Genomic DNA, 72,089 nt, shown 5'->3' with positions numbered 1-72,089 from the left:
ATGTTATGTACCCAAAGGTAGCCTATTACTTTTATTTATCCAATCACATTCTTCAACATAACTGTTTTCTATCGAACATCAATCTATTTCTTGATTTTCAAATGGACCAAATCATGATAAAGCAAACGGCATAAAAATTATAGCCATTTCGTTTGAACATTAGCGGGTATTCGTACAACTCCAAATACAAAACATGAAAATTGTTGAAAACAGGGATTACATTTTGTATAAAATGTTCAAGATGTATAATAATCAAAAATAAGTAGCATTATAGTTTTTTTTATGATTATTATAGATAATTAGTTACAAGTAATACCATTCCTAATCTTTTGTTGTAAAAATAGCATTGCTAGTATGGATAATAGTTGATGCAATGATGAATCCATCGTGACATATCTAGACAAAAAAGTCAATGCAATCAATCAAGCTAAGAGAAAAAAATTATGTATTCACTGAAAATGCATAAATTAATAAACGCCATATTAGATATGATAAAAAAAAAAAAAGGAAATATCACTTAACAAAATCCAGTCATTTTTAAACAAAGTAAGCAAATTCTTACAAAATAAAATTAACAATTGTAAACCTTAAAAGAGGTATTAAAATGTTTAGAACTTTAATTATTTTTAAAACTACTTTTTTATATAAAACATAATTTTAGGATCTTTATAAAAGTGCAAGAGAACTCAAATGATTAGAAAAATCTTTCCAAAAGAAGGTCTCCTAACATGTATTATGGTCTTCAATTCAAAACACCATAAAAGTGTGTTGTCTTGACAATTTGAAGGGTGACATAAATTTGAGTTTGTTTGGCTTACCTAAATTGTTTGAATTTATTCTCCTCTTAAAAGGTCAATACTCAGTGGCGAAGCTTGGGCTTAGTCACGGGGGTGACTGAAGTAACGAACTCAAAAAATTTCGAGTCGACGGTTCGGTTCATGTCGGTGATTTGGGTCGGGTCGGATCAAGCAGTATGACATCTATATATCTAATTTTTCTTCATTTATTCAAATCATTATTCTTACAATAAAAAAAACAAAATAATTTTTTAACCAACAAATACCTAAAATATTCATGATGTGAGAGGAAGGGTGAGTACGGATAAGCAAATTCGGTATTGATGTCACACCCTGACCAAAGGCGGCGGAACATGCGGGGATGCAACGTGATTGGACAAATACACAAGACACTATTTAAAGTGACAATATTTATTCAACTCATTTTATTTCCATAAATCAATAAACAACACATCTCGTCCACACAAACAAGTTGAATACAATTAGCAATTATGTTTTTCGTTTTACTAATAACCTAATGGTCTTGGTAATCTTTTTCGTCGAGTCCTCAAGTCAACAAAAATCAAACCTATAACATTTCATAAAATAAAGTTTGTCAACACAAAGGTTAGTGAGCAATTCATAAGTTTGAACATATAATTATATAGTAATAAAAGCCACAAAACTTGTATACAAAAACAATAAATAAAAGTAACAACTTGGATAAATTGACAATCGCTAATAGAATTACGTTAGCGCCACCTAGTTACAATGGGTTACCAAGTAGTCTAGGATTTAATAGAATATCGTTAATTGCATTACGTTAACGACACCGTGCTATAAGAGAATACCAGATAGATCACAGATTTATAGACTTCCCCCATGACTGAAAGCGATAAACACATAGACATATAACATAGAACACCAAATCAAGCAAGTATTTAAGTAATGTATACAATCACATTTGTGGGTTTAGAATTCAAGTAAATAAAGCATTTAGTTTGATAGGTATGAAATGTCACCCCAAAACGGAAGATGAAAAAAAGGGGTATGAAAGTACTCACCTCGATTGACGAATCGGGAAATAATAAATGATCGACATATAAAAGCTTGTGAACGAAATGAACAAATTCGACTTGAAAGCTAATTGAAAACAAATAAATAAAATATATTAATGAACTTGAACTTTAGTGAAACTATATTTGAAACATTGGACAAGAAGGTTCGGTTGTTAATCGGGTTACCGGTTAGTTTGTTAACGATTAGAGACTCGTACTTAATTGATAATTTAAAATAAAAATAATATTATCTTATTGGGCTTTTAAATAGTTAAACCAATATTAAAAGAAACAAGACGGGTTTAAATCAAGAGTTCGGTTTTATGAAAATGAATAGATAATAAAGTTTATTATTAATGATAATGCTAGAAATGATAATAATGATTCTAAAAAAATATATGTTATATATATAAAGAGAGAGAGAGAATGTATAAGATTACGATGATAATAATAATAACTATAATTATTATTAATAACACCAATATAGTATGATACTAATAATAATAGTTAAAGAATAAAAATCCAAGTATTAATTAAAGCGTTGTTGATAAAATAATAATAATGATAAATAATATTTATAGTAAATAAAGATACCATACTCGATGTTGTTTCGATTTTTAAACGAGTTCACAAAATAACTATATTAATATTATTGCTAGTAATTAATGATAAAATATGATTTTTATAGATAATAATATGACATTTAATAATATTATTAACAACTTTAATACTGATAATAATAATGATAATAACAATAACCTTAGCAATAATAATAATAATAATAAAGTAGTATTAATAACTTTAAAAATAAGTCTTTTTTATTGTGTATATATATATATGCATATATATGTCTAATGATAATAATAATAATAATAGTGATAGTAATATATAATGGTAATAATATGAGTTAAACCTAAAATAATAATATAGCATTTATATATATTTATTTTTATACATAAATCCAAGACCGATTCTAGATGGTTAGTAACCCGGGTGTATTTCGTCTTAACTAACCAAACCCGATTTGTCTAAGTTTGCCGACAAAACCATTTTTCTCAAATCAAAACAACACCATATCCATCCAACCCGTTTCAAAGTATATAACCAACAATATAACCGATACTAAAACCGATTATTAACAATTAGATCCGAAAATTGATATATAAAAAATTAATAACAAAAACCCAATTTAAATATACCTATTAGGTGATATGAGGTCGTCAGAGAAAGGTTGCCGGAGAACAAAGGTCGCCGGAGTTGATTCTGGCCGCCGGAAAACGTAACAGAGAGACGGGAAGAGAGAGAAAGACGGAGAGAGTGAGAGATACGAGAAAGAGAGAGACGGTGAGATAGAGAGAGACAGACGACGAGAGATAAAGAGAGAGAGAGAGACAGAAAGAGAAGAAAGAGAGAGAGCCGAGAGTGAGGGAGGTCGGAGTGCCGTCGCCGGCTTCTCGCCAGAAATCCAGAGCTCGCCGAAAAAACGAAAATAGAAGAAGAGGAGAGTGGTGGCCGCGGCGGGTGATGGTTTACGGGCCAGAGTGGAAGAAAAGGTTAATGGTGGTGCGGTGGGAGGTGGTGGCCGGAAGCTTCTTCGTCGGAAATCGGCTTCGCCGGAAAATCGGCTGGGGGGGGGGGGGTGGCGGCTGGTGGTTATAATGAAAATAGGGTTAGGGTTTTTAATATATATATATATGGTATATAGATTTTACATTTTGGCCCCTCAAGTTCTAAACAATGTTTAATGTGAGTTTAAAAGTTTCCAAAAGCTTATAACAACTAACGAAAATTAGTTTGAATCCCTTATATTTTTCTTAACGACACTATAATATGACAAAACGTCGATTTATTGGTGATCGAGATATATAATAATATTATATAATAATTAAATAAGGTTCTAAAAATGTTGGGTCGTGTTTACAATATGAAAGTTTACAAAACAAATATTAATCGAGACTCAAATTTGACGAATGTCACAATTAATACATGTACCGGTACCGAAATCGGTACAGATTTGGTACCATCGGTACCGAATAGATACCAAAGTTTTGAGTTTTGGTACCGGTATATCTCAAATTTTACCTTTAATACCGGTATCGAACCGAATATTTTGGTATCAGTACCGACAACGGTACGGTACCAATCTTATCCCTAAGGTTGAATACTTAGAAGAACAATTGCAAAGGCCTAAAATATTTATAAAAACAAATATTTTACTATTCGACTACTATTTTGTAACTTTTGTTTATAAATATTGCGAGGTTTTAGGAAAAAAAACAAACGATGAGGTATTATATTTAAAAAAAATCAGTAGTGATCAGTAGCATTTTGAAAAAATACATCGGGGGTGACCGCGCTTAATACCTATAGAAATTTTCGAGAAAAAATCACGAAATTTACCATACTAACGGAGAAAACGGCAGTGGCGGGGCCACCCCCGGTCCCACATAGCTTCGCCTATGAATACTAGGGTTTCAAAGATGCTTACAAACCTAGTTATTCACTGAAAACCCATATAAAGTAAATTCTTTGAGCCAAAAGTTTTAGAAGACAGATTCAACAATAAGTTAAATCTAGAGTTTGACGGTAGGTTGTGGCCATGCTTCAACTGACCTTCGAGCTTGTGATACTTTTTTTCTTTAGAAATTGATCTCATACAAAATCAAGACTTAGACACTAATTGCACCCCATCCTTTGAAAACCAAGAAACAAAAATTCATATTCTTTCAAGTGATCCTTCATTCACATGACCCATTAATTTGAAAGATCAAGGTTAGAAGGTTGATTAAAGGTGGTTTTGCTAACACTCGCCCACGTCACGTTAAAACTCAAAAAGTTATAAAATCTAATTAACAAAGCAAGTTATGTATGTTCACACGCAAGAACCTCCGTGGTCACATTAGATTATCAAAGGATTGGTACGATAATGTCCATATATTGTATACACTCATGATCATGCTACCTACCTCCCCTCAAAACCACACACACTATCTCTCTAAACTCGAGTATGGAAATATAGAGATTAAACAGATTATTCCATAAATGTTTTAATAAGTTTGATCGCGGACCTAGAAAAACTTTTTTTGGGTGCGGAAATTTTTTAAGGGTCTTACTATTGATATATACTATTTATTCCGATCCGTACCGAGTCGATTCAGGTGATGTAATAAAAAGATAATGGCCCAAATAAAGTTCACATACATATCAGAAGCATGTCAATAGATTAAAAGGACATATAAGTGTTTATTTATTTCTATAATTCATTTATGTTATAACTCAATTATTTTTAAGTTTCCTATGATGATAAATTAATTTAATAGCCCACCATTCTCACGTGGGCCTTTAAAACTATAGCCCATTAAATATGAAGTTTCATATTTCAAATTTGTTTGGCCTTATTTAAAAAAAATCATCTTATACTTTGGTAATCAACCTTAGTTACCATCTTCCTGACTTCTTCTACATCATTCTTACATAATAACATCTGAAGCAGGCCAGCAGCAACCACCGTGCGCTGCCATTGTTTGCCGGAATATTTTATTTTCGGCTCATATCATGTCCTAGCCACTAAAACTCAGACGGTTTATGTGCTAAAAGTTTAGAAGATCGGCGCAACAGGGAGGCTAAACCAAATTTTTAAGGGGGGGCAATCAATATTTTACCTGAAAATTACACTACAAATATTATTTTAAGGGGGGCAGCCGCCCCCTTACCACATACCTCGGTCCGCCTCTAATCGAAGATTAACATGTGTGTACTCAAATTTATGATATGATAAAATATGACCCTATTTCAATAAAAATAAACTTTTATATGTCTTCCAATAAAATTTTCTTTCCTCAACCAACTATGAGCCTCCACACGATTCCGTTCTAGTGGTGGTCGTCATCCAAGTGGTTCCGGCTGTGATGTTTGCCTTGCTAGACTAAGGGGCTGTTTGGCAAGTTCTGAACCGTTAAGTGCTGAATCATTAAGAGGTCTGAATGATTAAGAGGATCTGAATCAGTAAGTGTTGAACTAGTAAGTGTTGTTTGGTTAAACCTCTGAATGACCGTGCAGAATGACTATTTTACCCTCTAAACTATTTCGTGTTGAATTCAATATATCTGTTTATCAAAGCGCATAATAATTGTACTAAATGAATAAACATTCATAATAATCAATCAATATACATCTTAAAACAAACTTTTATTATAATCAACCCAAATACATTTTAAAAATAGTTTAACAATATACCCACAAGTAGGCAAAACCCCTCCACATCAAACACGGCTTAAGCTATATCCGGGCAACATAACACCCATTATAGTACAACCAAACACATCTTAAAAAATGTGTCATTTCAACACTTACACGCATTTATCTTTCCTTGTCTCTTAACCTCTTTTCCGCATAAACCTACAATAAATCATCATTGACACCAAAATTAGCTAGTTTATTGATTCTAAGCTTTTGATCATAGACAAAAAAAGACGATTGCATAAAAAAAGACAACCAATTATGGTATAATTTCTATATTAGCTTTGACCAGTTACTTCACCAACCTAAAACATTTTGTATTTTTATACCACATAATAACAAACAAAACATTCACTACAAACTTGACGCCTATTGCCCTAAAAGTTTCTGTTAAATTACTATATTAGAGAGGCTCAACACCTACTGCCATCACTACAAACGCAACAAACTACAATAAAATATTCAAGACATAAACAACAAACACTAAAAGATAGTTGAACATAGCATAATTCTTAAGCAACTAAATTTGGATGTCATATGTCAAAATCAGCATAGGGATTGAACTACATACATCGAAGTCTGGGGTTTAAACTTGTAGCCTTATCCTACTTTCTACAAGCTTCTTCCAGCATATCTGAATTTAAAAACATACATTGTTTGATTGTAAGTAGTGATTACATAAGCAAATGAAACAACAAAGCAATATCAATCTTGGTTCAACCTGGAACCATAAGACATCAATTTAGTTTTATTTTGAGATCAACATTCTGCCAAACTGCCATAGGCATTTTTCTTTGTATGCATATGTAAATATCCTCCTAAAAGATATGGTGTATCAATTTGTTTAAACTTAATTTTATTTAACTTGTGTTTGTTTAATTAGAATAATGAATGATTTTTGCAAGTAAAAATTGATCTCATAAGATGACCCAATATCGGCATTCATTTTGTAATTTTATTTGTCAAAATACAAGCAAGATACAACCAAGTTGAACATCAATTAGCTAAAACTGAACATCAATTAGTCATCTGAACCATAAACCCTAGCTTCTAGGCCTATACATTAGAACCCTAGAGATCTTGAAATAGAAATCGACGAGGGTGGGGTGATACATAAGAGCAGAAATGGAGCAGGGAAATAAAAATCATACCTGTTTGTGCTTGGAATCCGGCTGAAATCGAGCGAGTATGGTGGTGTTTTGCCTAGGTCACCAGAAGAGAAGGAGAAAGAAAGCCAGCGATGGTGGCCTGGTGGGTATAATTGTCCACTGAATGGTTCAGCTTCAATCTCCATCTGAGCGATTAAGAGGAAATTGGAATCATTCAGATGTGTGATTTAAGCAAACCAAACACCCTCATATATGAGCGAACCAGACATCTCCTCTTAATAGTCTCATTCAGAGGCAAACAAACACCCCCTAACATTATTACTCTCACTTGAACAACTTTGATTATCATCGTCTCATCCTCCTTCCAAGAAGATATATCGTTAGATAGTTGATTCATTTTTTTATAAAATATAAAATTATTAGAAAACGAATTACAAGTGAGCATGGCCAAAAATATGTAAATGTTTATTTATATATATAGACAATTTACATATTTTAGTGTAACCATTGAATTCTCCCTAAAATTTCTCCCAACACTCATAAAATATCAATTTCACCAGAGTCTTGGCACCGCTATGGGCTTGGTGACAAAAACTTCAACTCCCAAATTTCAATATTGTGTAATGGTGCTTGGCTAGAGCTTGAAATCCACGTCACCATTTTAGAGCCTTAATTTTTACCACTACTGTCACACCCCGATCAAAGGCGGCGGAACATGTCGGGTGTAACGATTCCGGCAAATTCAGGTATACCCTAGCCGGTATATACTATTTACGTGTCATTTAAATATTGATTATATGAGTTATAGTACGTATATACGAGTATATATGATTCATAGTACGAATCATACTCGATTATATAGTGAATCGTATTGGAATTACAATTAACCAATGAACGATTATTGAAACCCGAACGAATCGGGAAGTACATTATAGACGAAGTATATAATGTTTAATGATATTTACAAAGTATTAATGCTTCGGGATAAGTAAATTATAGCACAGAAAAAGGATTTCGATTTAATGGTACGTCGGTACGCTAAACGAGACCTTTAACACCAAACCAAGCAAGAGACGATCGATCAAGCCGAAAAAGATGCGTAATTATTAATAATATGATGTTTTAATGTCTTGGGTTAAGTTTTTTAAAGTTTTTAAATCAGTTTTATATAAATTTTATTTTAACCCGAAAAACAACCATTTTAGGCTCGTTTTAAGCCGAATTACGTGTTTAAACGAGAAACGAACTGAACCAGATTATCCACAACATTATCTGGATTGTGTAATCCAAATATGTGGCCTAGAATTGATGAGAGGGCCCCACCCCCCCCCCCCCCCCACCACAACTTGGCCGGCCCTATGGTTATACACACACACATCACATTTTTCTTTTTTCTAAACTATCTAACTCCAAATCCTCTCAACATTCATCTTCATCCATCCCATTCCCTTTGATTTCTACCAAAATCTCCAAGGTATATGCATGTTTTGATGCTTAAATTCTTGTTTATAACTCTATAATCTTGAGAAAAGGAAGTTTCATGTGAAAAATGGGTGAAAACCCGATATGAAACCGATTCTCGTGTGATCAAAGGATGTATACAAGTTATACAAAGGATCTTGATCCAAGTAATTAGTTAAAAGTGTTTAGAATGAATTTTTACGGTTGAAATCTTGTCAAATGAATTTTCCATGTGAAAGACGGGTGAAAATCCGAGATGAAACCGACTCTTGCATGACCAAGAGATGTATACAAGTTATACAAGGGATCTTGGTCCAAGAAATGAGTAAAAAGAGTCGAGAACGGATTTTTACGGTCAAAATCGTTGTTTTGATGTTTTAACCGACACTAGGAAAGAAATGGCTTGATTGTGGGTATAACTTGCTTGGTGTGGTGTTGAGGTGCTTGTAAGTGTTGTATCTAGCGGCTAGCAAAGGCTAGAAACCGAGATCCTTGCGATCTAAAGCTAGAAAACACAAGATAGTTCGGTTTTAGTGCGTATATGAGATTTGGACAGATTTTCGTGTGCTTAGAGTCGGGTCACGAAATTTCACAGAGATGATCTACACATGAAAATATGAGATCTGTGAATTTTTGGTAATTTTTGGATAAAAGATGAATATTTGGTGAATTTAATGCTCGGTTTTGGCCAAAAATAGTGAAAAATAGCAAAACATGATGAAAAATTCCGGAAAATTTAAGATAAGCTTTTTATAAAATATAAAAGTCACCCACAAAATTTGAGCTCAGTTGGAAAAGTCTAAGTAGGCTTTTCGGTGAAACGAGTTCTAGGGCTTTCTAGCTCGGTTTTGGGTGAAAATGGCTTGAAAAATAAGTTTTAAATTCTGGAAAAATTCCAGGAAGTTATGAGGATGACAGAGATCATCTCAGAAAAATTTGGGATTTTTCTAAAGTGTTTTGGTATTTTTGACATATTTAGTGTTTTAATAAGATTTAAAAATAGATAAATAAATGTAAATATAGGAAAATAAATCTGGAAAAATTACAGGAAGTTATGAGGATGACAGAGATCATCTCAGAAAAATTTGGGATTTTTCTAAAGTGTTTTGGTATTTTTGACATATTTAGTGTTTTAATAAGATTTAAAAATAGATAAATAAATGTAAATATAGGAAAATAAATCTGGAAAAATTCCAGGAAGTTATGAGGATGACAGAGATCATCTCAGAAAAATTTGGGATTTTTCTAAAGTGTTTTGGTATTTTTGACATATTTAGTGTTTTAATAAGATTTAAAAATAGATAAATAAATGTAAATATAAGAAAATAAATCTGGAAAAATTTTGTAAAATTTTCTTTCTGTCAAAATAAGTTTTGTGCAAAATTTCAAGACCCGAGACTAATCGGGTAATTATTTGTGCTAAAAAGAACATAAAAACAAGTTTTTAAAGCTTAAAACGTGTAAACCGGCAAAGTTCGCATAAGCGAGCTGACTGGTACACGAAAACTTTAAAAATGGACTATTTTCATAAATCTAAGTAAATTAAGTAAAAATAAATCATCCGAAAATAATTTGGATGATTTGGGTAATTTTACCCGATTTTACCGTTTCCCGGCACCGAAATACCGGAAACGGGCCCCACGGCCAAACGGGGTGTCAAACCAAGCTATAATTTCATCACCTTAACTAAATTGACTGTCAAACTCTAAGCAATGTCACAATCTGAGTCCTTAGAAGTGTCACGGGGTTAACATTGTCCCCGAATCGAGTACAGTACTGGGTTAACAATGTTCCCAGATGTACCGATTGATACGTATTTAAGTTATGGGAATTATATAGTAACGACTAGATATTATATTACAGATCCAGGCACGTAGCTGTTCCTTATATTACTCACCGACTCACAAAAAGGTGAGTTTTCACGAGCCCCTTTTAATGAATTGTTTTAATTATATTTTCCCGGGGCGGAAAACATGTCTTATTCAAAGTATTTAAATACATACCGATCGTATGGAAATACTTGTACATTTATATATATATGATCTGATGCACAGAATATATAAAATGTTTATCATGTGTTATTGTTCTGGGGTAACATAGTTCCCAGGGGTTATTATTGTTCTGGGGTAACATAGTTCCCCGGGGTTATTATTGTTCTGGGGTAACATAGTTCCCAGGGGTTATTATTGTTCTGGGGTAACATAGTTCCCCGGGGTTATTATTGTTCTGGGGTAACATAGTTCCCAGGGGTTGTTATTGTTCTGGGGTAACATAGTTCCCAGGGATTATTATTGTTCTGGGGTAACATAGTTCCCAGGGGTTATTATTGTTCTGGGGTAACATAGTTCCCAGGGGTTGTTATTGTTCTGGGGTAACATAGTTCCCAGGGATTATTATTGTTCTGGGGTAACATAGTTCCCAGGGGTTATTATTGTTCTGGGGTAACATAGTTCCCAGGGGTTGTTATTGTTCTGGGGTAACATAGTTCCCAGGGATATTTATTGTTCTGGGGTAACATAGTTCCCAGGAGTTGTTATTGTTCTGGGGTAACATAGTTCCCAGGGATATTTATTGTTCTGGGGTAACATAGTTCCCAGGAGTTATTATTGTTCTGGGGTAACATAGTTCCCAGGAAGTTAAATGAAATGTTCTGGGGTAACATAGTTCCCAGCATGATTATATTGTTAATAAATGATTATTAAAATGATTTGTCAGTGTTTATTTAAATTAGTGAAACTCACCAACTATTCGTAGTTGACCCTCCCCTGCTAGGGTTACCAGGTCTCCTACCCCGCCCGCACCACAGACCGCCCCGATTCCCCCCAGACACGGTCCCCGCCTCACGGCGCGGATCAGTGCCCCGTATGTTCCCCCACCGTTACCCCACCCAGATCCACATACCACCGGGGCGAGTCTTCCCGCCCCCAACCCGAGCCTGCGACCCTACCTGTGTGGGGTCTTCCGAGGCAGGAACGGGACTTGGCGGCTTGGCTACGTGTTCTCACCGAACAGGTGAACGAGCACTCTGCCGCCCTGGTCGTGGGGGTACAGAGGCGAGCGTACCTCGGGGACAGCATACAGGACCACCAGTATGCTATTAACCAGTTAAAGAGGGAGTGCTCATACTCCCACTGGTTGATCGACCAGATGGAAACCCGAATGCGGGTTATGGTGGCGGTGTTGGTGGTGCTGGTGGCGGTGTTGGTGGGGTTGGTTTACCACCATGTGTAGATGTGTTAGATGGTAGAATCTTGAACCGCTTTTTGATACTCCGTGTAAGTAGTTAGTGGTGATACTAACACGGAGTGAATCTTGTTTAGTTATAGTACAACCACTGGCCCCTAGGGTGGGTCTCTTGTAGGGCATATCACTATAGATACTTTTGGGTATCATTCAAGCACTGACCCCTTTACGGGTTATGTCGAGATGATACCGACATAGGGCCCTTGTAATGAAACTAGTTATGTAATGTTGACTGAAAGTATGTAAATTGATGTTTGTGTAATATGAATCAATGTTTACTAATGAATAAAGTATGTATTGTGTTTTATATTTTGAGATGGTATTGATTATATATATTTCTTTGATGATTGTGTAGAATGGCACCGAAACGATCAACGAAAATATCGGAAGTAGATGTGAGCCGTTTGATTGCTCAACAGTTGGAGGCGGCGATACCGGATATAGTATCGCGCATCGCCGCCAGTATTAATAACTCGACCAATCCAACCCCTCCGAGCAATCAAACGCCCATAAATAATGACGGGGAACAAAATGCTAATCCTCCAAGGAATGACAACACTATGCCGAGTAATGACGCACCGCCTACGGTGGTCGCTACCGACAGTAATGGCCCTATCCCTACTGTAGAGACCAACCGCACTGGACCATCCAGGGGTTGTTCAATCAAGGACTTTATGTTATGCAAGCCTTTAGAGTTTAACGGGTCGGAAGGACCGAATGGGTTAGTGAAATGGTTAGAGAAAATAGAGTCAGTGGTGAATATCAGCAACTGTCCCGAGGATTGTGTCGTTAAGTACGCCACCTGTACGTTCACAGACCATGCCTTGACATGGTGGAACACCATAGTACAGACTCGAGGTCAGGCGGCGACAAACCGCATGACCTGGACAGAGCTTAAGGATCTTGTTTTGAAACATTTCTGCCCAAAGAATGAATTGCAGAAACTGGAACATGAGTTGTGGAACCTAGAGATGCATGGGGCAGACCACTTGGGATATACCAACCGGTTTAATGAACTGTCACGATTAGTGCCGTGGTTGGTCACCCCAGAGTCAAAGAGGGTGGAACGTTATATTTGGGGACTTACTCCAGTAGTGAGGAGTATAGTTAACGCGGGAGGGCACCAGACGTATGAGGGTGCAGTGACACAGGCTGGTATTGTCACGTATGATTTCTTAAGGAGCGGATCGATAAAGACGACGGGAGAGTCGGCTGGGGGAAAGCGAGGTACGTATGACAATAGGATCCGAGAGAAACAGCAAGGCAAACGAGCTAGGCCCGCTGCCCAGAGCTATGCCATGACTAGTTCGGGCGGAAGGCAAGAACCGCAGAAGGGAACGTTTCCTAAATGTGGGAAATGTGGTTACCACCATAGTGGCGTGTGCAAGGAGGTGGTGTGCCACCGGTGTGGCAGGGTAGGACACTACGCACCAAATTGTAAGACAAATCTGAACAACCTGAACCGTCAACCGCAACCTATTCGTGCGCAACCATTTAGAACTCAACCAGCCCGACAGCAGAACCCGCAAGGAAACCAGATGGTGACCACTAGCCGTGCTTGCTACGAATGCGGCAGCACGGATCACTTCAAAAGGAACTGCCCGAAACTGAATCAGGGAGGAAACGGGAGACAACTCGCGGGTCAGCCATAGGCGTCCAATCCGGCGCGAGGCCGAGCATTTGTGATGGGAGCGAACGAGGCGCGCCAGGACCCCAGCGTAGTGACAGGTACCTTCCTCGTCTCTGATCATTACGCTTCTGTATTATTTGATACAGGCGCCGATAGAAGTTTTGTCTCCGTTAGATTCCTTTCGATAGCAAACCTTCCTATTGGTGAAACCATAGAACCTTACACCGTAGAGGTCGCTAACGGTAAAACCATGATAGTTAATCGGATTGTTCGGAATTTCCCTTTTATTCTAAGCGAACAATCCTTCCTGATTGACTTGTTACCGGTAGAATTGGGTAGTTTTGACGTGATAGTGGGAATGGATTGGTTGGCACGTAATAGGGTAGAAATAAACTGCGAAAAGAAAACCGTCAAGATCCGGGTGTCGGATGACGAGGAGGTATTAGTGCATGGAGAAAAATCCGGCACCATGATACCATTTATATCCCACCTCAAGGTGTTGAAATATGTATGTCAGGGATGTGTGGCGTATCTAGCGAGCCTGACGGCCGATGATTCTGAGGAAAGACGGGTGGACGATATTCCCGTGGTACGCGAATTTCCACAAGTTTTCCCAGAAGAACTTCCTGGATTACCGCCAACCTGACAAGTCGAATTCAGAATCGACTTATTACCTCAAGCTGGCCCTGTTGCTAAGGCCCCTTACAGACTTGCACCGTCCGAGATGCAAGAACTATCCAACCAGTTGCAGGAATTGTTGGATAAGGGGTTTATACGTCCCAGTTATTCCCCGTGGGGTGCACCTGTACTATTTGTGAAAAAGAAGGACGGAAGCCTTCGAATGTGCATTGACTACAGGGAATTGAACAAATTAACCATCAAAAATAGGTATCCTCTTCCCCGAATCGATGATTCGTTCGACCAACTACAAGGTGCGAGCTATTTCTCAAAAATTGATCTTAGATCGGGATACCACCAAGTTAGAATTCAAGAGGAGGATATCCCAAAAACCGCGTTTCGGACTCGCTACGGCCACTACGAATTTCTAGTTATGCCTTTTGGGCTAACAAATGCGCCAGCGGTGTTCATGGATCTCATGAACCGAGTCTGTAAACCCTATCTCGACAAATTCGTCATTGTATTTATTGACGATATTTTGATATATTCAAAAAGTAAAGAAGAACATGAGCGACATTTGAGGTTAGTTTTGGAGCTTTTGGATCAGGAGAAGTTGTATGCAAAATTCTCCAAGTGTAACTTCTGGTTACAAGAGGTGCAATTCCTCGGTCACGTTATAAACCACCAAGGAATACACGTTGATCCGAGTAAAGTTGAAGCAATTAAGGATTGGCAAGCGCCTAAATCTCCAAAGGAAATCCGCCAATTCTTAGGCTTAGCTGGATACTATCGTCGATTTATAGAGAACTTTTCCAGCATCGCCCAACCTTTAACCCTCCTGACTCAAAAGGATCGGAAATATGAATGGGGTGAAGAGCAGGAAACGGCGTTTCAAACGCTAAAACAAAGATTGTGCCAAGCGCCAATCTTAAGTCTCCCCGACGGTGACGATGGATTTGTTGTATATTGTGACGCATCCCGTAAAGGGTTAGGATGCGTGTTAATGCAAAATAAAAAGGTCATAGCCTATGCGTCTCGACAGTTAAAAGTTCATGAGAAAAACTACACTACTCATGACTTGGAACTGGGAGCAGTCATCTTTGCACTTAAAATCTGGAGACACTACCTCTACGGTACAAAGTGCACCATCTTCACTGATCATAAAAGTTTGCAGCACATATTCGATCAGAAAGAACTGAATATGAGACAACGAAGGTGGGTCGAGCTACTAAGTGACTATGACTGTGACATCCGATATCACCCCGGCAAGGCTAACGTTGTAGCCGATGCCTTGAGTAGGAAAGATCGAGTTAAGCCACTACGCGTGCGAGCGTTGGGAATGGTAGTCCAATCAAGCCTTTCGGATTTGATTCGAGTCGCTCAACGCGAGGTGTTGAAAGAGGACCAATTGGATAAAGAAGGACTTTTCGGGAATGAGAAGAATTTCGAACGGCGTGTAGACGAAATTCTCTATTTCAAAAGTCGGATTTGGATTCCGACCCTCCATGACCTTCGTGAATTAATCATGGACGAAGCGCATAAATCGAAATATTCCATACATCCGGGATCGGATAAAATGTACCAGGATGTGAAAGAATTTTACTGGTGGCCAGGTATGAAAAAGGATATAGCCACATACGTCGGCAAGTGTACGACGTGTGCGAGGGTTAAGGCGGAGCACCAGAAACCTTCGGGAATGTTACAACAACCGGAGATTCCCGAATGGAAATGGGAGCAAATCACAATGGATTTCGTGACACACCTCCCTAAGACATCCCGGGGAAATGATGCAATTTGGGTAATCGTGGATAGATTAACCAAATCGGCACATTTTATTCCGATTAGAAACAATTATAACACTGAGAGACTTGCGCAAATTTATATAAATGAAATAGTGTCTCGTCATGGCATCCCCATCTCGATCATCTCCGATAGGGATAGCCATTTCACCTCCAAACTTTGGCAAGCTGTTCAAGAAGCATTGGGAACACGTATTGACCTAAGCACGGCTTACCACCCTCAGACCGATGGTCAGTCTGAGAGGACCATTCAAACTTTGGAGGATTTGCTTCGTGCCTGCGTACTGGACTTTAAGGGAAATTGGGATCAACATCTCCCACTCGTTGAATTTTCCTATAATAACAGTTACCATAGCAGTATAAAGGCAGCACCTTTATGAAGCATTGTATGGACGGAAGTGCCGATCACCACTTTGCTGGTCTGAAGTGGGTGACTCGCAAGTCATTAGATCGGATCTGGTCCAGGAGACGACCAGCAAGATTCTTGAAATTAAGAACAACCTGAAAGCCGCGCGGGATCGGCAGAAGAGTTATGCCGATACCCGTCGAAAACCGTTGTCATTTGAGAAGGGTGAAAAGGTATATTTGAAAGTATCACCCTAGAAAGGAGTGGTCAGATTTGGAAAGGCGGGGAAGTTGGCCCCTAGATATATTGGACCATTCATTATTACTGCAAAGATCGGTCCGGTAGCTTACCGACTAGAACTGCCTGAGGAACTAAGTGCAGTTCATAACGTGTTTCATGTGTCAAATTTGAAAAGATGTCTGGCGGATGAGACATCGGTGTTACCCTTAGAGGGTGTTCAAATAAGTGATAGGCTCAACTTCGTAGAGGAGCCCATCGAAATAGTGGACGGTAAAATCAAGCAACTTAGACACAATAAGATCTCGTTGGTCAAAGTTAGATGGAATTCGCAACGAGGCCCAGAATTTACTTGGGAACGAAAGGATGAATTTCGGAAGAAATAACCCCACCTATTTCCTCAAAAGGAAGTAGTTGACGCATAAAATTTCGAGGACGAAATTTTTATAACGGGGGGAGAATGTAACGATTCCGGCAAATTCAGGTATACCCTAGCCGGTATATACTATTTACGTGTCATTTAAATATTGATTATATGAGTTATAGTACGTATATACGAGTATATATGATTCATAGTACGAATCATACTCGATTATATAGTGAATCGTATTGGAATTACAATTAACCAATGAACGATTATTGAAACCCGAACGAATCGGGAAGTACATTATAGACGAAGTATATAATGTTTAATGATATTTACAAAGTATTAATGCTTCGGGATAAGTAAATTATAGCACAGAAAAAGGATTTCGATTTAATGGTACGTCGGTACGCTAAACGAGACCTTTAACACCAAACCAAGCAAGAGACGATCGATCAAGCCGAAAAAGATGCGTAATTATTAATAATATGATGTTTTAATGTCTTGGGTTAAGTTTTTTAAAGTTTTTAAATCAGTTTTATATAAATTTTATTTTAACCCGAAAAACAACCATTTTAGGCTCGTTTTAAGCCGAATTACGTGTTTAAACGAGAAACGAACTGAACCAGATTATCCACAACATTATCTGGATTGTGTAATCCAAATATGTGGCCTAGAATTGATGAGAGGGCCCCACCCCCCCCCCCCACCACAACTTGGCCGGCCCTATGGTTATACACACACACATCACATTTTTCTTTTTTCTAAACTATCTAACTCCAAATCCTCTCAACATTCATCTTCATCCATCCCATTCCCTTTGATTTCTACCAAAATCTCCAAGGTATATGCATGTTTTGATGCTTAAATTCTTGTTTATAACTCTATAATCTTGAGAAAAGGAAGTTTCATGTGAAAAGTGGGTGAAAACCCGATATGAAACCGATTCTCGTGTGATCAAAGGATGTATACAAGTTATACAAAGGATCTTGATCCAAGTAATTAGTTAAAAGTGTTTAGAATGAATTTTTACGGTTGAAATCTTGTCAAATGAATTTTCCATGTGAAAGACGGGTGAAAATCCGAGATGAAACCGACTCTTGCATGACCAAGAGATGTATACAAGTTATACAAGGGATCTTGGTCCAAGAAATGAGTAAAAAGAGTCGAGAACGGATTTTTACGGTCAAAATCGTTGTTTTGATGTTTTAACCGACACTAGGAAAGAAATGGCTTGATTGTGGGTATAACTTGCTTGGTGTGGTGTTGAGGTGCTTGTAAGTGTTGTATCTAGCGGCTAGCAAAGGCTAGAAACCGAGATCCTTGCGATCTAAAGCTAGAAAACACAAGATAGTTCGGTTTTAGTGCGTATATGAGATTTGGACAGATTTTCGTGTGCTTAGAGTCGGGTCACAAAATTTCACAGAGATGATCTACACATGAAAATATGAGATCTGTGAATTTTTGGTAATTTTTGGATAAAAGATGAATATTTGGTGAATTTAATGCTCGGTTTTGGCCAAAAATAGTGAAAAATAGCAAAACATGATGAAAAATTCCGGAAAATTTAAGATAAGCTTTTTATAAAATATAAAAGTCACCCACAAAATTTGAGCTCAGTTGGAAAAGTCTAAGTAGGCTTTTCGGTGAAACGAGTTCTAGGGCTTTCTAGCTCGGTTTTGGGTGAAAATGGCTTGAAAAATAAGTTTTAAATTCTGAAAAAATTCCAGGAAGTTATGAGGATGACAGAGATCATCTCAGAAAAATTTGGGATTTTTCTAAAGTGTTTTGGTATTTTTGACATAATTAGTGTTTTAATAAGATTTAAAAATAGATAAATAAATGTAAATATAGGAAAATAAATCTGGAAAAATTACAGGAAGTTATGAGGATGACAGAGATCATCTCAGAAAAATTTGGGATTTTTCTAAAGTGTTTTGGTATTTTTGACATATTTAGTGTTTTAATAAGATTTAAAAATAGATAAATAAATGTAAATATAGGAAAATAAATCTGGAAAAATTCCAGGAAGTTATGAGGATGACAGAGATCATCTCAGAAAAATTTGGGATTTTTCTAAAGTGTTTTGGTATTTTTGACATATTTAGTGTTTTAATAAGATTTAAAAATAGATAAATAAATGTAAATATAAGAAAATAAATCTGGAAAAATTTTGTAAAATTTTCTTTCTGTCAAAATAAGTTTTGTGCAAAATTTCAAGACCCGAGACTAATCGGGTAATTATTTGTGCTAAAAAGAACATAAAAACAAGTTTTTAAAGCTTAAAACGTGTAAACCGGCAAAGTTCGCATAAGCGAGCTGACTGGTACACGAAAACTTTAAAAATGGACTATTTTCATAAATCTAAGTAAATTAAGTAAAAATAAATCATCCGAAAATAATTTGGATGATTTGGGTAATTTTACCCGATTTTACCGTTTCCGGCACCGAAATACCGGAAACGGGCCCCACGGCCAAACGGGGTGTCAAACCAAGCTATAATTTCATCACCTTAACTAAATTGACTGTCAAACTCTAAGCAATGTCACAATCTGAGTCCTTAGAAGTGTCACGGGGTTAACATTGTCCCCGAATCGAGTACAGTACTGGGTTAACAATGTTCCCAGATGTACCGATTGATACGTATTTAAGTTATGGGAATTATATAGTAACGACTAGATATTATATTACAGATCCAGGCACGTAGCTGTTCCTTATATTACTCACCGACTCACAAAAAGGTGAGTTTTCACGAGCCCCTTTTAATGAATTGTTTTAATTATATTTTCCCGGGGCGGAAAACATGTCTTATTCAAAGTATTTAAATACATACCGATCGTATGGAAATACTTGTACATTTATATATATATGATCTGATGCACAGAATATATAAAATGTTTATCATGTGTTATTGTTCTGGGGTAACATAGTTCCCAGGGGTTATTATTGTTCTGGGGTAACATAGTTCCCCGGGGTTATTATTGTTCTGGGGTAACATAGTTCCCCGGGGTTATTATTGTTCTGGGGTAACATAGTTCCCCGGGGTTATTATTGTTCTGGGGTAACATAGTTCCCAGGGGTTGTTATTGTTCTGGGGTAACATAGTTCCCAGGGATTATTATTGTTCTGGGGTAACATAGTTCCCAGGGGTTATTATTGTTCTGGGGTAACATAGTTCCCAGGGGTTGTTATTGTTCTGGGGTAACATAGTTCCCAGGGATTATTATTGTTCTGGGGTAACATAGTTCCCAGGGGTTATTATTGTTCTGGGGTAACATAGTTCCCAGGGGTTGTTATTGTTCTGGGGTAACATAGTTCCCAGGGATATTTATTGTTCTGGGGTAACATAGTTCCCAGGAGTTGTTATTGTTCTGGGGTAACATAGTTCCCAGGGATATTTATTGTTCTGGGGTAACATAGTTCCCAGGAGTTATTATTGTTCTGGGGTAACATAGTTCCCAGGAAGTTAAATGAAATGTTCTGGGGTAACATAGTTCCCAGCATGATTATATTGTTAATAAATGATTATTAAAATGATTTGTCAGTGTTTATTTAAATTAGTGAAACTCACCAACTATTCGTAGTTGACCCGTTTTCTTTACATGTTTTCTAGGTATGCCCAAGTTGGAATGATTGATATGTGCTTAACTATCTGTGCTACCTGTTGGAAGCTTGCTGCTCTAAGTTTTGTAATGAATTTATTAATGCCTTATCGGTAAAATATGTGTGTAACACCTAGACAGTAATGAAACTCGCAACAATGTAATATGTTATAAATTAATGTAGTGGTATTTTCTTTATAAGCAATGCTGTTGATATCAGATGTGTCTGTTGCATCCCGTGTACGTTTCCGCTGCGGTTACAGGGTGTTACAGAACTTGGTATCAGAGCCATTGGTTATAAAGAATTAGGATGTCTGAAAGAGATACCTAAAATATAACCAGTAGCTCAAGTATTATAGGATCTGAATATCAACTAATAATATATTGTGACGAGATCGGGACGAACTTGGATGGACAAGTGGGTTATTATGGTCCGGAACATAATAACAGGCTTGTCTGCACGAGGGAATTCAGGGGAAGTCACGGGGAATTTAAATAGGTAAAATTGGCAACATATGTGTAAGTATATGATAATATTATTATGTGGTAAAATTGTATAAGTAAGTGCATGATTAATTTAATTATGAATTACACTATGAAAAGGGACTATATGTTTGTTAACTTGTGTGCAGGTAAAAATGGCAAGAACACCTAGTGTGTCGACGGAAGAGGACCCGGAAGAGGTCAGTTCCGGGGCCTCTGGAAGCCCAAGTGTAGCACCCAGCTCCGAGCCTTCGGAGGCTAGTCATAGTAATTCTAGACAGACCACCCCAGCTAGGAGTGCTAGTTTACCCTCCCCTGCTAGGGTTACCAGGTCTCCTACCCCGCCCGCACCACAGACCGCCCCGATTCCCCCCAGACACGGTCCCCGCCTCACGGCGCGGATCAGTGCCCCGTATGTTCCCCCACCGTTACCCCACCCAGATCCACATACCACCGGGGCGAGTCTTCCCGCCCCCAACCCGAGCCTGCGACCCTACCTGTGTGGGGTCTTCCGAGGCAGGAACGGGACTTGGCGGCTTGGCTACGTGTTCTCACCGAACAGGTGAACGAGCACTCTGCCGCCCTGGTCGTGGGGGTACAGAGGCGAGCGTACCTCGGGGACAGCATACAGGACCACCAGTATGCTATTAACCAGTTAAAGAGGGAGTGCTCATACTCCCACTGGTTGATCGACCAGATGGAAACCCGAATGCGGGTTATGGTGGCGGTGTTGGTGGTGCTGGTGGCGGTGTTGGTGGGGTTGGTTTACCACCATGTGTAGATGTGTTAGATGGTAGAATCTTGAACCGCTTTTTGATACTCCGTGTAAGTAGTTAGTGGTGATACTAACACGGAGTGAATCTTGTTTAGTTATAGTACAACCACTGGCCCCTAGGGTGGGTCTCTTGTAGGGCATATCACTATAGATACTTTTGGGTATCATTCAAGCACTGACCCCTTTACGGGTTATGTCGAGATGATACCGACATAGGGCCCTTGTAATGAAACTAGTTATGTAATGTTGACTGAAAGTATGTAAATTGATGTTTGTGTAATATGAATCAATGTTTACTAATGAATAAAGTATGTATTGTGTTTTATATTTTGAGATGGTATTGATTATATATATTTCTTTGATGATTGTGTAGAATGGCACCGAAACGATCAACGAAAATATCGGAAGTAGATGTGAGCCGTTTGATTGCTCAACAGTTGGAGGCGGCGATACCGGATATAGTATCGCGCATCGCCGCCAGTATTAATAACTCGACCAATCCAACCCCTCCGAGCAATCAAACGCCCATAAATAATGACGGGGAACAAAATGCTAATCCTCCAAGGAATGACAACACTATGCCGAGTAATGACGCACCGCCTACGGTGGTCGCTACCGACAGTAATGGCCCTATCCCTACTGTAGAGACCAACCGCACTGGACCATCCAGGGGTTGTTCAATCAAGGACTTTATGTTATGCAAGCCTTTAGAGTTTAACGGGTCGGAAGGACCGAATGGGTTAGTGAAATGGTTAGAGAAAATAGAGTCAGTGGTGAATATCAGCAACTGTCCCGAGGATTGTGTCGTTAAGTACGCCACCTGTACGTTCACAGACCATGCCTTGACATGGTGGAACACCATAGTACAGACTCGAGGTCAGGCGGCGACAAACCGCATGACCTGGACAGAGCTTAAGGATCTTGTTTTGAAACATTTCTGCCCAAAGAATGAATTGCAGAAACTGGAACATGAGTTGTGGAACCTAGAGATGCATGGGGCAGACCACTTGGGATATACCAACCGGTTTAATGAACTGTCACGATTAGTGCCGTGGTTGGTCACCCCAGAGTCAAAGAGGGTGGAACGTTATATTTGGGGACTTACTCCAGTAGTGAGGAGTATAGTTAACGCGGGAGGGCACCAGACGTATGAGGGTGCAGTGACACAGGCTGGTATTGTCACGTATGATTTCTTAAGGAGCGGATCGATAAAGACGACGGGAGAGTCGGCTGGGGGAAAGCGAGGTACGTATGACAATAGGATCCGAGAGAAACAGCAAGGCAAACGAGCTAGGCCCGCTGCCCAGAGCTATGCCATGACTAGTTCGGGCGGAAGGCAAGAACCGCAGAAGGGAACGTTTCCTAAATGTGGGAAATGTGGTTACCACCATAGTGGCGTGTGCAAGGAGGTGGTGTGCCACCGGTGTGGCAGGGTAGGACACTACGCACCAAATTGTAAGACAAATCTGAACAACCTGAACCGTCAACCGCAACCTATTCGTGCGCAACCATTTAGAACTCAACCAGCCCGACAGCAGAACCCGCAAGGAAACCAGATGGTGACCACTAGCCGTGCTTGCTACGAATGCGGCAGCACGGATCACTTCAAAAGGAACTGCCCGAAACTGAATCAGGGAGGAAACGGGAGACAACTCGCGGGTCAGCCATAGGCGTCCAATCCGGCGCGAGGCCGAGCATTTGTGATGGGAGCGAACGAGGCGCGCCAGGACCCCAGCGTAGTGACAGGTACCTTCCTCGTCTCTGATCATTACGCTTCTGTATTATTTGATACAGGCGCCGATAGAAGTTTTGTCTCCGTTAGATTCCTTTCGATAGCAAACCTTCCTATTGGTGAAACCATAGAACCTTACACCGTAGAGGTCGCTAACGGTAAAACCATGATAGTTAATCGGATTGTTCGGAATTTCCCTTTTATTCTAAGCGAACAATCCTTCCTGATTGACTTGTTACCGGTAGAATTGGGTAGTTTTGACGTGATAGTGGGAATGGATTGGTTGGCACGTAATAGGGTAGAAATAAACTGCGAAAAGAAAACCGTCAAGATCCGGGTGTCGGATGACGAGGAGGTATTAGTGCATGGAGAAAAATCCGGCACCATGATACCATTTATATCCCACCTCAAGGTGTTGAAATATGTATGTCAGGGATGTGTGGCGTATCTAGCGAGCCTGACGGCCGATGATTCTGAGGAAAGACGGGTGGACGATATTCCCGTGGTACGCGAATTTCCACAAGTTTTCCCAGAAGAACTTCCTGGATTACCGCCAACCTGACAAGTCGAATTCAGAATCGACTTATTACCTCAAGCTGGCCCTGTTGCTAAGGCCCCTTACAGACTTGCACCGTCCGAGATGCAAGAACTATCCAACCAGTTGCAGGAATTGTTGGATAAGGGGTTTATACGTCCCAGTTATTCCCCGTGGGGTGCACCTGTACTATTTGTGAAAAAGAAGGACGGAAGCCTTCGAATGTGCATTGACTACAGGGAATTGAACAAATTAACCATCAAAAATAGGTATCCTCTTCCCCGAATCGATGATTCGTTCGACCAACTACAAGGTGCGAGCTATTTCTCAAAAATTGATCTTAGATCGGGATACCACCAAGTTAGAATTCAAGAGGAGGATATCCCAAAAACCGCGTTTCGGACTCGCTACGGCCACTACGAATTTCTAGTTATGCCTTTTGGGCTAACAAATGCGCCAGCGGTGTTCATGGATCTCATGAACCGAGTCTGTAAACCCTATCTCGACAAATTCGTCATTGTATTTATTGACGATATTTTGATATATTCAAAAAGTAAAGAAGAACATGAGCGACATTTGAGGTTAGTTTTGGAGCTTTTGGATCAGGAGAAGTTGTATGCAAAATTCTCCAAGTGTAACTTCTGGTTACAAGAGGTGCAATTCCTCGGTCACGTTATAAACCACCAAGGAATACACGTTGATCCGAGTAAAGTTGAAGCAATTAAGGATTGGCAAGCGCCTAAATCTCCAAAGGAAATCCGCCAATTCTTAGGCTTAGCTGGATACTATCGTCGATTTATAGAGAACTTTTCCAGCATCGCCCAACCTTTAACCCTCCTGACTCAAAAGGATCGGAAATATGAATGGGGTGAAGAGCAGGAAACGGCGTTTCAAACGCTAAAACAAAGATTGTGCCAAGCGCCAATCTTAAGTCTCCCCGACGGTGACGATGGATTTGTTGTATATTGTGACGCATCCCGTAAAGGGTTAGGATGCGTGTTAATGCAAAATAAAAAGGTCATAGCCTATGCGTCTCGACAGTTAAAAGTTCATGAGAAAAACTACACTACTCATGACTTGGAACTGGGAGCAGTCATCTTTGCACTTAAAATCTGGAGACACTACCTCTACGGTACAAAGTGCACCATCTTCACTGATCATAAAAGTTTGCAGCACATATTCGATCAGAAAGAACTGAATATGAGACAACGAAGGTGGGTCGAGCTACTAAGTGACTATGACTGTGACATCCGATATCACCCCGGCAAGGCTAACGTTGTAGCCGATGCCTTGAGTAGGAAAGATCGAGTTAAGCCACTACGCGTGCGAGCGTTGGGAATGGTAGTCCAATCAAGCCTTTCGGATTTGATTCGAGTCGCTCAACGCGAGGTGTTGAAAGAGGACCAATTGGATAAAGAAGGACTTTTCGGGAATGAGAAGAATTTCGAACGGCGTGTAGACGAAATTCTCTATTTCAAAAGTCGGATTTGGATTCCGACCCTCCATGACCTTCGTGAATTAATCATGGACGAAGCGCATAAATCGAAATATTCCATACATCCGGGATCGGATAAAATGTACCAGGATGTGAAAGAATTTTACTGGTGGCCAGGTATGAAAAAGGATATAGCCACATACGTCGGCAAGTGTACGACGTGTGCGAGGGTTAAGGCGGAGCACCAGAAACCTTCGGGAATGTTACAACAACCGGAGATTCCCGAATGGAAATGGGAGCAAATCACAATGGATTTCGTGACACACCTCCCTAAGACATCCCGGGGAAATGATGCAATTTGGGTAATCGTGGATAGATTAACCAAATCGGCACATTTTATTCCGATTAGAAACAATTATAACACTGAGAGACTTGCGCAAATTTATATAAATGAAATAGTGTCTCGTCATGGCATCCCCATCTCGATCATCTCCGATAGGGATAGCCATTTCACCTCCAAACTTTGGCAAGCTGTTCAAGAAGCATTGGGAACACGTATTGACCTAAGCACGGCTTACCACCCTCAGACCGATGGTCAGTCTGAGAGGACCATTCAAACTTTGGAGGATTTGCTTCGTGCCTGCGTACTGGACTTTAAGGGAAATTGGGATCAACATCTCCCACTCGTTGAATTTTCCTATAATAACAGTTACCATAGCAGTATAAAGGCAGCACCTTTATGAAGCATTGTATGGACGGAAGTGCCGATCACCACTTTGCTGGTCTGAAGTGGGTGACTCGCAAGTCATTAGATCGGATCTGGTCCAGGAGACGACCAGCAAGATTCTTGAAATTAAGAACAACCTGAAAGCCGCGCGGGATCGGCAGAAGAGTTATGCCGATACCCGTCGAAAACCGTTGTCATTTGAGAAGGGTGAAAAGGTATATTTGAAAGTATCACCCTAGAAAGGAGTGGTCAGATTTGGAAAGGCGGGGAAGTTGGCCCCTAGATATATTGGACCATTCATTATTACTGCAAAGATCGGTCCGGTAGCTTACCGACTAGAACTGCCTGAGGAACTAAGTGCAGTTCATAACGTGTTTCATGTGTCAAATTTGAAAAGATGTCTGGCGGATGAGACATCGGTGTTACCCTTAGAGGGTGTTCAAATAAGTGATAGGCTCAACTTCGTAGAGGAGCCCATCGAAATAGTGGACGGTAAAATCAAGCAACTTAGACACAATAAGATCTCGTTGGTCAAAGTTAGATGGAATTCGCAACGAGGCCCAGAATTTACTTGGGAACGAAAGGATGAATTTCGGAAGAAATAACCCCACCTATTTCCTCAAAAGGAAGTAGTTGACGCATAAAATTTCGAGGACGAAATTTTTATAACGGGGGGAGAATGTAACGATTCCGGCAAATTCAGGTATACCCTAGCCGGTATATACTATTTACGTGTCATTTAAATATTGATTATATGAGTTATAGTACGTATATACGAGTATATATGATTCATAGTACGAATCATACTCGATTATATAGTGAATCGTATTGGAATTACAATTAACCAATGAACGATTATTGAAACCCGAACGAATCGGGAAGTACATTATAGACGAAGTATATAATGTTTAATGATATTTACAAAGTATTAATGCTTCGGGATAAGTAAATTATAGCACAGAAAAAGGATTTCGATTTAATGGTACGTCGGTACGCTAAACGAGACCTTTAACACCAAACCAAGCAAGAGACGATCGATCAAGCCGAAAAAGATGCGTAATTATTAATAATATGATGTTTTAATGTCTTGGGTTAAGTTTTTTAAAGTTTTTAAATCAGTTTTATATAAATTTTATTTTAACCCGAAAAACAACCATTTTAGGCTCGTTTTAAGCCGAATTACGTGTTTAAACGAGAAACGAACTGAACCAGATTATCCACAACATTATCTGGATTGTGTAATCCAAATATGTGGCCTAGAATTGATGAGAGGGCCCCACCCCCCCCCCCCCACCACAACTTGGCCGGCCCTATGGTTATACACACACACATCACATTTTTCTTTTTTCTAAACTATCTAACTCCAAATCCTCTCAACATTCATCTTCATCCATCCCATTCCCTTTGATTTCTACCAAAATCTCCAAGGTATATGCATGTTTTGATGCTTAAATTCTTGTTTATAACTCTATAATCTTGAGAAAAGGAAGTTTCATGTGAAAAATGGGTGAAAACCCGATATGAAACCGATTCTCGTGTGATCAAAGGATGTATACAAGTTATACAAAGGATCTTGATCCAAGTAATTAGTTAAAAGTGTTTAGAATGAATTTTTACGGTTGAAATCTTGTCAAATGAATTTTCCATGTGAAAGACGGGTGAAAATCCGAGATGAAACCGACTCTTGCATGACCAAGAGATGTATACAAGTTATACAAGGGATCTTGGTCCAAGAAATGAGTAAAAAGAGTCGAGAACGGATTTTTACGGTCAAAATCGTTGTTTTGATGTTTTAACCGACACTAGGAAAGAAATGGCTTGATTGTGGGTATAACTTGCTTGGTGTGGTGTTGAGGTGCTTGTAAGTGTTGTATCTAGCGGCTAGCAAAGGCTAGAAACCGAGATCCTTGCGATCTAAAGCTAGAAAACACAAGATAGTTCGGTTTTAGTGCGTATATGAGATTTGGACAGATTTTCGTGTGCTTAGAGTCGGGTCACGAAATTTCACAGAGATGATCTACACATGAAAATATGAGATCTGTGAATTTTTGGTAATTTTTGGATAAAAGATGAATATTTGGTGAATTTAATGCTCGGTTTTGGCCAAAAATAGTGAAAAATAGCAAAACATGATGAAAAATTCCGGAAAATTTAAGATAAGCTTTTTATAAAATATAAAAGTCACCCACAAAATTTGAGCTCAGTTGGAAAAGTCTAAGTAGGCTTTTCGGTGAAACGAGTTCTAGGGCTTTCTAGCTCGGTTTTGGGTGAAAATGGCTTGAAAAATAAGTTTTAAATTCTGGAAAAATTCCAGGAAGTTATGAGGATGACAGAGATCATCTCAGAAAAATTTGGGATTTTTCTAAAGTGTTTTGGTATTTTTGACATATTTAGTGTTTTAATAAGATTTAAAAATAGATAAATAAATGTAAATATAGGAAAATAAATCTGGAAAAATTACAGGAAGTTATGAGGATGACAGAGATCATCTCAGAAAAATTTGGGATTTTTCTAAAGTGTTTTGGTATTTTTGACATATTTAGTGTTTTAATAAGATTTAAAAATAGATAAATAAATGTAAATATAGGAAAATAAATCTGGAAAAATTCCAGGAAGTTATGAGGATGACAGAGATCATCTCAGAAAAATTTGGGATTTTTCTAAAGTGTTTTGGTATTTTTGACATATTTAGTGTTTTAATAAGATTTAAAAATAGATAAATAAATGTAAATATAAGAAAATAAATCTGGAAAAATTTTGTAAAATTTTCTTTCTGTCAAAATAAGTTTTGTGCAAAATTTCAAGACCCGAGACTAATCGGGTAATTATTTGTGCTAAAAAGAACATAAAAACAAGTTTTTAAAGCTTAAAACGTGTAAACCGGCAAAGTTCGCATAAGCGAGCTGACTGGTACACGAAAACTTTAAAAATGGACTATTTTCATAAATCTAAGTAAATTAAGTAAAAATAAATCATCCGAAAATAATTTGGATGATTTGGGTAATTTTACCCGATTTTACCGTTTCCGGCACCGAAATACCGGAAACGGGCCCCACGGCCAAACGGGGTGTCAAACCAAGCTATAATTTCATCACCTTAACTAAATTGACTGTCAAACTCTAAGCAATGTCACAATCTGAGTCCTTAGAAGTGTCACGGGGTTAACATTGTCCCCGAATCGAGTACAGTACTGAGTTAACAATGTTCCCAGATGTACCGATTGATACGTATTTAAGTTATGGGAATTATATAGTAACGACTAGATATTATATTACAGATCCAGGCACGTAGCTGTTCCTTATATTACTCACCGACTCACAAAAAGGTGAGTTTTCACGAGCCCCTTTTAATGAATTGTTTTAATTATATTTTCCCGGGGCGGAAAACATGTCTTATTCAAAGTATTTAAATACATACCGATCGTATGGAAATACTTGTACATTTATATATATATGATCTGATGCACAGAATATATAAAATGTTTATCATGTGTTATTGTTCTGGGGTAACATAGTTCCCAGGGGTTATTATTGTTCTGGGGTAACATAGTTCCCCGGGGTTATTATTGTTCTGGGGTAACATAGTTCCCAGGGGTTATTATTGTTCTGGGGTAACATAGTTCCCCGGGGTTATTATTGTTCTGGGGTAACATAGTTCCCAGGGGTTGTTATTGTTCTGGGGTAACATAGTTCCCAGGGATTATTATTGTTCTGGGGTAACATAGTTCCCAGGGGTTATTATTGTTCTGGGGTAACATAGTTCCCAGGGGTTGTTATTGTTCTGGGGTAACATAGTTCCCAGGGATTATTATTGTTCTGGGGTAACATAGTTCCCAGGGATTATTATTGTTCTGGGGTAACATAGTTCCCAGGGGTTGTTATTGTTCTGGGGTAACATAGTTCCCAGGGATATTTATTGTTCTGGGGTAACATAGTTCCCAGGAGTTGTTATTGTTCTGGGGTAACATAGTTCCCAGGGATATTTATTGTTCTGGGGTAACATAGTTCCCAGGAGTTATTATTGTTCTGGGGTAACATAGTTCCCAGGAAGTTAAATGAAATGTTCTGGGGTAACATAGTTCCCAGCATGATTATATTGTTAATAAATGATTATTAAAATGATTTGTCAGTGTTTATTTAAATTAGTGAAACTCACCAACTATTCGTAGTTGACCCGTTTTCTTTACATGTTTTCTAGGTATGCCCAAGTTGGAATGATTGATATGTGCTTAACTATCTGTGCTACCTGTTGGAAGCTTGCTGCTCTAAGTTTTGTAATGAATTTATTAATGCCTTATCGGTAAAATATGTGTGTAACACCTAGACAGTAATGAAACTCGCAACAATGTAATATGTTATAAATTAATGTAGTGGTATTTTCTTTATAAGCAATGCTGTTGATATCAGATGTGTCTGTTGCATCCCGTGTACGTTTCCGCTGCGGTTACAGGGTGTTACATCGGGGTGCAACGGATTGCCCATAAACACAAGACACTATTAAAGTGACAATATTTAATCAACTCATTAATTTCATTCAATCATCAAAGTAGCACATATCGTTCTTACAAATAAACACCAAATACAAGAAATAAATATTGTTCATTCTTCTAATAACCTAGCAGTATCAAATAGAATGGCATCTTCAAACTCCAAGTCAAGTAATAATCAAACCTGTCATAATGCATAAAATAATATTTGTCAACACGTATGTTGGTGAGCAATTTCATAGTTTTGAGTATATATAATATGAGCGAAATCCACAAACGTATATGAGACTATAAATAAAATCATCGATTGTGGTATATAAAATATATGTAAATGATGATCATTTCTAATCGGTAACAACCGACATAATCGGATAATGATGCCCTATGCTACTTGCACAAGGCTAAGTAGTTAGGGGTGCGTATGATCATACTGATTGTGTTCCACAACAACATAAAATAAACACTCGTGCACGTAAAGCATATGAAATATATAACACAATAGAGCAAATATTCTAAGTATCATACACCCTAAAGTTTGTGGTTTGAAGATAGAGTATTATAAATCGTTCTTGTTTTGGATAAGTATGCATGTTACCCCCCAAAGTATAAAAGTGAAAATAGGGGATGAAATGTACTCACATGAAATAAGTAACTTGAAGGATAGTTTGCGATAAAACGAGGGATGGGTAAGTTCAACGGGCAAGACCTAGATTAAAAAGTATCTTGAGTTAGTTCCAACAAACCAAGTGTTTTGAGAAAACAATTTAAAGAATTAAAAAGGATCTTGGTTTTGCAAGCTTTAAAGTAAAATAACTTGACAAGTAACATAAAGAATTAAAGTTTGAATGCTAAAATGTAAACACATAAGGAATTAAAGTATTTGATTTTTGAAAAGTAAGTTTACTCGAAGTCGGGTCTCGGTATTCTATTTATTAGTTTTTACTTAACCTTTGTTAAGTAAATATTTGGGTATAATTGCAATATTGCAAAGTTAAATAGATACCAAAATGAGACTTTACGAGTGTTCGGATTTGTCGATTCGAGTCTTGATAATTGGTCAAGCTCGAAGCCGAGGTTCCAAAATGTTATGAGATAACTCAATGAAATCAAAAGAAGCTTAACCAAGTGTGTAGTTCTATTAAGAAGAACCTCAACGTCCGTTAAGCGAGTGTTTGGTTTTGTCGGTCCAAACTTGTTATAAGATCAAGTTAGATCAAACATACCAAGTGTTTTGAGAAAACAATTTAAAATTAGTTTATAAAATAGTTTTAGAGAATTCGGTGGCTCAAAACACACTAGCATGTCTTAAGCGAATGAACTCAGATTAGTACGGTCTTGGTTCGGTCATTGACTCGGAATAAAACCGAGGATGGTTGCCACATACCCAATACCATAGAACTTATTAAAATGAACTTAGAAATTATAGTACATAATACATACTTGTAACATATTAATAAATCAATTTAAATACAAAGTATTTAAACAAGAGTTCGATTTGAGTTCGGCTCTTAACTCAGAATGAAACCGAAAATGGTGGCCACATATCTAATACCATAGAACTCATTAAAATAAACTTAAAAATAATAATACTCAAATCTTTCATACAATATGTTAATTATAAAGTATTTAAACAAAAGTTCCGTTTTGGTTCGGCTCTTGACTCGAGATGAAATCGAAATTGGTGGCCACACACCCAATACCATTGAACTATTAGAAATGATTTGGAAACTAAAAGTAAACAAGAACTAAACAATATTGATAAGCATAAACAAAATTAAAGCATAAACTAAATCATAAGTTAAGTATATATCAAGGACTATAATAGTCCTCCATGTAGCCTTGCCTTGTAGCACAACACTTCAACCGACCGTGACCGGAGAAGTGAAAGCCGAAGGAAACAAGTGGTGTATATTATATATATGTTGCAACATCAAGCTTCAAGTAATAAGAACTAGTTAGAACAAGGTTAGCTTTAGTTTAACCTTAAGAGGTTGAAGATGAATACTTGGATTTGAGAGAGAGTTTGGAGAAGATGAACAACCAAAGTGGTGTATGGAACCTTGCTTTTATAATGGTAAGAGTATGGTTCATTCAAATAGAGTAAAAATATGTGATTGGTTAAAATGGTCAAACAAGCTTTTGATAATTGACAATAATAGTCCATAAAGTTTGTTTTAAGTCATTTTTCATCATAAAGAGGTGTTTTAACATACCGAAAAGGATGTTTTCTTGACCCGACATTTGTGAAACATAAGCGAACATAAAATCCAACATTTTATTAATAACGACGAATCCGAAAGATCAAAACGGGTCGGGTTTTTGATACAATACAAATGCAAGTTAAACCGAAAAATGACAAATGTTACAACTACGTCTAGTCTTAAATAGATCTACACAAATTATCATCGTCAAATTCATCATGGTGGTTATATAACTGTTGGAATTTTCTACTCTTTAAATTATTTCATAACTTTATAGTGAGTTAATGTTTTAGCTCGTTTATGAGCATGCGCTCGAATAACATGTTTCTTAACCGGAATGAGCCCACACTAACGTAGTGTTTGTTTGAGGCTTGGTATATTTGTCATTCGTATTCTAATCCTTCGTGTTTTCCTATCTATCAAACAATACAAAGTAATAATTCATTATATTCTCATACGATAGCTAACACTGAAATGATAATAATCAAACACCGGATCATTTTAGACTTAAACCAAACCAAAACCAAAACTTTCGGTAATTCCATCTTTAAAAACACTGCTTAGCTTTGGATTTTTATTTGGGTTCGGTTCGAATATGGTTGGTCATATATTTCTAGTTGGCCGTTGAATTTTGAGCTGGAAAAAGCCCAAAATTAATGAATTTGGTCTATCCAGGAGCAAGAAAGCTTAAGTATTGCAACTTGCAAGCAGTGCTGTAAAAATCGCTAGTCGGTAGTCGGTCGGTGGGGTGAGGACCAACGACTAATTGGATCAGACTTTAATGTATATTTTTCTATTTTATATATACACGCACACATATTTTATATGTAATTTCACTTTTATGTATGCACAAACCCAAAAATAATCAGTGAAGTAGGGACTAACGATTAATCGAGGATTAATCAGTGTCTAGTCGGGATTTTTGTAACACTGCTTGCAAGATGCATATACAACCATACAAGTAGCTAGTATGAACAAAGTAGAATTAAAAGCCGTTCTAAAAAATACTAAAAAAATAAATAATTAATTGATTACTATACATGTAGACTAAACATTCAGGTTACACTATATATTATTAAAACGATTAAAAGTTACTTATAAATTTAATTCAGTTAAGTTTTTTCGGTTTAAACATACGCAATGAAACCGAACCGAGATTTTAATTTTTACCAAAACATAAAACCAAAACCGATTAACATTTCATTTGTGTCACGAACCAAATTTATAGGAGGTTGAATCGGTCATCCACCTAAGTAACGGAATATATAACTACCGTTTTCTCTCATCCTCCTGCCTAACCAACAAGCACAAGGTATTCTATTCTATTCTATTCTATTCTATTCTTTCTTCTTCCAATTTCTATATTACAATCTCAATTTTCTACGATCTAGGGTTTTTTTCACGTATAAATTGATAAATCGATGATGCGGTTGCAGGTTGTTTCCAAGTGTAATTCGTGATTGTTTCCAAAATGTAAGTATTAATGGATGCGGTGGTTAATTGTATATTGAATCACACACACACACACACACATATATACAAGTTTTCATGAATTATGTGTTGTCAATCGATCGGTTCGTTCACCATGCTATAATGTGGATTTAGGATACTTCTAATATGGCTTAGTTATACATCTAAAATTGTAATGAATTAGGGGTGGCTGGTTTTGTCTTACAGGAGTCCGAGCTTGCCTCATGAGTCATTCTTTCAAACTCGAGCTCGGGTCAAGCTTGCATTGTTTATAATTTAATACTTTATCTTATATGTTGACAAAAACTAAATGAGTGTAAGCTCGGCTCGAGCTCATGTGCAGTACCTTAAACGAGCTCAGCTATGTAGTGTAAAACTAATACTCCTTACATAGAACTTCAGAAGAGTTAAAATTTAAGAATACACAAGGTTCGCGAAGGCTCGACGAGCCTAAACGATCTTCCCATACAATGCTCGAGCTCAGGCTCGATAACTAAACCAAGTTTTATATGAGGCGCGGGATCAATAAGACTCGGCTCGCTCCGTGAATAATAGAGTACTGCTTTGTATCAAAATCAATCTCATATAAGTATGATGTATTGAAAATTATGCAATTGTGCAAGGCAAAATCCTGAAAGATGGGTACTCTTAGCGTGAATATTGTTGTGTTCAAGTAAGAACAAGCTACAAAGGATTTCTACTTGCATAGTTGAAATGTTATTGATGCTTTGTCAAGTGAAATAATGTATGTATTGATGTTTCATTTTGTTTTGTATTCAAGGGCTGATGAACCAGTTGACCAAAAGAAGTACTTGGAAGATTCTAGCAAGCCCAAGTGCGTTAGACCTCTCATTGAGTATCAGGTGCTTTCATAATCAACTCTTTCACATCCTAAGTACTGAATTTGCAGTTGTAATTTCAATATGGTTTAGTTTATCTAAATTGGAAGTGACACATTTTTTGTCCCAAATTGACAAAATACCTTTTTTATAAAGAACAATAGAGAACTTTATGTTAAGCCTTCAAGGGGTGGTGCACTGGTAAGTTGTAAGCACCTGATTTCCTCTAGCAGAGGTTCAAATCTTGCTTTTACTGGTTTCTTGCCACAACCTCTTGAAGGCCACTTACACAACGCAAGCTGTGGTTTACTTGATCTTGTTGGGTAGTAAAATGCTTACCAAATTTACATTTTCTATATTTTTCTATGGTAGAGTGCTTAGTTATGCTCCAACTTAAATTTATTTAGATGGTACTAAGCAACAATGCTTAGTAAAAACGTGAAATTAAATTATGGTGCGCAATCTATATGCTATAAACATTTACAAGAGGGTGTAATTGCAGATTTTTTTTGTTGAGAAAATCATGAAAGTAGCTGGAAAGATATATCTGTGTGTGATATACCTCCATAGCCATGCCAGAGAGAAGCATCTCCATAGCCATGCCAGAAAAAAAAATCTTCTTCATGGCCATGCCATGTCTCACAGATGTCATGCGTTCACTTTTGCTTGTGTATGATTTGCTTAATTACATTAATATTGATGGTAGGTGACTACCGGTCGTGGAGAAGATGTATTCATGAACATATTAATGTTATTAAGTTGATGGTACACGAGCAGAAGTGGGTACACAACATGTATGTCGTGTATGTCATGGCTTTGGAGGTGGTATTTTCTAACATGGCTGTTGCATATATCCCACCTACAACAATGGTTATTTTTGTGATTTTCTTAAAATTTAATCAAAGGGTAAACAATAATATGCATGTCGAATATGTATCTTCAAGTATTAGTTGGAAATGCAGTATTTCTGGAAATTGAATGTAATTCCCACATGAGATCAAATGAAGACGACAAAAATGGAACCGCAAATTAGTTCAAAATTGGCATGCACTATTTGGGTCTTAAATTCTTATTGGGCAACTGTTAACTGAATTTCACATCTAGGTTGTCCTATATGCTTCAGATTTAATTTTTTATATCCGTGTTTTCTTCATGTCATTCTACATAAATATTAGCATGTGCGTCTTTTTAAAACCGTGTCTTAATTCAAATTGTTTCATTTGACGAGACCACGAGTTTTGTGGCTGCGTCTAATTCAAATATAGTGAAATTTACAGGCATGTATGAAACGGATAGAAGGAGATGAAACTCGGGAAAAACATTGCACTGGACAATACTTTGATTATTGGTATTGTATTGACAAAGCAGTAAGTCTATTTTTCTTTGTCCTTTGTTTCCCATGTTCCTTTTCACACAACAATCTGTTACCAAAACATGTTTCTGTGTTTTGTTTTGGCTGCAGGTTGCACCAAGGCTATTCGAAAAACTCAAGTGAAAAAGAGATGTTTTTCCAAGATGTATGGATTACATCTTGCTTGTCGGTTATTGGTTTGTTTAAAGTAATTTCACCTGCATCGGCTTCTTGATACTGTAGCATGTAGTTGAAACGAAATAAGTAACATCTCATCTTCATGGTGAAGTTTTAGATCTTCATTAATTCACTGGATGTTCTTCCTTTTGGTGTCGGGATGACAAATGAAACTTAACATTTTTATTTATGTGTAATAAGGTCTGAACTCTTTCGTTACCTTCAAAACTTTCCGCTTAAATGTAAGATGATTCGGAAAGAAATGAAATTAAATTAAACGAGGTATTATATCTTCGCGTGTTATAATGAGATAGATCAAGGAACTTTGTTTCATTGATGCTTCAAATAAGGAGATCAAATCCTTCTTGTAAAATGTTATCTTGTACTTAACAAATCATAGAATATGGTCATAAAATGTCAATGTTGGAAGGTAATAAAAGTATTCAAAAAAAAGTTACTTTGTTATAAAAAACAGTGCTTATTTTTCAAGATTGGGGTGCAAGCCGTGATCATCCAACTATGCGTATATAAATACATTTTTTTTTCATATTGGTGGAGTGGAGTCGCTGCTGATTTACCTCATGGTTGGATATTTAAATGTTTGAAGATGCTTTATCATCTAAAACTTACACATCCTATGGCTCTATTGCATTATACTTTTGCGTGTGTTTCGTCTAACATAAGCACACTCTCAATTGAGTTTGTCTTAATTAATTACCCACAAGTTTGCGTATCTTTAAATCTTTATTAAATATTGGATGTACACCAGGACCATCATCAATTTTTATTCCTGCACTACTAGCAAAATGAACACAATCCTTTCTATCTCACCATAAAATGATAACTTTGAGCATCATGTGTCAACCGACTAAACTTCTAAAGAAACCCAACACATTAGTGATTACTAACGATTTCTTATTTTCACTCATCATCTCCGAGCAACTACAAGGGAAATATGCGCATTGAATTGTCATATAAAATTTTTAAATAGACATTTACTGCTGAATATTATGCTTCAATTGTACAACAAATCTTTTTAAGTGGTGGCGCTTAATTAAAAGATCACTTAACACAACTACAAAATTTTTCTTCATACTTCAAAATATCATCATGCCTTTTAACTCCTACGAATATAGAATAAAAAATCATCACATGAAAAAAGACAACCAACAAATTCTTCTTCATAATGCAAGTAAAGAGACTTCATCATGTCATTAACTCATAAGAAGGTAGAATAAAAAGGATGCAACATGTAAAAAAACCCTGTCGTGATCAAGATTCTAGAGAACATGTCTCTTAAAACCATGTTGCCACAAGTATGATCCTCATCCTCTCACTTAAGCTCTTTAGAACGAGACATTTTGAGTCTTCAAATACGCTATATTCATCATCTAAATGTCTATGCATAAGCCTTCCTTCTAATCAAGCAGTTCTAAATATTTAAGAAACTTCGTGTACACATATTACGCCTAGTGGTGTAACCGTTTTCCTAATTTGTTGGTGCGAGTGATGAAGGGGAAAGAAAAACGCGACGGTGGCTGATGAGGTGAAAATATCGCAGGAAAAGAAAACACGTGTTAGGAAGGATGCTCTTGCCTTTACAACTACCCACATTGAAATTCGTATTAACTTGCACACACGTAAAAACATAACTTGTTTAACTTATTCAAGTTTCATGAACAGTGGATTTTGTGAGACAACCGCCACTTGGTTTTTATATATATATATATATATATATATATATATAATACCATATTAAATAATAAATAGTATCAATCAAATATATAACCAAGTGACCAATATCTTGTATATCTTTCATAATTTTGAATATTTAAATTTAACACTTGTGTTTTAAAAGTAAAAAAAAAAACCATAAAAAATATAAATGAAATTCATATAAATAATATGGTAAACGGGTTCGGGTGGAAGCAGTTGAACATAAAAGAAAAGCAAACCGGTAGTCATTGGTTCCAAAGTCCAAATCACTTCCGTTGACTGCTGCTCCAAACCCTTGACCACCGATCAATTACTCATGTAAGTAAATTAATCCTCTAAGATCCGATTATAAGCATGGTTAATCTCGTGTTTAGATGATTAGGGTTAGGATATCTCATATCTTATCCATGTATTAGAAGCTGAATCCTGTTAAGAAGATTTTGGAGTTATTATTATTATAGTTTATGAAACATGGATGTGATTCAATCCTTTTCCAGATCTGTTGCTTTTTGCAGATCGAAACGATTTTCATTTTGGAATATTTTAGTTAATCACAACATTTTTTTAAAGATAAATGTTATTTTTTGTGTAAATAAATAATGTATTTTGTAATAGGGCGGACGAAGAACCGGTTGACCAGAAGAAGTACTTTGAAGATTCTTGCAAGCCCAAGTGCGTTAGAGCTTGGCTCGAGTATCAGGTTATTTATGTTAACCGTTCAGAGTCATATTAATCTGCTGGTTGCCATTGAGCCTTTATTTATATAATTTATTGACGATGCAATACGAAGGAAACATAAAGGTTGATGTAGCCCGTATTATCACTGGTATTTTTAGTTAATTGAAGTTAGGTAACACTTGTAGTTACTGCTAGTCAGTTAGTTTGTTTGTTAGTTAGCGAAGATATTTTGTTAGCTTATTTGTTTAGTGCATTCATTTGGTTGATGAGAGGAGTTCAGACATTTTCTCCCAAGTTCTCAACTTTTCTCATTAACCAAGTCACGGTACTTATATACCAACAAATAAGCCAACTAATAATCAACTTAACAGTAATTACTAGTGGTAACTAACTTCAACTAACTAAAAGTGCAAGTGGTAATATGGATTACAAGTTAATCCCACAGATATCATGATTGATAACATACTTAAGCTTCAGTGTAGTTGTAGTTACTAATTACAAAGTTTAGTTTTTCATCTTGAGCTTCATTGTAGTTGCAGTTACCAAGTACAAAGTTAACTTTAATTTGACTGAAGGGGTTTAGTCAGTTGCTTTTATTAGAATCTTGAAATTACACTTTAGGCAACGTTTGACCCATTTACTTTGCAGCATGTTTTCTTTGACCTGTTAAAAATAAAACAAAGCCCGAAACAACCCGTCATAAGTAAATGTGATTTAAGCATCAAATGTTGTTTTACTCTTACATTGGGCGTGTGTGCTTCCCCAAAAGAGATAAAATAGGTCTTGTTTTTCAGGCTTTAAGTTGTCAGGTTTCTTACGTAACATGAATTATGATTGTCAGGGATGTGTGAAAAGGGTTGAGGCAGATGAAACCGGGCACAAGCATTGCACAGGGCAGTATTTTGATTATTGGAATTGTGTTGACAAATGTGTAAGCTTATTTCCCAGTTATCTATATCTTTGAGAAAAATACATGTATAGATTTTCATTCATTTGCGTGTCTGCTGCAGGTTGCGCCTAAGTTATTTGAGAAACTCAAGTAATTGGAGGGGATTTTATGAGGATTTTCAAGACGGTATCTTGATATTTATGATTCCTGTTTGGTTTTTGGAAACTTGTTTCTGCAAAAATTTAAGACCGAGTCAAACATGAATGAATAGTGTATTCGTTTGGAAGAATTTGATGGAATCTAACTGCTTTGAACCGTTTCAAAGAACTATTTTTGTTGACTTAAATTATGGTGCAATAATGGATCTGGTATATTTTGTTAACTAAAGTATAAAAATGTTTTATAACGATAACTATTTGATAACCAATATGAGGCTAGAGAAAAATCATCTTGTGCCGGGCAGGTGACTTCAAGGAGGCAAGGCAAAAGCCACTAGAAGGATAGATGTATCACCTTTGTTAGAGAGGAACTCGATATCACCCTACCTTCAAAAGGTTTACCATGATAACTTGCATCATAAATTACTTGTTACGAAAATACTTGTGTAAAAAATAGAAAACATTATTATAAGTGATCATGTGAATTTAGATAGCCATGTGTAGGCATGTTCAAAACGGTTTGGGACTAGGAACCGGAACCGGTTCCTAACCGGTTCTTATATTCAAAACCCCCTTTTAAACCGGTTCCAGGCTCGAACCGGTTAGGGAACCGAACCGGTTCTCCCACCCTCGGACCCCTAACCTATCTAACCGGTTCTTACCGGTTCCTAACCCGGTTCCTGTACCGTAACCGGTTCCAACCGGTTACAGTGTAAAATTTTTTTTTTTTTTCGTTTTTCGTTTTCGATTTGGATTCTAAATCTAGTATATTTTAATCACCATCGTTGATAAAATACCATCGATGCATAACAATATCGCTTTATGTATGTGCTTAGATGAGTTATGGAGTGTCTACGCATGTTTAAACTTCACGCATTGATAAAGAAAACCCTTACGCATTACATAAGAAAACTAGTGGACACTAAATACCTGGATAGACAAATAAAGGAGCAGTACGAGCCTCGTCCGTATAACGTATACGTTAACTTGTTAGTTGGACATATGATTTGTTTAAATCATACATGAATGAGAGGAGCCGGTTAGGAACTGGTTCCGGTTCCGGTTCGGTTCCGGTTCCTACCCGCCCCCACTCAGAAATGCAAGAACCGGTCATGGATCATAGGGTTGAATCAGATAGGGTCCGGTTCCTACAAAAAACGGGTAGGAACCGGTTCGGGTCCACCGGTTCGGTTCCAGGAACCGGTTTCATTGAGCATCTCTAGCCGTGTGTCATAACTAAAGAATAGACCAGTGAACATGATATATTTAGTTATAACAAGTCATGACAAATTTGATAGCCATGTGCCATGACTTAAAAATAGACCCAAGAAAATCAAGCTATTAGTTGTTTGTGCCATAGTCGTCAAATGTGATAAAAGAATCGATCAAAAGGACCCCTAGAAGAAGAATGACAACAACAAACATAATAACATAATCTATAGCAAGTTAAACAAACAATCAAAACCAAACTATAACTTGGTTCATAGTGTTTGATCACCTAAAGCCAACAAAAAGTAAATTTTTTTCAACATAATATAAATTGTTTTAGGAACCACATGAAAGAAAAGAGATCACTAGTAAATTAACAGATACAATCTCTTTCATGCTAGTGGCGGATCTAGAATAAAAAATCAGGGGTAACCCAATTTTTTTGATGTATTGCCCCTAACGCCTTGACCGAACCAGAAAATTTTAATCTGAGGGCCCGGGCTAAATTTTGTTGTATTTACGATTGTATGACAACTACTTTTTTTTAATAAACAATGTATTACAAACACCAAAATGTAAATTTCGTTTCACATTATCTTAATATCAAATTGGTATTTAAAAACCTTGATAAGTTTTATATTTTTTTGAAAATAACAAATATCAAACTGATAAGTAAATAACTTGTTATAAATTCATACTCTGAACCATAAAATATATTATTCAAATATTAATTTAGCCTCGAACCATAAAAAAAACATTATTCAAATATTGAAAAAAACTAAATGCTTATTTTAACATTAATAAACAATAAACTAAATAAACAAACTTTAATAGTAAATAAAAATGTGAACTTTTGTGTACAAAGCTGAATAAAATGATGAACAAATATATAAATGAAAAAAAGTCTTTGTTGAACAAATATATAAAATATATGTTACCTATCTAAAAAGACCCATTATATTTTAAACACTTTCTTTTTTTATAATGAAATGGGTTCTGGATTTAAAAAGCCCAACATTAGTATTAGGTCATGTTGGATTGTTGGTCATCTTCCTCAAACTAACGACACATTTGCAGAGCCCCGGTGGCGGCGGTGACAACAAAAAAAGAAAGAATGAAACAAAAAAATCTGGCTATTTCACCCTGCTTTCATCTCAGTACTTCTTAGGGGTAACCTAATTTTACTCAGGGGTATCCTAGTGCACAAAACTGAGAAGAAGAAGAAAACGTTGCACTAATTTTGCACATCGCCGTGAAAGTTGAGGGGTAACCCGGGCAACCCCTGAGTACTCCCTAGATCCGCCACTGTTTCATGGCCTTGAAAAACATTTTTACCTAATGATGTAAACCCCTCAACTCTTCTCTTAACCTTGTGCACTTCTTATAACAAATGATCCGCAAATGACATGCCTTTAGCCATTTGTCACTGATTCTCGTAAGAGAATGTGGGCCGTCACTAAAGAGAGATTCTATATCTGACACTCAAGGCATGAAATTTTGGCTAACACTTATCTTCACTTTAGTCGTCAGGTCTCTGGTCTGATGGTTAGGAAGCTTGTCTTAAAGGTTTCCTCTTGGGTCCATATATTTAAAACTTCAAACTGATAATGTATAGCTGAAATTCCGTCTCAAGACTCAAAAGAAAAAAAAAGCTTCTCTTTACTTACAAAAAAAGAAGAAAAAATTGGATCTAGACATTTCAACTTCTTTGTATTTGTCGGTAGGCTTTCTTTAAACTTTATTCAGCTAGCTTGTTAATATTACTAAAAAATAAATATGAATATACCATATTTTAATAAGTATAATAATAATAACAATATTTCATAAAAAGAAGATAAAAAGTGAAACGTGTTATAAATATATAATATATGATTATCAATACCTAATATAGATTAGCTTTCTCCCCAAGTTTTCCAATTCTATATATACATCACATTGTATCTCTTTGTAATACACACCTAATTAATGAAATCTCCATCTTTCTCCCAACATCTCTTTCTCATCTTCTTTGACTATTAGGCTTGTTTCACAACACGTTATCATCACGAGCTACTTATGGAATTTAATCTCTAAGGTATGTCAATATTGTCTAGTTACATATCATTGTTATTTACTCTCTCAAACATATGCCATGCTGTAACTCAGTTGGTTCCGTTAGAGTTTTGTCCCATAGTATAGATCATATAATTTTGGGTGAATTGAGGTTTATATTTACTAATTCAAATTCAATATAAATTATGTTTCGTTCAACAAATAGTGTTGGATAAGTAAAACATATTTTCTTAAATATCTATGGTTTTAAATCACGATGGGGATGGTTTGTTTATGATTTCGTAAAGCTAGACATAACGAATCATGTTTCAAATCTCATTAAATTTATCATTGTTAGAATTTAATATCCCTATTTTAAAAGGTAAAATTAAAGTTTTTTGTCCGGATATGCCATTAAAATCAATCCAACCATAACATGCTTGATTAAAATATCCCTAGTAATTTTTAATCTGACTAATCGGTTTTAGATAAGTATAACATTAATATTTCATGTGTCATTATTCTAATAAAATAATTTAAGATTTACTTTTAAAAACCTGTAAAGTTATACAGAATGTGTTTTATTGCTTACAATATTTTGATATTTTTTAATAAATTTTAATATAGCTATTTAACATATTGATTTGATACTATTTTGCATTCAAAAATATTCATGGGATTTATTTCCTATCTATCTAAATTTTAATCGAATGATTAGTTAAAGTTTGTTTTATTATCATCCAAAGCCATTATAGAATTCATTATTAGTGATAACGGCAATTAATTTTGGGATATCATAAAGTAATTTTTTTTAGGTTGTAAATCAATGAAACAAAAAGCAGTGGTTTCCGGGCACTTTTGGTTGTAAAACATCACTTCCTCTTATTGATTAATAATCTTTTGGCTCAAAGATTTATTTAAGTGTATTATGTGACTAATTGTATCCATCATAGTTTATAATATGGATATTTGTGAAGGGTATATTTTGATGATTATGATAATATGGTGTTTATATATTGTGAAATAATATTGATATTTGGTATTACTTGATGTTAGTTTAAATTGAGTAAAAACAATGCTTATATTAAAGCAAAACTTTTGGAAGTAATTTTTTTTAAACCAGGAAGAAAAAAGAAATGAGAAATTAACATATTTTTAAAGGATTGTCATGATTAATTTTAAAACCTTTTAAATTCTAGATACCTAAGATAATATTTGTGATGATAAATGTTCATATAATACCTGATAAACTAGGTATTGTGTTTTTTTTCCCTTTTGGTTGAATAAGTATTCATTATTCTATATGATCAGTGATCTATTTATTTATCACTGTTTTGGTTCGTATATTTCTCTAAGAGAATGAACAGAGACTAGAAAAAATTTATATTTAAGATATAGCAATGATTGATTATACCGTGATACGTTGATACATAAACTATATGCTTGATTTTAAGTGATAAAAATGTTATTTTAATAAGTTAGTTAAACTTATTCTATATGGTGGCAAGTAATAACGTCATGTACAATACTATTAAAGCATACCTTCTAATGTTATATTTATATTGATTGTATTGAATTGAACAATAAAACCAAAGTTGTGGTTGATCATCACTCTTGTGAAAGAGTATAAGAATGCTTTTATATGACACCCGAAGTGTCATACTTCTCAAATCTCATTATTGATTTACAAAAGGTCGTAAGTTTTTAGACCGGGTAAAATAAAATAAAAAATTGCATGAGTTGGGCATATAATTACTTCTCATTACTTGATATATGAAGAGAAGATTAATTATGAGGAAAAACCGGATAAAACCATTTTCATTTGTCAAAACTCAAATATGCTCCTGAAGTAGCATATCATTAAAACGTATGAAGGGTTTGAAGTGATTTTGTATCTATGTCCGAGAAAATTATGAATAAGCCATGAAAAGTGTTTGGTTTGATATCATTCCCCGAAGTGAATGTGAATACGCACTGATTGTTGCGATCATGGACATAATAGAAAATTTGTAACAATGATTATATTAATAATGAGATAGGCTATTGAAATTATAGTGTTGGTCATGCTAGTAATGAGATCGACCACCACATGTGGCAAAGAGATTGATCATATATGAGATGTGGCAAAGAGATTGATCATATATGAGAACAAAATCTGGAAATACAAAAGTGAAATCACATGATCATTTGAAATGATAATACAATGTTCACTCATATTTACAATCTTGTAGTAAAGAAGCATGATACATATACGATCATAAACCTGAAGTTTATGGATCATGATTATCTTATGGCGTGATCGGTTAGACCACACCGAGTCAATGATGTGAAATTTATTGAGGAAACAAAAGATTCTTCATAATTATTATACATGTAATATAGCTCTCAAGGGAAATCTTTTATTTACCAACTGAAGGAGGGTGTGAATCCCTAGATGTTATGGAATTGAGAAAATGATAAGCATATCCTAACATGATACCATTTAGTGTTTTTAAAATCGATGCATCGTCTAAATGGTTATCAAGATCGCAACTACATGTTTGTATGATCTATGGCTTAGATAATAAGATAGCAAACATCTTATTCCATACTGGTATATTTACATTAAGTTATAATAATGAATTTGATTCCCAAGTTAATAATGATAATTAGAATAAGTGTTAAAGTTCATAACAGATTATATTCTTACATAAATTGTTTTGTTAAAGACGATTACTCAACGTCTATAATTTATTGCAAATGCAATATTACAATAACAAAGGTTTATGTTTGAATTTGAGTACATATGATTTTACATGTCTTATAAACTAATTCACATCAAGCCAACAAGTTATGATACTTCCTCCCCATTATAATTGGTTTTTGGTCAGTAACCAAGCAATTCTCATATAATATTTCGTATGTGTTATATACTGAAATTAATCCACCATAAAACACAAAGATGAGGTCACAAAGGAAGTTAGGAATTTATGTCGATATTAAATATTATTATGATTATATACTTAGAGCCACTAATGAGATATTTGCTTATGGCTCATTAGTTTTCACTTTAGTGAATCAACATTCCCAACATTAGGGGGAAATATAAAGCAGTTGGAATGAATTATCATTGATCCTCAAATTAAATTATATGAACTAAAAGTTCAAAGGATAATTCATGAATAAAGATTAACGAATGAATTACCGGACGATTCACTGACCAAAAGAGAGTGTCTAGCTAAGACACCTATACGAACTGCTAATGCTCCAATTAATAAATGTCCCGGAAGGACAAATGCATATTGATAATAATTCTAATGCACACTTGTAGCGTGGTAGATTGATCGGTTCCAAAGGTAAAATTTCCTCAAAAATTGGAGCAAGTAAGAAAGATGGTCAAGTCGAGGTGCAGTAAAAGATCTCTTGAATGAAATTAGACATGATGGTTTTTAAAGAACCTTAGGTACCTGAAAACAAAGAGCTCTCAATAAATTATTGTATCATGTCTATAAAGATATATGGAATCGAAATAAAGTCGACGTCGTTATACTTTCATTTATATATATAATTAGCGCTTGAAATGATGATGAGGATCAAGATTCTAAATCTGCCTATGAAAAATGATTGGACAAAGTGGAAAGACGCAAACAAGGCAGAGTTGAATTCTCTAAAAAATGGAAAGTTTGTTGGACCAAGAGTCCATGCAACTAAAGTTGTAAAATGTGTTAGATACAAACGGGTCTTGTATATGAGTTATGAAAATTCATCAAGTGATATAAGGCAAAACTAATGGCACAAGGATTTTGCAAAGACCCATGATTAAATATGAGGAGACACATTCTTCAATGGTGGAAGCAATGATTATCCGATAACTAAACAGTCTGGTAATATGAAGAGAGAATTGACATGTGTTCAATAAATATTGTTATTCAGTTGATACTGAGAGTTTACAAGAAAATCTATGAAGGATTTGAATTATCAAATCATGTAAAGTAAGTTCTCGAGAACACAATGATTGTTGTGTATGGATTCATATTTTCAATACTTTATGATTATTGAATATGTTGAACATAAATGGAACTCCTGAAGAGTTTCCTAAGGTAATTGAATACTTGAAAAGTTAATTGATTATGTGCATCAACAAGCATATACATAGAAGAGAATGTACGTGATGAGTACAATATCTCAATAAACAAATAAAGGGTACAATATGGATTTTTGATATGTGATACAAAATGATGTGTTAATGAGAAATTTTATGCAACAAAAATCCTGGAAAAGTGAATGCATATGCATCATTTTTCAAGTTGAAAGAAGTCCATGATGGATTGGTAAATGCATGGATTTATGATTATTACGTATGGACTAAATTATTTGGATTGAGCTTGACACAACTCAAGAGATATTTTGATAAAGAGGGAGATAAGTTGGATATAATTAGCCATACTTTTATCAAAATTTCACTCTTAAAAGGCCATTATAATCACAGTTTACAATGATGTACATATCACAAAGAGAAACTTATGAGCTTTTAAAGAGAAAATTCTTTTTGAAAGACCTTGGCTTTGTGTGATTATTGTTCTACTTATAGTTCGAGTAGATGTATAATTATATGCTTATAAATCCATCAAAGTGCATTTAGAAAATGTTGAGACATTTTACCATGGACAAGTTTAATCATATTTAGCATGTTAAAGGATGTCTAACAATGACTCTATATCACTGTCTATCTGAATATGAAATGTTATTGGTTCGGAAATACCATAATTAAATGAGTATGTGCATTATGTTGTCCTGTTAGCTATATATGATTATTATTTTATTTATTTATATTTATCGGCATGTGCCCTGCTATGAGACATCATAATGGGTTAAAACATATATTTCAAGTATGAAATGTATGTGTTTATAATTCACTAACCCATCAAAACAAGTTTGGTTAGTTTTGTTGATGCAGAGAAACACAACAGGATCATAGTGTTTACCTGATGAAGCAATAGAAGTTTTAATGTGAAGATAATACAACATTATTCATCTTGAAGATTCAAATGTCAAGGGATGGAGACGCAAATGATTGACTACAATAGTTTTGGGAAACTTTCACAGAAGATCGATATTTACTATTTTAACGGATATATAAATCAGGGGGAGACAATACGCGCTGCACTCTTTTTCCCTTAGCTATGGTTTTGTCCCACTGGGTTTTCTTAGCAAAGTTTTTAATGAGGCAACATCTTCAAGCGATTATGTTGATAACCAAGGGGAAGTGTTAGCTTTCTTCCCAAGTTTTCCAATCCTATATATACATCACATTGTACATCTTTGTAATACACACCTAATTAATGAAATCTCCATCTTTCTCCCTAAATATCTTTCTCATCTTCTTTGGTTATTAGGCTTGTTTCACAACAAAACGGAGGGAAAATAAAAGGAAAGAAAGAAAGAAAAAAAGAAGATAAATGATAAATAATAATCGCCACACACTCACTCACTCACTCCAATTAATTACACTTTGTTTTCTTTGTAAAATAATAAAAACACAAAGTCAAAAAAACACCTACACAGTCACAGTACAGTCTGCTTGTTCAAACTAGTTGAAATGGCGGACAACTCAAAGCTATACGAAGCCTACAACGAACTCCACGGACTCGCACAGGAGTTCCAGACTCCCTTCGACGCACCAGCCGTGTTACTCGTCGGACACCAGACAGACGGCAAGAGCGCACTCGTAGAAGCCCTCCAGTTCAACCACGTCGGCGGAGGCACCAAGACTCGTCGTCCGATTACTCTCCACATGAAGTTCAACCCGGAATGTGACTCGCCGATGTGTCATTTGATTTCGGACTCAGATTCGTGTGTTGCTCAGGAGAAATCGTTACGAGAGGTTCAGGTAAATGTTAGGGTTTGGTTTGTTACTGAACTGCAATTTGGATGTTTGTCGTAAATGTTATGGACTCATAGTGGACGTGGTTATTCATATTTTTGTCCTTTTTCTAATATACACAAATTCATACATACACTCATTTTCCATCACTCTTGTATAAATAGCCGAGATGCGATTTTATTCAACACTCCCAACATTACTCCGAATCGTTTTAGGACAACTCGGTCTAGTCATTTTGCTGTTTTTTACCGATTCGTGTTCGATTTTCAATGTTTTGTACAGAGAATTTACCTTGGAAGACAAGAATTTAAAGAAGGAATGTCAATTTTTTAAATACTTGATATGTATATATTTCCAGAAAATTAGTTTCTTTATAATTTACCATGTCAGCGTAACACCCCCCCCCCAATCTAGACCGAGTATTCGCAACGACTTGGCAACGCTTAGCGACTTCTGCCATGTTGATTTTCATATTATTTGTTTGTGTTAATCACTTATCATTGAGATGATTGATAATTCCTCCGTGACGCGTTTTCTCATTGCTCTAGTCATACTAGCCAAATTTTCCTATATATCAAGAATGTTTGTTACTATATTACTATATCCCAATTCGATGCATGCGTCTGTATAAGAACTTTAGTCACTATTATGTATATACTTAGTATTTCTTTAACCCCTTTTGAATAATACATAGGAGTACATTGAAGCTGAAAACATGAGACTGGAGCGTGAAACCTGTCAGTTTTCTTCAAAGGAGATAATTGTTCGAGTTGAATATAAATACTGCCCGAATCTTACCATCATAGACACTCCTGGGCTTGTTGCTCCTGCTCCCGGACCAAAAAACCGAGCTTTGCAGGTTATTTATTCATAATATATTCCTTTCTGCAAGAATTACTAACTTTTTATTGCTTTTAAAAATATTTAACCCTTTATATAATTTACAGGCTCAATCTCGTGTGGTTGAGTCTCTAGTGCGTGCAAAAATGCAGCATAAAGAGTTCATTGTGTTATGCCTTGAAGACTGCAATGACTGGAGCAATGCAACTACTAGAAGAGTAGTAATGCAGGTATGTGATTCTGCAGTACATTATATTATTTTTGAAAACTACGTTTGATTAATGAGTTATTATTTGTGCAGATTGATCCTGAGCTTTCCAGGACTGTTGTCGTTTCAACTAAACTCGATACAAAGATACCTCAATTTGCACGCGCTTCAGATGTTGAAGTTTTCCTTTCTCCACCAGCTTCGGTTCTTGATGGTTTCATGCTTGGTGATTCACCCTTTTTCACATCTGTACCTTCTGGAAGAGTTGGTTCAGGACAAGAATCAGTTTACAGATCCAACAATGAGTTTAAACAGGTATTGCTTTAAATGATTGAGCACAATATGTTGTGTATAATCTAAACAAGACTGCTTTCATGAATCTGTGCATAGTGACATACTGTAAAAGGGTGTTTGGATGCGCGTTTTAGAAATGATGATGTGATATTGAATAGTCAGAATCAGTTAATCAACTGTAATAAAAGGGAGTGTTTATTATACAGGCTATTTCTTTAAGAGAGATGGAAGATGTGACATCTTTAGAAGAAAAGCTTGGAAGGTCACTTTCAAAGCAGGAAAGAAGCAGAATAGGAGTGAGCAGCCTTAAATCATTCTTGGAAGAATTGCTGATGAAAAGGTACATGTTTTTGAAAGGGTTTGACTGACTTCTTTGTTATTATTATTATTGATAATTTGACTTTTATATTATTCCAAGGTATATGGATAGCGTACCCTTGATCATTCCTCTTCTTGAGAAGGAGCATCGTGGTACAACACGAAAACTAAATGACATAAATCAGGAACTCAGGTTTGCAGTTATGACCTTTATAGTTACATGTCTCTTTAAGAAAATTATACAATGATATAAACCAAGGGTTATTTATAACTTAAAGTTTGTGCTTCTAGAATGATAAGACTTTCTTTGCTTTTGATGCTATCCTAGTACTTTAGATGAAGTCAAACTAAAGGAAAAAGGGAGAGCTTTTCATGATCTTTTTCTTACCAATGTATGGATTTTATTTTTCTAAATATTTCTACATATGATGCTTGATTTTTTTTTCTTTTTATGTGTTACAATTATCACTGTTATTGAAAGGGACAGTTGTTGCACCTCCAGATAAATTTGGTAAATATCTCTACATTTTGCTATCCTTAACTCAGACATTTTAAATAATGATTTTAGACTTTTAGTTTATATCCTATGTCGTTGCTTCCATTGATTATAGGGGAGACGCTACAAGATGAAAGGGTTAATGGAGGGGCACTAATTGGCATTGATGGCTCTCAGTTTCCACACAAGCTAATACCTGTAAGCTTATTTACAAGTATTAAATTTGTTAATGGAACAATATGGTTTTGTAATCATTTGTGACACACTAGCTATTATTAAGAGGGATAATTTCATATATCCCCTATAAAACTAGGTAGTTGGTATAACATCCTGTTTATCCATAAAAATTTATGATATCAGATATACCCATTTCCATGTTTATGACATTTATGCCCTTCTCTTAATACTTGCTTAAGATACAAGAGTTTGGAGTGTAAGGAGTATAATGGTCATATTTTAAATTGTAATTAATGAAACGGATGAATATGAAATTTAAGTATTTTGATTTTTGAATGGGTATATTTGAGATGACCATTTTTGCTACCACCAGAATGCAGGTATGCGTTTATATGGAGGCGCTCAATATCACCGTGCGATGGCTGAATTTCGGTTTGTTGTCGGAGGGATAAAATGCCCTCCAATAACACGTGAAGAAATTGTAAACGCGTGTGGAGTCGAAGATATTCATGATGGAACAAATTACTCTAGGACCGCATGTGTCATTGCTGTTGCAAAAGCTCGTGATACTTTCGAACCATTTCTTCATCAGGTTCTTATTCTTCTTTTCTAATCCTCATTGATTTTTTTTGTTTCATTAAAACTCTCATTTTGTTTACAGTTGGGCACTCGACTTCTCCACATCCTCAAAAGATTGCTTCCCATATCCGTTTATCTTCTTCAGGTGCTTGTTTTGACCCGTTTGACCTGTTTTGACCAATCTGACCTGTTTTGACCCATCACTCATTTTGAAACAGAAAGAAGGTGAATTCCTAAGTGGTCATGAAGTATTCTTGAGACGCGTGTCTTCTGCCTTCAACAACTTTGCTGAATCAACTGAAAGATCATGTCATGAAAAGTAATAAAATTAGTTTATATCTTTTCATCCTTTTCACTTCATGTCTTTTCTTTTTATAATTTCTTGACCTCATTTACAGATGTATGGAGGATTTAATAAGCACCACACGCTACGTCACCTGGTCCCTTCACAATAAGGCATAAACATCACGACCCAGCCCGTTTCAAATTTCAGCTTCCTTTTTATCTTCTAAAATTTTAACATTTTTTTTCTCAGAACCGTGCTGGATTACGCCAATTCTTGGATTCTTTTGGTGGAGCAGAACAACCGGCTAATGGTGGTAATAGACTGATACTAAATAAAACTTATTGCAAATGTCATGCCAGCTTTTGGAGTACATGTGGATGCCATGCCAGCAATAACTGATTTCTATCTTGTCATTTGATCTAAGGTACCGACTTAAGTACAAGTGTTCAGAACACAGACACAAGATTAGCCGATCTTTTGGATAGCACACTTTGGAACAGAAGACTTGCACCTTCATCCGAACGTATCGTTTATGCTTTGGTACAACAAATATTTCATGGCATTAGAGAATATTTCTTGGCTTCAGCTGAATTGAAGGTGACTCATTTTTACATTATATATACCAAAATGTTAATATTCTACTAAATTTGCTTTTATGTTTATTTGCAGTTCAATTGCTTTTTCCTAATGCCGATTGTAGACAAATTGCCCGCACTTCTTCGAGAGGATCTTGAATCTGCATTTGAGGATGATTTAGATAATGTTTTTGACATTACAAATCTTCGACATTCTCTGGGCAACAGGAAACGAGAAACCGAAATCGAAATGAAACTGGTATTTTTAAATGTTATCATCCGCTAGTGTTAGCACTTAGCAGTTTTGAGCTAATGAGTTAATCTTGGAATGTTTGCAGATTCAGAGGCTTAAAGACAAATTTAGAAAATGAGCAGCTTAGTTTGCATCAAGTTATGCCAGGACCATGAGTTCTTCATGATTTACAGGTAATTTATTTCTCTAATTTTTGGTTGTGTATTTGTGTATAAACAAACATACAATGAACAGCATGAAGCAATGCCTACTTCATTATTTTCTTTACATGAATTTGGTGTTGCGTCGAAAGTTAATGACCTCTAGTGACCTGAAATGGAAGCATAAAGAGTGTCAATACATCATCCCGTCGTGATTGAAGTTTTATGATATCATAATACCATCCGGGTTAGCAAACCTTAGAACCGTTTGCTAACCTTGAACCCATAACGATAAAGTATGTGTAATATAATTTCTGATGGAATTATAACACATCTATGTGTAAGGGCATTGTAGTTACAGGAACACTCTTGATCATGTCTACTTATCTGAGTGTGGAAGCGATCTAGAGATTTTAGAGTCCGGCTGATTCCCCTGTGCCTTTTCGAAACTAACTTTGCTTTGATAATGGTGAGGGTGAGAATAAATCAAATGATTAGGCCATGGTTGGGTGGCTCAAGCCGATGCAAATATGCAATAACTACCATATGGTTAGCGGCCTACCGTTGCCATGGTTTGCATGCGGTGACATAGGCGGTGGCGAAGCTTGGACACGAATGTCGGGGGGGGGGGGGCTCAAACTTTTGGCTGAAAACAGGTAAAATTACACTACGTATAAAATTTCCCATGGGAAAAACAACTAAATTTACACTGATGCGCGAAAAAACGGGGGGGGGGGGGGGCACCCCTGGCTCTTGATATCCTTCGCCTATGGACATAGGCTTGGCACACGTGTTTTAGGAACTGTCGTCGACTATTGTCCATTTATAAGTGCCGATAGTGAAGGGAGGAGGGAGGGGGCATCAAAAATGTTGATAATCGTGAGAATCACATAATCTACATGTATGTAGTGCTTTAGATGTGATGCATGCAGTAGTTATGTAATTTCCTCACTTTCTCTATTCACTACTTTGATTATGTTCTATGCACCATATATATGTGGTTTTTTGCGGTCCTCAACATCTTATTGGTTTTGAAATGAACGTGCCTATATATAATATATAAATAACTAATAATTATGACTAAAAATTATTTTTTACATAATAACATTTTTGTTTCCCTCATACCAGATTACTAGATGCTTATGTTTGGTACCGAATATGATTTGTAGTTGTTATTCTTGAAAACTTAGATAGGCTAGTCATTGCTCAATGCTCATCTTTGTTGAAAATGTATGCCACACACTGATTTGTTGCATATTGGGGGTGATTCACCATATACACAAAGCACAATGTTCTACTTCTTTCGTCCAATTAAAAGTGTCCATATTTCCTTTCTATTTGTCCTATTACAAATGTCCACTTTCAAAATCTATTACGAGGTTCTAAGTTTACCCTTAAACATGCTTAACTAACATTAATAAACAATATTTATGGACTTAATTTTTAAGGGTATTATTGTCATTTGATAAGCAAAAAAAGTAATCATTCAATCTAATTTTAACTTGTGTTTTTCAAATCAAGACACTTTTAATGGGACGGAGGGAGTTTAAACAGTGAGAGCGGAATCGCTTAAAGTGGGAATGAAATTAACATCTTGACGCAGTAAGTTGTGATTATTGTGTTCAATTTACATCAATCGTTACCCACAAACCATAAAACCAACGTTTATAATTATGTAATTGTTGTCATTTGAACTCGCACTGTATCTGACATAATAGTTTTTCAAAGAGACCATTGTTTCATAGACACGAACTCAACACTGTATCGAACATCATAATAGTTTTTTAAAGAGACCATTGTTTCGTAGACACGATTACTTAGAAGGGATTTTAGAAAGCTCCTTTTAAGTATGAGAAAGTTTGATTGAAACAATCACATTGAGAAAAAGTGGTTGAAGTCCACCTTTTTATGTGAAAGAGGATGCCATTAGGTGTTCTAAGCTCCTTTGAGGGTCATTCCTATTACTCGTTGATTGAAATGTTTGAATTTAAAATAATTTATGTTAAATAGTTTTCCAATATAAGTTTGGCATGCCAAACAAAATCTATGTCACTATTTTTATTATTTTTTTTAAAGATGAACTTAAAATGAATAAGTGTGAAGGGCCAAGGAAAATAACCAAATGGAACCAAATAGGATAATTGTAAGATAAAACTAATGAAGGGTAACCCTAAAAAATTCTTAACCTTTTGGTTTTATGTTAAAGTTTACCCAAATCAAATCGTGTTCACCCGTTACTAACCCCTTGTCATAAATAACTTTTATCCTTCTAATACCATTCTAATCAGATTAAAAAATCTATATTAGAGCGGTTTGTGTCCCTTAGATTTAACCAAAACGACTAGTTGAGTATCAAATCCGTTTTTTCATCCATGTAAAACCTAAGGTGTTCATATTTTATTTATTTGTATCATTTTGACTAATTCAATTAGATTTTTCATGTTAAGTATCAAACTTGTTTTTTCATCAATGTAAAGCCTAAGGTTTTTGTATTTGTTTGCATCATTTTGACTAACTCAATTAGCTTTTTCATTTTTACTTGAATGACTAAATATTAACACATCGTAGAAATTGAAGCCCTGACCTCCTATTTAACACCTACGTACCTAACCATCTTACCACCTCACCATAGGTGAGAATGACAATTAGATATTCCATTGACGTGGCCGAGTATTCAAGTCATTTTACTATTTCCATATTTTATCTATGGTTTTCATTTAAAAGTTGAAATGCAAGTATTATTTTTCTTTTAAGAGAAATTGAATTTAAATAATTCACTATTATTATTGACAAATGACAATCCTAGCTAACAGTTATGTAAGTCTAATATATTTTTTTCACTTCTTATATTTCACAATTTTCCCTTCTGTAATATATAAATTTACAAGTAAAAAAAATGGGCTCTAAATTGAGAATTGTCATCCACGTCACATACCCACTTTCAATCATATCTAATATTATAATATTGTTTTATAATTTCTAAATTTTAATTATTAACTTTTTAATATCTTGGTTTATTGTATTTTGATAATCTCAACTATCACCTTTTAGCCGATATAGATCTCAACTCAGGAAATGTATATAGACAATCCAACTTTCACCTATTGCTAGAGGAAAATAAGTTCAAGGTTGGGATTATCTGTAAACATTTTATGAGTTGTTATTACTCCTAACTAATATGTGAAAGTTAGGATTATTAAATTCCAATAACACTAATATTTTTCCTTGTTTTGATTTCCGTAAGCGTGAAACACGAGTTTCTAATCCAGTCAATATAATATATCAAATTCTGTGACATCCGTCAATTTTCGATTTATTATAAGTGTATTTGTTTACCGTTTCGGACTTGCAATTAGGATCATTGGTTATTAATAAAAAGCACATTTATAGTATTTGTTGGTGTTTATTTGTTTTATATTATTATATTGTCATGTACTCATTAAACAATTCTCAAAATCGTTTATTTATGTTATTATTGCCTTTAACGAAAAGTCCAGGAACTAAGAGTGTCAAAAATGATAATATGAAACTCAGCATTTCCTTGCGTGTCGCTATGCTCTCGGCTCACTCCCTAGCGATGCGCTACGACGTGCAGATCTTAATTGTTTTAGTTCGTTTTTGACTCCTTTAACCTCAATTATTCATCCTAATCTCGTTATGATTCAAAACTTTGATTCTGACACATTCCTAGGTGTTATTCTATCAAAAAGGAATGATCTTTCTCATTAACTAATGAAGTTTTATCTCCAAATATATTACTTTACATTAGTTTGAGTTTAAAACAAAGTAAGATTATTCGTTGATAAGGCTATGCGTAGTGGAGGGGCTACAAATGGAGGCGAATTGCGACACGTGGTGCCCAGTTAGCAAGGGGAGAAAATTTGTTTTTGGGGTGTAATGGTGTAGGGGCTACAAACTGGATCCACAATATCTTTTTTATTATTTTCTTTTTATAATTAAACTAAACAAATAAAAACCAATTTATTTAAATAATTAAATAAAAATTCATTAAAGTTAAAAAGAAATACAAAAAAATACATAACTAAAAATTAAAAAAATACATAACTAAAAAAAATACATAACTAAAAAAAACATAACTAAAAAAAAGAAACTAATATCCGTAATAGTCGCGCATTTTTTCACCTCGTCGTTGAAACAATAATGCGACTTCCTCGTGAAACCCCTCCGATTTGAGGGATTCGTAGTCTTCTTTCATTTGACGCAATTCCAACATCTGGTTCAGCTTTTCTTGTTGTTTGTTGGATGCTTGAAGGTCGTTTCCTATTACCGTGGCATTTGTTTCCAAACGATCCGACCAACTCGTTTAATTGTCCATCGTCTTCACTGGGCGCCGTATTGAATCGTGTTGACGACGAACCTCCCCCCTTATTTTTTCTCGATCTTCCGCGTGGTCGAGGCAACTCCTATACTTCTTCTTCGTCGTCTAAATTAACCGCGTCGGCTAAATTAACCGTGTCGTCCACGAAGAAGCTACGAGCATCGGAGGGTGTGTTTGGTGTGCTCGGATTTGTCGACGACGATGTCTTCGACTTTTTTGAAGGCCGGGATGAGCCGGCTCGTCGGGCGACCGGAACGGGTGGTGCCCCTTTCTATTTCGCGCAATGACGTAGTTTTTCTCAACAATTCAAATACTTGAACGGTTTGACGGACCGCTCAAAAGTTTGGCCTTGAGCTCGAAAGTCGCTCAAGGCTTGAGTTATAATGTCGCCGTCGTTATGCCCGCTACGCCAGCCAGGCCCCTGCAACCGGTTAATTATCCCGGAAAATTTTTGACAATCGGCGTTAAGCCCCTTCCAGTGGGCTTGAACTGCTTCTTTTCCCCGGTAGTCTTCGGGTTTATAGGTTATCGCGAGCCAAGCTTCAAATACTTTCTTCCAAAACACCCCGGTGGCTTGAAAGTTAGCTACAAATTAAAATTATTTGTCACAAGTAGTATGCATTTTAATAAAAACTAAATACATTTTTAATAAATATTTAATGTTAAAAAACTTACCGATGTCGGGATCATTCGAAATGTCGATCCAAGCCCTTGAGAGAGCCACCTCCTTCTCCTCGCTCCAATGCTTGTATGGATCACGTTGCGCCATCGGCTCCCCCGGTTGTTTCTTTTTGTGTTCACGGGTCGCCTTTTTGCTTGAACCGGAGGCCCGCGCCGTTTGCGTCTCCGGCACCGTCACCGGGTCCGACTCCGTTGGTGTAGACCCGAACGCCGGCATTAAGTTTTGGGGCATGAGATAGTTGGCGTACATGTTTACGTTCGGGTCGGGAAATTGAAACGGATAGCTCGGTTGGTTTATCGGGTTCATCGGGTTCCATTGTAAGTTTACATTCGGTTGGTTTTACGAACCATGGAGTTGACCGAAAGGAGGGAATGGGTGGTTCGGTTGGTTCGGGTTGTTTCTAGGATTCATTTTGCTAAATTTTTGTAAGAATTTGGGTATGAATTGTGTATAAAATGGATATAAAATAGAGAATAAGGTGTATGGATATAAACGGTCATATTATTAAAATAATATTATTTTTTAAACATGTGGGCGATAATATCTCTCCGCCCCGCCCCTTTTCGCCCAAAACTCACTGGGGGGGGGGGGGGGGGGCGGGTGTTCCACCCTCTCGTCGCCCTTATCCTCGCCCCATTACAGCCAGCCTAAGCGTTGATCTTAAATCCTATTATTATATAATATAATTACAAAGTTTGGTGCCGCAAAGTCCTAGCTGGGCAACTTTGCGGCACCTTATTGGTTCTTTTTAGTTTGCTTTAGTTTCGGTTCATAACAAACGTAATGAAAATCGGTTGAACGCTTATTGGGCCTTTTTGGTTTATTTTAGTTTCGGTCTGTAACGAAACCGACCGAATGTCAATTTTGTTTTGTTTTAGTTCTAGTACCATCACAAACGTAGCTAAAACCGACCGAATTTCGATTTTGTTTTAGTTTTGATACCATAACGAACGTGACATAAACCAGCCGGATTTGAATAGACTCGTCGTCTCGACGCCCGAGATTGACAACTGTAGGGTTTTACAAACGACTGAGTTTTACTGGCCGACGTCACTTGGTCCCCCTCAAATTTTATTATTTTTTGTTTTTATTTTGGCTTTAGGTCCGGTACAATAACACACGTGGCTGAAACCGACCGATTTCATGTCGACTTATCATCATTGCCTGGGTTTTACCAACCTGCCCGGCGCAACACGCCGGGTAAAACACTAGTTCCTATATAAAATAATCATTCTCCGCGTTCATTCTCTGCTACACAACTAATAATCCTCACTCTCTTTCACGAATTCAAGGTATAATCATGGTGTTCATCATAGTTTGACTTTCAACGGTTCTTTGAAGCTTATTTCTTGTACTTCTTAATCAACTCTCGGGTACGTTTAGGTTTTTATTGTTAGTTATCAACTCTTGAAAGAAAGCCCTCATCCAATTTCACTGGATTTAGGGGATTTCGTGTTCAATTGAATCTAATTCAAGTTAGGGTTTATGTTATGAAATAATTTGGGGCTTTTCAATTAAACCTTGAATTGACCCGAATTAGCTTTTGTTCCTTCAATGTTTTATGTTTGTATTTGCGTTTTGGTCATGTTGGACCCAATATTGACCCCAAATCGACATTTGGGGAGGACACGAACCGAACACTCGCTTAAAAACGAACTTTCTGTTTTTCATGTAAAAATCTCAGATTTAATTAATTATTATTTTTAATTATCATTATTCTCATTTATTTATGGTTTTTAACTTCGTGTTAGGGATCTTTCATTGAATCGGATCGTCGGCTTGCTTAACTTTACTTTTCTTGTTTTATATATATCTCCACTTGTCTACTTATCAAGCAATTAGACTATGAACACTCTTCAATTGATGCTGCTACTCTTCAACAGTCAAAATTGATGAAGAACCCCCATTCGTAGAGGTCGAATCGTTCGCCACAAATGGTTGTTTAAGATCAGCAATACCATAATTACATACAAAAATCTGCCCTGTATTAGCTTGAATCGAAAATCCCGCCGATTTAGACACACCACATTGACAAATAACTTATAAATAGCATAACTTATGTACACTACGATATATAGAAAATAGTTATCTCAATTTTGAGCAAGCCATACGAAACAAGTTTGTTATCTGAATAAATGAAAAAAAAATGTAGAAATATTAACTATATAAACTAAGTTTTTTTTAGGGTCGCACAACCTACTTCAAGCTCTCAATTGTGAACTTAAATTTATGCACTTCTTTGTTAAGCTCTTGATGACATCATCACACGTCCACGTGGTTGTTCATGAGTTGAATTGGGCCAAACCAAGGTAAGCTTGAATTCAGTTTGTTTGTCATTTTTATTCGTTACTTGAAACCCGATCCGAATAACTATTAACCCGAACTTGAAAGTACCCGTACTTATGAAACATGAACCCAAATCTAATCAACCCAAGTACAACCCAAACTAACACGAGTCGAGTACCGAGTACTTTATAATGAGTTTCATCTAAACCTGAAAACCTCAAATAACCCGTTTCACCACGTCTTCTATTCAATTATTATATATTGTGCCTTAGCATATTCAATAAATATCGCCGCCTATCCAAATGATGGGTCATACATGATAAAATGTAAAAAACAACAAATCATATTAGTTTTGAAATATCACGTAGTTCATAAAGAAAAAAAATCATATTACATCATGCTAGTTTTGTCATATAGCATGATTTGTAAAAAAATATATAAATGTTGCTCAAGTTACCTTATATATAGAAAATGAAATACTTGTTATGCTACAGCTATACATATCTTTAACAAGAAAAAGATTTCATCTTTGATCAGTGTTAACGTGACTCGCCTTTTATTAGTTCTAAAGTGACTTGTCAAAGGATTGTTTATTTTGGATTATGTGGTTCGTTATTTTCTTATGTAAGTTAAAGTCTGAAGATGATATATTAGCTTAAAGTTTGTCACATATATAATTTTTTAGGTTTTTAAGTCAGATACTCGAAACCCGAATAACCCGTACTCATGAAACCCGAACCCTACTAACCTGAGGGAGATTAGGGTCGGGTATGAGTGCTCAAAGTAAATTTCTCAAACCAGAGAACCCGACCCGAGAAACACAAAACCCGAAAGTACAACCCAAATAAGACCCCTGCTTTCTAGGTAGGGATGAGCTTTTTTTTTCCTAAATAACCGTACCTGTTCAGTTCCGTACTTGTACCCGTACCTGTACCTGTACGTGTCTATTGGGTACATGTATGTGTACGCAAATTTACTGATTATAGGTACAAGTACTTTCGGGGAACAGGTATGGGTATTACGGGTACTGGTACCCGTTTAAAACATGCAAGGGCTTTTATTAGGTTTCCAACATTCAATCGGGATTTTCAAAACATAATATATATTAGTTGAATAAGTTCATTCTCAACTTATATGTGTATATTCATATATTGTGTATTCGTATATTTTTATTTCATGTATGTGTAATTGTGTATATATATTAAATAACATGTATTAACTTTCTCTCTTGTTTTTCTATAAAAATTGAGGAAACAATAAACTAAACAAAGGAAAAGGGAATGAATTTTATATCATGGCTGATTTGTTTCAATTTTAGTTTTGGTTACGGTATTACGATTTTGGTATTATAGATAATTGATTGTCGGTATCGTACCATTACCGATACTTAGTTTAGTAGAGATTTAAAAAAAAGAACAAAGAGGTACCAAAGCAAGTACCATACCCAAAGTACCTGTACCCGTACCCGTACCATATAATTCGGGTACGAGTATGGGCACCAAGATTTACTGAGTTTAGGTACGGGTACTTTCGGGTACATGTACGAGTATATGTACGGATACGGTCCCGATCTCATCCCTATTTCTAGGTGAGTAATTCACACATCTTTTTTCATCTGTTACTTTTGAGGGTAATATGTGTACCATACACATCAAATTTATTTATTTACATATATATCTTATCAACCACAATTCGATATTATGTGTTTATATTCATTGATGACATGGTATATTGTTATATGTTTGGCGGTTGGGCCACCTCATCCTCATCCAGTATGCATACATTACCCCGGTAAGCTAGCTTGTGTTAGACCGAAATGGTCCACATCTATTTTATTTGGTAATTGTTATATTCATTAATGTTGTAGTTGTTCATGTTCACATACGAATTGTATTGTTTTATATATCTAAACTTATGTATTGCTCGCTCAATTTTATGTTGATCAAATTTTATTTTTACACATGTTATATGTTTGCTAGTTGAAAAATAAAAGTTCGAGAAGACATTTAGTTGGACTTTAGGTTGTTGAAGAAATAAACAATTTATTTAGTTAATATTGTTATGGATTTTGTGATGTATTTCGATTATATGAATTTAAATAATTATTTATTGTCACGTTAATATTAATAGTGTCTTGTGAGCTATTTTGCAATCTGTTGCAACCTGACATATTCTGCTGTAGGTTGGGGTGTGACAATATCATGGTGAAATTATACCCGCAAATGTTCTTTTTAACACATTTAGACCTACCTCCCGTCATGGATAAATCATGAAATGGTTTGTGGACTAGCTATTTTTTTAATGGTTGAAAAGTAAAAGAGATCGAGGATAAACGGCTATTGCTAGAATGGTAACCAAGGAAATGGTTAGGCTAAAAGTGATAAGGAAGTCAAATAGTGGCAAAAGTGAGGATCAAGATTTCATTTGAGCTCCTTGCACTATGAACGGAAAAAAAGGACTAATCACCATATCCACCAATTAATCTATATCTTCAACTCCCTTTCATAATTAATATTTTATTTTATTCTCTGGGCAATCAAACCCATAAAATAAATATAAAAGCATCTTACCAATACAATAGAAAAAATATGTTTTTAAGTAACATCACTTTCTTAGTGGTATTAAAGTGATCATTTTCTCTTAGTTCTTGCAAATCTATCTATACTTATTAATAAAAACCTATGATGTCATTTGTTACTTTTATATTAAACTTCATTCTTTCTAATGAATTTATAATAATATTTATCATTCCTAAAATTACGCTTCAAAAATTGTAAATCTACTTCATTTTCTTTTTCTAATTTTGAAATAATTAACTATTTTTTTACAAAAAAAAGTTTTTCAATATATTATATATATATATGCATTTACTAAATTTAAGTTTAAATTTTAATAAATATTTTGCTATATATAAGAATAAATACAATATCAGTTTGTATATTCCATACTAGTTAGTACCCATAATAATTTAAATTGGACAATTTTTTACTTTGTATATATATATATATATATATATATATATATATATATATATATATATATATATATATATATCAGGTGTTATATACAAATTTTTTAACTTTCATTACTAGCATTCTACACGGTCATGTTTTTGAATATCTAGTTAAATCAGTGGCAAACATGTATATCTACGATTTAAGTTCTCTTATGATGGATTAAAATAATAAAGTATACTACTACAAACTAAAACATTCATTATCTTATAACTTTTCTAAGACGGTGCATTCATAAAATTTTAATAGTATTTATTTGCTTGTCGGTTTACTTAATTTGTGTTAAAAATGAAACCACTATGAAAACAAAAGTGTGTTGTTAATTTTAAAATTGTTGTAAAGACTGTTACAAAATGACTATGTATTAACAATGTTTGATATGTTTATTGTGTATATTTTTATGAATTAAACGTGTGTGTCATACATGGTCTCATTCATTATACTATGCAAGAGTGAAAACGGTTATAAATCGATGATCAGCTTGATCACACGACTCCTATTTTAGTCTTTAAACGTATTTAACAACCGGTTATATTTTGTTCATGAAGTTTTTGATGCTTAAATATCTTGAATAGTTAATGCAGCCTTCAAATGGAGCACGACTCTAATTAAACTTAGTAGGATAAGGTTGAGTAATTAAGTGAGGATAAAGTGTGAAAATGGTTGATGATAAGCACGGATTTTAGATGAATTGATTCCTTTTGGGGAGTTTTACATGTAATTATTACTCCTTTTGTTCACACCTTCATCTCTCATTATCACTTCACTATTGTGGATTGATCTTTTGCCTAACCATGGATTTTGCAGTAATTAATTACCTTTGACCCTTCTTTATTCAACATTACTTTCTTTTAGGAGCCAGCCGGCTTTAGTTCTTTCTAGTTTTACAAGGCGTTTATAATTTGACATAATTAAAACTAAACCATACAAAATTAATCAAGTTTGGCTTGTTATGTCTAACCCGTTTACTAAATAGGTCTTATTCATGTTGATATGCTTTAACCTTTTTAGGTAGACAAATTGCGTTCATATTGATATGGTTAATTCATTTAGGTAAACATACCGACCGATTAATTACTAGTTAATTAAGAATTAAAATATGTTGTATAAGATGAACTTGCGAATCGTAACTTATTTACCCATTTATTTAAGTGGACAATTGTTTTTTAGAACGACATTTTGGAATGCTCAACTAGCAAGAAACTAACTTAATACAAAAATTACAAGTAGAAGAGTGGGTTCTTAAGCCACTCAATCTAAGGCATCTTACACTTCCGAATCATAGGTAAAAACAAAGAATATCATGAATACGGTCTTTTTTTACTCCTTGATATTCCGAAATAATACCTCATTTCTATACCACCAAATCATCCACCAAGCTGTGAAATTAATGGCCTTGAGTATGTTCTTTTTCATAGGCTTCAAGTGTATAGCTTTAATTCATTCCAAGATCATATTAGGGGATACGTCAAATCGACAAATTCAGGTCCTTTCACTTGTATCCTTGATTCATGAAACGATTTATGTTTGCTTCGAGCTCATATAGCCATAAATATCTTGAAGCTGAACTAGTGTTATTCAACCAAATGTTATTCCAAATAGAAGTAAATGCATCGTTTTCAACTCGTTTAGTTAAAGTAGAAAATAGAGCACCATCTTCCATAATAGTTTCAAATAATTTCATGATCCTACTTTACACATTGTTCCCTTGAATCAGAAAGTTGACAGAAACCATCCCCACTCTCGCTATGTAAAGCCGATATCACATTTACCCCAAGTTTCATTTTATGTCATTAACAAACCTCCATCACCACTTGCATCAAATCATAAGTAAGAGCCTTCAAAGAATGAGTCCCAACGCCACCAATCATACTTTCATATTTTAACTCACTTTCATTATTTAGTACATACATGATCATCTATGTTTTAAAGAGCCTTTCGCCGTATAACCTTCGCATATATAATTAGGGTCTGCAGTCCTTTTATCTTCACAGATATTATTAGGGTCTGCAACCCTTTAATCTTCGCATATATTATTAGGGTATGCAACCCTTTAACCATACGACCATACAACCATACATTCATATACACACACACACACATACAATCATACATTTTTAACCATTACAAATACATACAAGATTCACATACCATAAATGCGTGGTTAAAATAAGTGCATCAACTTATCAAATAGGAGTATACACACAGCCACAAAACACATAAACAGAGAAGTGGAGCTTGAAACTCACCTGGATTCCGTTTATTTCGGAATTAATTGTAACACCTCTCTTCAGCTATGCACGGCTAACTGTGCAACAATTTATAATTATCGATTACTACTTCTAATCGGATCACACTTCTTAAGTTAGTGAAGCCCCTAACGAATATGGGGTTCGGGGGCAGCGCCCCTGGTAGCAGGGGTCATAAGGGTGGCAACCCCTAGCAGGGTCCAAGGGGTAGAGCCCCTGGCTGGGGTTAAACGAATCAAGTCGAGTTTTACAAACCAATCGAATCGAGTTTCCACAAACCAATTGAATCGAGTTTCTGGAAAACCAATAGAATCGAGTTTCTGGAAAACCAATCGAATCGGCATTTACGAATGTGATTCAAAACTGATTTTCATGCCTTTCAGCAATAATCGTTTTCTTTCATCCCTCTTAGGCCCATTTTACCATTTTTAACAAGTGGAAGCCTTATCAACCTTATCTACTCGTTTTTACACGGTCCGAATGCCACCCGTTTGTCCCCGATTCATTCCAAAAACCTTGTTTATGATCAAGTTTACGTTTTTCCTACACTCTAAGGTCCGATTCATTAGCATACCTAAGCGTTTGGCAAACCGACATGAAATTCATAACCTTTAAACTAAAACTTACCTCTTTCGATTCGGGTTTGAATCTAGATCTCTAGACGGTTTCTTGCATTTGGTCTGATCCAACACGCGAATCTAGAAGTGTTTCTTGTTGTTTAGGTGAAGATCTAACACGAACTCGCCTTGGTTTGAATTCAGATCTGGGCTGGAATGTAAAAGGAGTGTTTGTGTGTATATGGAGGCAAAGATGATGAAAATGAGAGTTTTAGGGTTTTTAGGGAGGTTTTAAAGTGTTTAAATACCCCTAAGCACATGGACCTTAAAACCCATCATCATCTCTTAATCCATTTATTATTTTCGAAGCCCACACTTAACTTATTATTATTCTACATAACTAAATATTAACACATAATTAATTAACTAACAGTCTTTTATTATCTGTCCATTAAAGTAGGATGTTACATTATTTTTAATTGTTTACAGTAATTTACTATTCTATAACAATATATACACCCATCCATCTACGGCTACTTTACCAATCTCATGTGTGAATGATTGATATATCATAACCAGGCTTATTGTGATTTACTAGTATTTACTTAAAAATAGCTAATATTTATTCAACAAAATCGGCTTCTTTTTAACTTCCCGTTGCAAGAAAATTGACTATATAAATAGAAAAAAACCATTATAAATGAAATTCCAATGACAAAATTGAAAAACAAGAAACATATGTTATATGGGGTGGCAAATGTTTTTCTTACCCTACTCATTGTGTTCTTAAAACCCATGTCATTTGTGTTTTTACATTTGACTTTAAGAAGAAATGATATGGAATTAGTGTCTCAAGACACTTTGCATATAATAATATTAAATAAACTTGGTTGTCTCCTTAAAACCTATCACCCCAATATTTGACTTCAATAGTTTCCTTTCATTGCTAATGGAATCATTCCAACAACACAATTTACGGTAAAACTTTTTAGTCGGTGTAATCATAAATGACAAGTAGTAATATTTCCAAATATATGATTTATTTTAGTAAATTTAAATCACTTTAGAAGATTAAAAGACTAGAGAATTCATAAAAGATGAAATTACCGATTGAAAGGTTGAAATATGAAGGCTAGATGTCATTGAAGATAGATTAACATGTATAAATAAATAGGCAACATATTACATAACATATTACATAACGTGTATAAATAGTTACTCAAACTATGTTAATAATGACACAACATATATTTATAACTAGTTTTTATCCCCCGTATTACGGGGGTTGTTTTATATTGTTTGTTCTAATATTTATTTATTTTTTGAATTTATATTTTTTTATTGTATGAAAGTTAGTGATATACTTATGGTTTGATGATAAATTGTTTCACAAATAAATAAGATGTTATAACCCGGTTTAAAAGCTATATGATTTTGATGAGACCCAAGACCCGTATATTTTTATTACTATAAAATTGATTTTTTTAATTATAAATAATATTTATAAAAGTTAATAATATACTTATGGTTTGATGAGACCTAAGACTCGTTTGTTTTTTTACTATAAAATTGTTTTTTAATTTAAATAATATATATATATATCTTTTTTTTAAAATTAAAAAATATTAATTTTTAGAATGCCCTATTTTATAGGATTTTTACATCAATAATTTGGTGAAAATAATTTTTTATTTAATGAGATGTTATAACCCTTTAAGGAATATCTGGGTTTGGTAAGACCCATATCCATGAATTCGGGTCAAATGCATGGGAAGCCTCCATTTAAAAATCAAACAAATTTGGCGACTCCAAAAAAGGGGGAGCGACCACATCGCGACACGTAAGATTTTTATGTCTTCGTTTATATCTATCTATTCTAATAAAAACTACATACTTTTACCACTTGTCAATCTCATAGCCCTCCTTACATTTTTTTTCACTTATTTCAATATTTGGTCCTTATATTTTAAGTTATTTCAATATATGAATTTAAGTTTGTTTTTATTATATGTAATCCTAATCGATTCATTCATTAACATTAATGGTGAATAAGAAAATAAGGAAATGTTAAAATTAAAGTTGCATGTTTGTTAGAATAAAATTTTAAAATAAATTTTCTTTAAACGTTTTGTATAAATATTGCAAACATGGAGAATACCTATTACATATGTATTGGTGTTTAGCATTAAATTATTGAAGTTGAATGTTATAATTATAATCTATATGTATAATACCGTTTACTATATGAAGTATATGTCATTTTTTTATATGATTTTATTTTGTGTAGTATAAGGTATTTATTTTCAATATTTTCTTCTATAACTCAGACAAAAGTGCTTCATAAACATATATTTTCACATTTATTTAAAAAAATTGTTAATCCGGTTAAAAGTCATTTACCATGCTTCCAACAAATCCGAAATCTTTGCTTTTTTTTTAATATATAAGTTGTTAATATATATATATATATGTCGATTAATTAAATATTCCAACAACTCCAATAATATCAACTAATAACACGATATTAGTATTCAAAATTTAAACACTTCTTATCCAGTACTTTCAGATATTATAAATAAGAATCACTACATTCACTTTATTATTTTAATATTATGCTAACTCAGAATAATCACATTTATTTGAATATGACTTTAAGGTTAGTATGTCTTTTGTCATTTTTCATTAATATGAAATGAAAAGAATCATTTTGTTATATTCTAATTTTCGATTTATATGTTGCTTAATTATACAATTGTTAATTGTAAAAATAAAATAAAGTAAAATTTTGTCATACACAAAATATTAATGACACCAAATTTATAATCAATCAATTTTAAACTCTAAAGATTATAAGGATGACTATATCATCAAAGTTTTGGTAATCTGGTTTTTTGGATAATAATGTTTTTGGGACAAACATGAGTAAATGATCTCACATGATATTATATTAATTGATTAAAAGGTATGATATTTAATGTGTATGAATATTTTTTGTTAAATTCATGGATATATTATCATTTATCTAAGGTTGGTATGTACTTGAAGAATCTTATTTGTCACACGGATAACTATACGTGGCTATATCAACAGTTATAAGCATACATGCTATCTTATCAAGAGTTACAAGCAGACATGGACTAAAGATTTGATTTGTGATAAACAATGTATACCAACCAATACAATAAAAAATGTAGTGTACACAGAAAAGTTTTATTTATTTGTAACATATTTTTGTAATTTTAGTTATGTAATTTCTGTAATTTTAATGTAAGTTGTAACTGTATAAAATATACTATCATTTCGTTAATAACTATATCTCGCTTAATGGTTAAAGTATAAAATTTTCATCAGTTACCCGTGTAATGCACGGGGCTCAAACTAGTATATTATAGATTATACAATAATAATTAAGTATGATATACACACAGCAAGACGTCATATTTTTCTTTCAAAACAACCAATTTAAAGAAAAGTGTCCCGTCATATTATTTGTCATGCTAATAAATATCACTTTCGTTTTACGATTTTAGTTTCTTAATTGTTGAGACTCTCCTGATAAGAACACGAGGGTAGAAGTGAGCCTTGAGCGGTTCAGCACAAATAATTAAAATATTTGGCATGTTACATGCATTCTCTCACCACCAAAATATGCATGTTGTTGTGCATTGCTGCACATCACTTGCAACACCTTTAAAAATGGCTTTACTTTGGCTCCATGGCTAAAGGAGGCTCGACTAATCTTGCACAAAACCATCTTATGGGTAAGCTAAATGAGGCAATGACATTAGGCCTCCAGATTTATAGGGCCTCCATCTTAAATAAGAGTTACGTATTATAAGATTTTGAAAGTAGAATTATTTTAGAATTAGTAACTCACTGATGAGCCACAAGCTAAGGATGATTGCTTCATATTCTTTATCACGGCATATCATCAATATTCAACAATTCTTGTATACTCTCTAGCGCTATACGCATAAAGAAAATAAAATAAAAAGACCTCAACATTTTAGTTAGTTTTAGGCCTCCGAGGAAGTTGAGCCGGCCCTGATCTTGCATGCAACAACCGTTTTTCACCAACAATAGATCTGCGTTGATCTCTCTATTGGCCATGTCTGACATACATCATATTTAAGATTCCTTGATTCTAATTTACAACAATCGCTTTCTTCAATGATTAGCTGTCACACCCTCAAAATCCACTAACGAAGTTTTACCGTCAGAGAGTGTGAACTAACATGATCGGAATCATTAGTTATATCAAACACCAAAATTAAAGCTTTCAAAACAACCAAGACATACAAGTCTTAAGTAAAAATGTGGAAGCGTAAACTGTAAGGCAAATAGTTGGGCCACACAGGATGACTTAAAACACAGTTATCATGATAAAAATTTAAAAGAAGTTTAAAGCATATATAAGAGTTCAGTGAGTGCATGTCCTATACCGCTCGCCCGCCTCGGCTACCTGAGATAAACATACTAAAAGTGTCAACACAGGGTTGGTGAGTTCACAGGTTTAAGTAAATTTAAGCTTTGCGTTTTAGCGTTACCAGATAATGTTAAGTCAATCATATATCAATAGGTAGCTAACCTATCAAGCATGTATTACTAAGTGTTCGACACCGAAGCTGACTGTTTATACGATTGCCTTGCCACCATGTCTACCACGACCATGGTAAATGTGTTAACCAAAATTACACCCACTCGACCTACAGTCGAGTTTAGAGTTGGGTGGGGTTTGTCAAATCCAGTAGTATTACTCAAAGGTGACTCGCTATTATCCAATATTAACCAGTTCGATGTTTAGAAGGACTTAGTTGGTTTGTTGCCACTTAGCCTTACAAGTGATATATAAAGAGTAACAAAATCTAAAGTGTTGGAGTATGTTATCTCCCCCTAATAAAAACGTTAAAGAGTAAAAGGGGCCGTGAAACTCACAGTTTGCGAAGTTATCAAAAATCCGAGAAAAGCGTGCGTCAAAGAAATCATCTCTAGTTCTCTAAAAACAAAACGAGGTTTCTAAGTGTTTGAACTACGAGTGAGTCTCTAGACTCGACACATAAAAGTTATTCATGAAATGTGTTCGTTTGTGAAACAAGTGCGACTCGACAAACACGTTGGTGATAAGTTACATGTGTGAACAAGTATGGTGTTAAGGGTTACTACGGTACATCATCAGTAATATATCTATCACAATGGCAAATATGTCAAACACATAGCAAACATCGGTCAAATAATCACTTTTCATGTTAAATCAAAGAATTCAGCAGCTAAGTTACCGAGACATATTTTAACACGTCAAGATTACTCTATTTCACTAACCATACATGTAGATAAAATAACAAAAAATTCATCACATAAGCACAACTGAGTTATGTTTCTAAAAATATTTTTATTATATTTTTGTTACATACGGTTTTCTCACAATGATCAAAACAACACAGTAAGCACACAACAGTCATTATCATGCGCAACAAAACGTTATTTACTATTCCTGTTACATGGTTAATCAAATTAAATTAAGGCCAACTTGGTTAGATTCTACACTCAAATTATTAACTT

At 35.3% G+C, this 72,089-nt stretch overlaps 2 protein-coding genes and 1 pseudogene across 3 annotated transcripts; all 3 read left to right on the top strand.

Annotated features, from left to right (window-relative positions):
* The first annotated feature begins 34,290 nt into the window (after nt 1-34,290).
* LOC143603686 (cytochrome b-c1 complex subunit 6-1, mitochondrial-like) lies at nt 34,291-36,803 on the top strand. The gene is made up of 4 exons (XM_077080420.1): nt 34,291-34,329; nt 35,108-35,189; nt 36,443-36,532; nt 36,628-36,803. Coding segments are annotated over exons 1-4 (207 nt in total). The 5' UTR covers nt 34,291-34,327; the 3' UTR covers nt 36,661-36,803.
* A 1,838-nt stretch (nt 36,804-38,641) lies between these two features.
* On the top strand, nt 38,642-40,286 carry LOC143603685 (cytochrome b-c1 complex subunit 6-1, mitochondrial-like). The gene is made up of 4 exons (XM_077080419.1): nt 38,642-38,727; nt 39,025-39,109; nt 39,929-40,018; nt 40,098-40,286. Coding segments are annotated over exons 1-4 (210 nt in total). The 5' UTR covers nt 38,642-38,725; the 3' UTR covers nt 40,131-40,286.
* An 8,645-nt stretch (nt 40,287-48,931) lies between these two features.
* LOC143603684 (dynamin-like protein ARC5) lies at nt 48,932-53,470 on the top strand (annotated as a pseudogene). The gene is made up of 16 exons (XR_013148109.1): nt 48,932-49,243; nt 49,932-50,096; nt 50,185-50,307; nt 50,379-50,600; nt 50,786-50,919; nt 50,998-51,090; nt 51,226-51,287; nt 51,358-51,408; nt 51,509-51,591; nt 51,944-52,162; nt 52,232-52,294; nt 52,368-52,468; nt 52,548-52,605; nt 52,685-53,032; nt 53,105-53,269; nt 53,349-53,470. The product of XR_013148109.1 is annotated as a dynamin-like protein ARC5 (transcript).
* The last annotated feature ends 18,619 nt before the right edge of the window (nt 53,471-72,089 follow it).

This window comes from Bidens hawaiensis, unplaced genomic scaffold, assembly GCF_021521415.1.
Source record: "Bidens hawaiensis isolate Kalapana, Puna unplaced genomic scaffold, B.hawaiensis_p1.1 tig00062431_1, whole genome shotgun sequence".
NCBI classification, from domain to species: domain Eukaryota; kingdom Viridiplantae; phylum Streptophyta; class Magnoliopsida; order Asterales; family Asteraceae; genus Bidens; species Bidens hawaiensis.
The sequence above is the reverse complement of the archived record's forward strand: the minus strand, read 5'-3'. Positions and strand labels throughout refer to the sequence as shown.

Bases quoted from the DNA above. Each gene is read 5' to 3' on its own strand.
- LOC143603686 (XM_077080420.1), top strand. The intron at 35,190-36,442 runs GTGCTTTCATAA...TGAAATTTACAG, and splicing joins GACCTCTCATTGAGTATCAG to GCATGTATGAAACGGATAGA. The intron at 36,533-36,627 runs GTAAGTCTATTT...TTTTGGCTGCAG, and splicing joins GGTATTGTATTGACAAAGCA to GTTGCACCAAGGCTATTCGA.
- LOC143603685 (XM_077080419.1), top strand. The intron at 39,110-39,928 runs GTTATTTATGTT...TATGATTGTCAG, and splicing joins GAGCTTGGCTCGAGTATCAG to GGATGTGTGAAAAGGGTTGA. The intron at 40,019-40,097 runs GTAAGCTTATTT...TGTCTGCTGCAG, and splicing joins GGAATTGTGTTGACAAATGT to GTTGCGCCTAAGTTATTTGA.